General features: G+C 36.4%; 3 protein-coding genes across 3 annotated transcripts; 2 read left to right on the top strand and 1 right to left on the bottom strand.

Annotated features, from left to right (window-relative positions):
- Positions 1-1192: 1192 nt before the first annotated feature.
- On the top strand, positions 1193-5447 carry dctn6 (dynactin subunit 6). Its single transcript, XM_053480078.1, has 7 exons — positions 1193-1255; positions 1518-1582; positions 2560-2665; positions 2995-3083; positions 3370-3417; positions 4283-4425; positions 5134-5447. The coding sequence occupies exons 1-7, from the start codon at positions 1224-1226 to the stop codon at positions 5230-5232; spliced, it is 582 nt and encodes a 193-aa protein (XP_053336053.1). The 5' UTR covers positions 1193-1223; the 3' UTR covers positions 5233-5447.
- A 4914-nt stretch (positions 5448-10361) lies between these two features.
- rbpms (RNA binding protein, mRNA processing factor) lies at positions 10362-45449 on the top strand. The gene is made up of 9 exons (XM_053479631.1): positions 10362-10899; positions 23299-23376; positions 24682-24720; positions 27260-27322; positions 32041-32191; positions 33938-34068; positions 35834-35897; positions 43330-43497; positions 43728-45449. Exons 1-7 carry the CDS (start codon positions 10855-10857, stop codon positions 35888-35890), a joined length of 564 nt encoding a protein of 187 aa, XP_053335606.1. The 5' UTR covers positions 10362-10854; the 3' UTR covers positions 35891-35897; positions 43330-43497; positions 43728-45449.
- Positions 45450-49940: 4491 nt separating this feature from the next.
- LOC128508679 (fatty acid-binding protein, intestinal-like) lies at positions 49941-52392 on the bottom strand. The gene is made up of 4 exons (XM_053480107.1): positions 52235-52392; positions 51641-51813; positions 51421-51528; positions 49941-50100 (listed from the first exon to the last, which is right to left on the bottom strand). Exons 1-4 carry the CDS (start codon positions 52299-52301, stop codon positions 50050-50052), a joined length of 399 nt encoding a protein of 132 aa, XP_053336082.1. The 5' UTR covers positions 52302-52392; the 3' UTR covers positions 49941-50049.
- Between the last annotated feature and the right edge of the window lie 8556 nt (positions 52393-60948).

Genomic DNA, 60948 nt, shown 5'->3' with positions numbered 1-60948 from the left:
AAACGTGGAAATATTATTTGGTTATATTTTCAAAAATGTAATCCATTATTCAAACAATTTATGTAATTCGTGAACCAGACAGCAGTGATTCCGTTAGTGTGTGTGTGTGTGTGTGTGTGTGTGTGTGTGTGTGTGTGTGTGTGTGAAAGTTATCCTATAAGCCTCGCCCCTGATAAAGTACTCTAACTAGTTACTTTTATCAGAAAGTAATGCTGTAATGTAACTGATGTAATTAGTTACTTTGAAAAGTAACATTCCTCAAAAATGTTAGTTAGTAACATACACTATATTGCCAAAAGTATTAGCACTTGGAACTTGAGTAACATCCAATTTTTTATTCCTAGGGTTTATTAATATGACATTGGCCCCGCCCCCGGTTGCAGCTATAAGAGCTTTAACTCTTCTGGGAAGGCTTTCCACGAGGTTCAGGAGTGTGTTCAGACCATTCTTCCAGAAGCGGGTGTGTGAGGTCAGACACGAGAAGGTCAGGCTCACAGTCTCCACTCCAATTCATCACAAACGTGTTCTATTGGGTTGAGGTGCAGGCTTGTCAAGTTCTTAGGAAATCTTAATGCTTTCCAACTTTGTGGAAAACTTTGGGGACGGCCGGTTCCTGTTCCAACATGACTGCACACTGTGCACAAATTAAGGTCCTTAAAGCAAACAAGCACAGGGACACATAGGTGGGAATCGAACCCAGGCAAGGCAACAAGTTCACACACCATGAAGCCAAAATTTCAGCTTAAATTTGGCATATATTTTCATACTGTACAATAAATTAAGTTTTGCAACCAGTAAATATGTTTTTAATGAGGTCAGATAAGTTATTTTGGTTATTTTTAACCAAAATAACCAGGAAGACGTTATCATGTGAAGAAAAATTACGTCATTGCCTTTTACCACCCAATTTCTCTCATTAAATGTTTTTTTTTTTGTCCTTACATTTTAGTAATGCTAAGTTTTGCAAAACAATATTTGACTCAAAATGTCCAGAGCATTCAAATGCAAAATCAGGGATTGGGTAGTAAAAAGCAATGACGTCATTTTCCTTCACCATATAAAGTTCTGGGTTGAAGAGAAATAGAGGACTATAATATGCGCGACTCCGGCTCTGTCCAGTAGATGGCAGTATAGACGTTATGTTACTCAGACATTGTTAATCGAGTCGAGAAGCCGTGTTTAAATAAAGGTGTGTAATCGAGTACCGTATCATTGATTCCAACATGGCGGATCCCAAACAAGCGAACCAGAAAAGGTCTGAATTTCATTTTTATCTAATTTCTTTTTAAATTTGAGTGTATTTTTCCACAAAATAATGATAATAATAATGATATACTATTTACTTTTTCTTTCAAATACAAAGTGTGGTGTTTACTGTAATTTGAAATAGATGCGCCTTTTGCTACCACACCCGTGTAATGTTTAGTTAGCTAAAATGCTAGCATCTTCTCCTTACGTTATTCTAAAGCATTTTACCCACTTTTATTATTTTATATCTCTTGTATTATCTTGTCCAGTGTTAAAATAGCTGCTGGTGCAGTGGTGTGTGTGGAGAGTGAAATAAGAGGAGATGTTACCATCGGTAAGCTTTTCCCCTCCTAGACATTGTACCAAATTAGAATTTTGTGATTATGTACAAAAATTAAATGAATAAAACAAATAAGAGAACCCCATCGAGCACTTTTGGGATAAACTGGAACGGAGATTGCGAGTCAGGCCTCCTCGTCCAACATGAGTACCTGATCTCATAAATGTTCTCTAGAATGAATGAGGCACAAATTTTTACAGAAACACTCCAAAATCTTGTGGACATGGAAACTTTTATCACTGCCAAAGTGGGACCAACTCCTTATTGAACCATGTGTATTTCGATACAATGTCATTGCAGTTGTTGGCCGTATAGTGTACGTAAACAAGCACCGTGATTATCCAATAACCCTCGTGTCGGGTTTTGATGATTGTCACTTTTACTACAGCGTTGGCCGAAGCTATGAGACAACCTAAGTCATGTGGGTATATATGAGGGTTAGCCAAACATGATCTGCACTTTGGAAGTTAATCTTCTTGCTTTTTAATACAGTTTGTCCATCTGTCAACAAGTTTCGTATTCCCTCATTTAAAATAATGTTTTAGTTCCTCAGTTTTAGACCGAGCCTGGAATGCACCGCTGTCTTCACTTCTTAGTCAAAAGTGCTGTGGGCTGAGTGAAATTGGGAATATAGGCACAATGCTTTTTGCAGTGTGTCATGTTTTTTGTTTTTTCATACTGTAGCACAAAATCACAATGTTTACTTGTGATAGTTTCCTCTTATGTTGACCATAGTCTAATCTAAAGTTTACTGTAACGAGTCTTGTTGATTGTTTTTTCCTGATAATAGGACTATTATTATCAGGAAAAAAGTAATGATTGTCTTTAAAAAACGGAACTTCTCAGTAAGCTGAAAAAGTAGTGGGAAAAAAACAGGCCATGTGACAATAGGGTTACAAAAAAAGGCTTTTAACTTTTCTCACTGCACTGTAGTTTGGAGAGTTGTATTCAAAGCTGTTGGTGCGTTGCAGGGCCGAGGACAGTGATCCACCCGAAAGCCCGGATTATTGCAGATGCCGGTCCCATCATCATAGGAGAAGGAAACCTGATAGAAGAACAAGCTCTCATCATTAACGGGTATAGTTTCTATTTAATATCTTTTTATTTCTGTTTAAATACGTGAATGTGTATTTGGCTCGAACGGGAAGACCAAGACCAGCATTTATATACTTGATTTTATACCTGAACAAACATGGCTTTATCATTAACCTTACAAAATGTGATAAACTACGGTCATGAAAATGTCCTCAGATGATTTTTTTTAAACATATTTAAACCAAATACCTTCAGATTCTTTTCTCCTTTTGATTGACTTTTATTAAAGCCTGTGAAATGGATAACCTAGTGTGTTCAAGCAATAATAAATGGTCTAAAATATCTTTTGTGTTTGTTTTTTTTCTGCTTAGTTATCCTGAAAACATTATGCCTGATTCAGAGGGATATGAACCGAAGACCATGACAATAGGCACCAACAATGTTTTCGAAGTCGGCTGTGGTAAGTTTTTTATTTTTTTATTTTTAAGTGTTAGTCCCCACAGTTATGGAAGAGAATAAGCGCTGCCTTAAAATATCCTGTTATAAGATCTGACTTTTTTTTCCTCACAATTTTTACTTCTGAGATTAAAGTCAGAATGTTGAGTAAAAAAAATATATTTTTTTTATTATGATGTCCCTAATTCTCTTCCGTACACACACACTAACTCTGTCTCAATACAGAGAATTATAAATATGCCAAAGTGTATTGTTTCAAAAGCAATCTGACTTGTGTGTGATGTTTCCAGTCTCCCAGGCGATGAAAATCGGAGACAACAATGTCATCGAATCGAAAGGTAATGCAGCTCCTTACAGGTGTTTGCTGTGAAAAATTAATTGCCCTAATCCTAATAACTGGTTGTGGCACCCTTGGTGTCCAAAAGTATTAAGATAAAACTGCAATCAAGCGTTTGCGATAACTGGCAATGAGTCTTTCACATTGCTGTGGAGGAATTTTGGCCCGCTCTTTTATGCAGACTTGTTTGAATTCAGCCACCGTGGAGGGTTTTCAAAAGTGAACATCTTTAAGTATCTCAATCCTGTCTATGACTAGGCCCCTTCAAAACCTTTTTTTTTTTGAGCCGTGCAGAGGTGGACTTTTTGGTGTGTTTCGTACTGCATAATCCAAGCACGCTTGAGCCTGAAGTCACAAACTGATAGCCGGACTCTCCTTCAGGATTTTCCGGTAGAGCACAGAATTTAGGGTTTTGAATTTAAGTTGTCTGGGTCCTGAAGCTGCAAAGCATCACCCCAGAACATCACACTACCACCACCATGTTTCACTGTTTATATGATGTTTTTTTTATGAAACATAAAGGTTTGGAAAGCATTTTCCCTTAATAAATGAAATAATTATTTAAAAACAGCTTTTTTTATTTACTGGAGTTACCTTTGTGTAATATAAAAAAAATTGTTTGATGATCTCAGTCATTTAAGTGTGAGAAAAATTTGCAAAAAAAAAAATCAGGAAAGGGGGAAATACTTGTGCACATGTGACTGTTTAATTAGTTTTTTAAATATAATTGTTTTGAATTGAATCAGTATGTAAGAGCGTTGAGTGTTGGTCCAGTCCAGGTCATCAGAAAATCATTTTAGTCTCAGTCTCATGCTCTCGGGTTCACTTTTACTTACGTATACCATCATATCGTGTCTTCTAATTAGCCGACGTAGGCCGGAACGTGATCCTGACGAGCGGCTGCATCATTGGCGCGTGCTGTCGGCTTAACACGTGCGAGGAGATTCCAGAGAACACCGTCATCTATAGCTCCAACTGCATGAGGAGAGTACAGACCGAGAGGCCACAGGTAACACATGCTGTCATACAACTGATGAAGGGCATCCATTTTGCGGAAAGTTCACTTTTTAGTCATGCTGATCTCATAGTGCTTGGGTCCTAAAAAAATAAAAAAAATCCTATCACAAACCCATGAGTTATTGTTTATGGATCATGTACTGTATATATATTTTAAAGATTGATTCAAACAAAACAAGTACACAATAAATTCGAAGAATATTAATAAAAATGCTGAGTTATACCTTTTATTGCCTTGGCAAAAAGAAATTGTGTAGGCTGTACTTTTGTATTCTAATTAGGCCCAACCTCCTTTCTGTGACACAGAGATCGCATGACCTGAGACCTCATTATAATTTTCTTCAAAACAACCATCATGACGGACACAAATCCTTTAAAAAAAAAAAAGCCTTGAAAAAAAATTCTCTTGTTTGGATTTCTGACATTTGGCCGCCTCATCTCGGCATGTGACAGTTGCATTTGCAAATTATTATTATTATTATTAGTGTCTGCCAAAGATGGGCGTGTACACAGGATCAGATTTGTTTGTGTTCAATTATTTTAATGTTAGTTAATACAACATATTATATTTGCTGTAGTGACTATATTTTATTTTCTCATCATGTTAACCTAAATTCTTAAACATGTAATATAAACTTAATTCTTTTTCATTAGATACGTATGTTTTTCTCTCTGGCTTATTTTCTCCATCATTAAACAGCCCCAGACTCTGCAGCTGGACTTCCTAATGAAGATTTTACCCAACTATCACCACCTGAAAAAGACGCAGAAGGCTAACCCGACTCCTGCACGGCCCTGAGATCATTCCACACCACAGCTTTGCTCTTATATGCGCAAAAAAAAATAATAATACAGATAATCTGTGCTAACTGCCAGCACTTTGGCGTTTCCTTTTTTCTATTTGTCTAACTTCATTTGTTTTAATCCTCAGTCAAAAAGACTATTGATTATGTGTTGTCTTGTATTCAGCCCGGATTATTTATTGTTGTATGATATTAAAGGCTTTATCATCTAGCTTTTGTTATCCGACTGGTGCTTCTGTTGTGTGCTTGCTCCACTAGGTGGCACCACATTAAGACTACAGCTTCTTGTAGATTTGAGCTTATTCAGATAACCAGTAGAGCATCTGATTTAACATTGAAGATTTTGAGAATTGTATCACTACATTAAACATTTAAATATATGGTTGGGTTATGGGACCCTGATCAAAAAGATCTTTGATAGTAATTTGTCCAGTTTTCCATTTTTTGGTCATTAAAGAAAAAAAAATATATATATAACTAGCTGTAACACTCTTTCATAAATTAAACTAAATACAACCCTAAAAGGAAATTTTATTCCACAATGACTTAATTTAAACATGCAGTGCTCTTTTAAGGTTCAAACTGAATCCATGTGCACCGAATACAACCTGGTGTTCTATGGATTACAAAACACATCACTTGTGACTCTTATGACCTAAACATTTACATACACACAGTTTGGCATAGACACATAGGATCGATATCGAGACTGTTCAGCATGTAGTCTAAAATGTATGTGATTAGGTTGTACTTCTGAGGAGTGTTGTGTTTACCAAAGGTCATTGGTTTAGTAGTGTGTGTTATAAAGGCATTTTGACAATTGACCTTTAAATCATGGCCTCTCTTATTGGTGTGTGACTTACAGGCTCTCTTTCTAATGTTCATTCTTCCACTTACAGGAAGAACGAACATTGAAAAGAATATATGAGGTTATATATTCATATAATTCTCTGTAATAAAATAAAAAAAAAGTGCTCCACAGGATGTCAAATGCATCCCGGCAGTAAGTGTAATACTGTTATGCTTACAATATTATAAAATGATGTGCTTCAACCCAAATCTGACTTAGAATTCAGTATAAATTTATATTAAAATGTCAGAGGAGTGTGGCATACTTCAACATTCAGGCATCAAGTCTAATATGAGGCCTAACCTATTGATTGCATCATGGATTTCTATACAGGATTTATTTATATTTCATACAGGATGGATGCTAATTTTGACAATGGTTTCTGATTTATATATACATTTACAGAGTCAGACAATGAAAAAAAAAAATAAAAAAAAAAAAATATATATATATATATATATATATATATAAAATTGTATCTTCTTTAGCTACTGGGATTTTTCACATACCAAATCAGCATCTTTCCTAAATAAAATCTACTATAACATAATTAAATCATAACTATATTGTTATATAATAATAAGTCAAATGAGGCCTGTTTACTCATAATCAAGTTGTAGAAAATATGATATACTGTACGTTATAGGTTATTTTTAAGTATGTGCTTGCTTGTGTGTGCTGCTTCTAGATTAGTGATACGACAGTGAGGGGGAGCTACATCCTGTTCATGTCACAAACAGCTGGGGTTTCTCAATGTATTCTCCTCCACAAGAGGCATGTGTGTATGTGTATGTGTGTGCCTCCTTATTTATCCATACACAGGAACACAAGACATAAACAGACACCCATCATGTTATGATAAAATGTACAGTATGCACCAAAATTGTGTAGTCATTATAATGTGATTACTATTCGCTTCCTTCTTTTCAGATCGGAATATAGCCTACTTGTATCTTCAAGCATGCCTTTCACAAATTTAAACGCCAAAATTATTTCTTGATATTCTAGTTTGAAAGAGGCCGAACAGTGGACTGTCCCAGAGATGAATTGTTTAAAAAAGAAATGGTGAATTTTATAAGACTATGCATGTCTACTTCTTCCCTTTCATTTTCATTCTACATACTGCATATAACATTTAGGTCTAACCTTCTGTAGCAGAGCTGGGATTTAAACTCACAACCTTTTGGTCACTAGCGCAGAACATTCCCCACTGAGCTTCCTCTGACCTTTCGTTCTACTTTTAAATGGCTTAGACTGCAAATTTTTTTTCCAATAAATGGAATGCATTTACACCTTCCATGAAACTCACCTAACCATAAAGGGACATCTGACAGGACAAATCCAGAACAATAAATGTTTCATTTTAAAGGAGTCAGAGCTTAAAACCACTTTGTTTTTAAAATCAAATGAATTTTATAACAAATAAGTGACCATTATATATATATATATATATATATATATATATATATATATATATATATATATATATATATATATATATAAATAGTGCATATACAGTATAAGACACAACACTAGATTATGGAGGATAAGGTCTGAATAGAGGAGGATGTACAGTATATAATTATTCCTCTTGAGTCTCATTAATGGCAATGCATTAAGTTATTATGTTTGGAGATTTAATTTTGTATTTGTGTATAGCATGTTAAAAATTAAGTAGGCCTTTAAAGTTATAAGTTAATGCTTGTAAAAGAAGCAGTTTTCCATAAAAAAAGGTAAAGTTGAACAATAACCACCTGGATAATATGTCACAACCTTGGGATGTGAGAAATGGTTTATTTTTATTTATTTTTTTTAGTATATATGCTGTGTATTTATACATATACTGTATTATAGTAACTACTCAACTATGGATCTGAATCTTTATCAGAGTAGTTAAAAGGGTGGGGTGTGTATCCCAATCAAAGCATAAAAGAATTGAATACACACAAAACATATATTCAATGGGAGCCTGGAGCACAAAGGTCAGTCTGTGCCCAGCCTAAATTACTGTCATAAGATGAGTAAACTACTGAGTAAAACATTTATGCACACATTCACGCCTGCAAACATTACCATAATAAAATCAGCTTGTTTGGTACAAAAATACAGTATAATGATAAACAAAATTAAAGTTAATAAAGGAAATAGTTCTTATTGAATATAGGAAATTCTTTAATTAAAGGAAATAGTTATTATTGAATAAGTTACCTTCCTTAAACCAAAAAACAAAAACAGTAGACATCTTGTAGTATAGTGTTTGAGTCAATACAAGTTTGAGTTTAATGTGTTTATGAGATTTGCATAAAGCTACTACTTCTGACTGATAGTTCTCAGTAGGGCAGAACCGTAGCTTATAGCTTTATTTAGCAGGCAATGCTAAGTATAATTGTAGTTTTACGTTTATTTACATTTACTGCAATTCGCAGACACCATTATCCAGAGTCAATTACATTTTTATATCATTATACATCTGAGCAGTTGAGGGGGTAATTTGGTGGTGTTGGGGTTGAAACCTGGGACCAACCTTGGTGCTTAGTTTTGAACCTGGGCCCCACAGTGGCAACTTGGTGACGCTGTGGTTTAAATTTGGGCCCCAACAGTGGCAACTTGGTGGTGCTTAGGTTTGAATCATGGCCCAACAATGGCAATGATGTGGTGTTTGGGTTTAAACTTGTTGGTAGTCCATTGCCTATCCATTAAAATTAATTTACCAACACACTAGAAAGATATTAAAATTTGTAGCGCTTCTAATGTTCACTATCTTTTTCCATCCTTCCATCAGTCCGTTTTAGTCATTGCTAAGCGGTGGTTGACTTCAAGCCAATTGTCACTGCTGTGGGGGAAGTTATGCTGATGAAGACCTTAACTTTTGGCAAGCCACAGACATACACACTCTCATACACTGTATCATACCCTGCCGCCAATTTGGAGACAATGTGAAATCACTAGGAGAACATTCAAACTCCAGGTACACTCTACGAACGAACATGAGATTCAAACCTCCAGTCATGGAGGTGTGAAGCGACAGTGCTGACTTCTAAGCCACCATTTTGAGATCTCTTTATGTTGTCATTCATTTATTCATTCATTCATTCATTAAACCCTGGAGGTGCAAAGCCATAGTAAAAATATTTATCTAGCAGCTAGCTAAATAAAATTTAATGGTTCAATGGTAGACTGCCATGTGGAATGTTCAGATTCGGTGCCTAAACCCCGGCCACTGGACACACATTACCTTTCCGAATTTTGTGCAAATTTTCTTTCAATTTCAGACAAGTGCGAAGAAAGAATTTTCAAATAATGTTCATTCATATAGTAATTTAGTGTGTGAAGATTTTCTGTAAACATTTGGGACATTGAAAAAAACATTAAATTTTTTACACAAAAAAATCTATATAAATAAAAGAAAGGTTTTGTCTGTACATTGGTTAGAACTCGCTCTTTCAATGTATCTTTACATTTCATACAGTGGAGGACTGAAACTAGTCTGAAATTTTCTGTCTGTATGTCTGTATGTCTGTCCAGACACATTTTGTCACAGCATCACACAAAACTGTCTGGACAGAATTTAGTGAAACTTCAGCAGTCCTTTGGTATTTGCCTGAAGTTAAACCTGTGCCATAAATGAAATTAAAATGTTGAATGGAAGTGAAATTATAAGTAGTTATGTACCAGATTATATTGAGTAAAAGTGATGTTATAAATAGTTATGAACAAGATTTAATAATCTACTTGTAAACAAACACCTGAATCAATAGATATTTATTAGAAAAGCTAAACTGAATATTTTACCAGATTAGTTCATATTTTCACAGCCGAAGTAAAAGTAGGTGAATTTTACTGTGCTGGAGTCGTTTTAAGGCCAACTTTCGTCTTTATCCGAGCTAATTTTTCGATTTCTCATCTGTGATTCAATTACCGTACAGGGAGTGTATTTAGCTGATAATAAAAAAAGTACAACTTAGTGCAAACAAGGCGTAGGATACTCAACCTTACAAAATTTCTTTTTTTTTTAATTATTATTAATAAGTTAGACAGGGAGTTCTGCAGTACAGATGGAAAGACAGACATGTACATGGACTTCAACCTGAAATAATAATAATATCACTGATTACATTAAAGATCATCAGATCAGTCTTGGCTTTAAGCTTTTAACTATTTCTACAAACTCTTTTTAAAAGACTTTTAACTCTACTTAAAAGTCCAACACAGCCCTTAAACATAACCTCTTGTCACACAGAGGGGGGCGTGGCGTGTTGCCTAGACGACCAAAAATAACGGCCTTCTGGAAAACTCAGCGCCCGTGCATTACACACATAAGGAGTTAATTTCCTATCGAGTCACTGAATGGAGTGAGCTAATGTGAGGAATCTGTCCGCCATTTGTGAGTTAGTATGAGCTGAGTGTGTGAGATAAAGAGCCGAAGAAGAGGAAGAAGAAGAAGAAGAGGGAAAGAAGGAAAGGAAAAAAAAAACGCCCGTTCACGCGCCCCTTTCCTTCTCTGGTGCGCGCGAGGGAAACTTTTTCACAAGCCGTGTGCACTTCTGAGAGCGAGAGACGCGCTCGCGCTCTAGACCTCGCGCTCAACGCAGACGCAGATACCGACAGCAGCACTCCGTATTTCACACGGCTTGAGTTTAATCTGAGGAATAATGTCTTTTTAATGTCAATTACACAACGGTTTCTTCAGGTAAACCAACGAGGAACGAAAATAATAAGATTAAAAAAGAAAAGGAAAAAAAAAAACGACGTGTAATTCCTGTTAAAGATGGAAAGCGAGAACAGCGACTACAGCAACGGTCCCGAGGAAGAGGTGAGTTTATTTAAGGTGTTTTTACAACATATCTTTTTCTGTAAGATAACTGAAACATGATAAATATTTAAAAGTTTAAGCCGTGGATTTAGATAAAAGTCTATTAAACGGTTGAAAAAAAAAAAAAGCCGGTAAGGTCCGGCTTGTGTTTGTGTTTCGCCCCGCCCCCCTGTCAATCATTTTCATCTACACTGTAGACTAGGGATGGAAATCAGCAGTCACCTCCCGATACGATATGATCACGATACCTCGATTAATAATCACGAAGTATCAGCTTTCAGGATTTAAACAACACAAAACAGCCTCAAAACATTTAACTTCAAATTAAATTAATTAAAAAAAAAAAAGCCACATTGTTACTATCTCTGTTTTATCAACCGCCATAATTATTATTTCTAAACAAACTCAGCAAGTAATTCACTAAGGGGTTGAAAAGGTGTGAATAGTTTAAAGTGCGCCACCTATAGGATTATAGAGAAACAATGTTTTCTCGCCTTAAACGCCTTCCAGAGTCTCAGAATTTAGCTTGACAGTGAAATTTTTAAATAATTAGCACTCGCCGTGTGTTGAGACTTGTGTAAGTAAGTGGGTTTGAGACTAAGTTGTTCGTGGACTTTGAAGCAAAAAACACATCAGAGGCTTTTAACGCACATAATTTTTAATAATGTAAACCTACAAAACATAAAAATGCGTTTCTGTTGCGCCACTCAGAAGCTTCTGCAGTCGGTACAGAATCGTTTATATCTGAGGCTGATCTCCGGTCACGGCTAATTAAACTAAGAATCTAAAAAGCAATTTTGGTAACTGGACGATTAACCACTTCCTCTCTATAATAAATGTAAAAGATATTTTTATTTAAGCATCACAATTCCAAAGCGAATAAAATTTCCCCATCTCTACTGTAAACTAGCTTCTTGAACCTTTAGATAGATAGATAGATAGATAGAGTACTGTATTAATCCCAAATCAAAAATGTATAAATATTCTTGTTTGTACATGTTACCATGCCCAAGTTGCATTGCCTGTATTAGACGGGTCCAAGCAGTTCTACACGAAAACTGTGATTTGATCCTTTTTTAAAAAAAAAATTCAACTGGTAGTGCACAGTGAGTTTATTTGAGTCCTCTGCTGGGGGTTAATTCAACCCTGAGTTTTAATTCAATGTTGGGGAATGTTGAGGGTGTTTTCACATTACGAATGATTGCTCACACCATTCTATTTGTCTATAAGTGCTTTCATAGTCACACACTCCGATACAGCAGGGGGCAGTAGGCACCTGTTAGATTTGTTAGCCACTAAGAAGAAGACTACAAGGAAGTAAACCTCTTTATACCATGCCTAGTATTAGGGATATTCTGGCGTCTGGCGTGCCTTCCCGCTTTATTAGCGATGGCTGTGTTGGTCAGAGGATGAGATCGCGCATGAAGATTTCGAAGGAGATCGATGGCAATGGATGGATGGAAGGATTTAAGTAGAAGGACATAATGAGCACGTTGCTGAAGCTTTAGTGGAACTTAAAAAAGAAGAAAATATGTCGCAACACTATTACACTACTTTCAGCTATGTTAATGAATGAATGTGGTGAAGAAAGTGATGATGATGATGGTGATGACGATGTTTTATTGCACGATTGTGCTCTTCTGTATGGAAACATATGCGGCCATGATGTTGTGACATCAGTGGGGACTTGAGGAGTTCCTTTCAAGGGCGATCTGACCGGGATCGTTTCCGAGACTGCAAAGTCTAATTCGTTTTGATCTGTGAGAACAAATGAATTAAATGATTAATTAGTATCAACTTAAACAATAGTGTTTTTTTGTTTTTAGTAGAGCTATGAAATGAGTATCTTTATAATTTCTTTATATTAAAAAAGAAAAAGAAACTGCTGAAAGTTTTAAAACCTCGAGATTGATTTATTAAACTGTCTCTATTTTTATTTTAACATTTACTATGTTTTTTATTACATTTTAGGTTTAATCCTCCTTAATCCTAACCATTACAAATATATATATTTATTATTTAAAAGAATAAATCACCTACTGAGAGCACAAACCCCTTACAGGGCTGTACGAAGTGACTGCATCGTCACATGCACCGAGAAAAATTCTCTCAGGCCTAAAAAGATCACATGTGGAAAAGGACTGCAGCACGGCCATAAAAATATGATGTTTGATATTTAAAAAAAAACAACTTAGCTGTGGATGCAAGTCAAAGGCAAGTGACATTTATTAACAAACTCAGAAGGTAATAAAAGCTCTGACATGCTGCGGAGTAGATTAAAAGGTAATAGAGTAAATAATTTAATAAGATCATATGAACCACTGGGAACTGCTTTTTTACCACAGTGTGATATATAGTATTGTGAAAAAGTCTTGAGCCCCCCTTATTTTTTCATATTGTGCTTCCAATTGTGCTATTTTTTAAAATAGTCTTGAGGAATAGTTCTCTGAGCATTTTTCAGGGAAATTTTTTTTTGTTTATTAAGCCACACAAGAATCATTAATTAATTAGTATACTGCTGATGCCGAATCCTGAGTAGTCGGAAGACACGAGAGGGGAAATGAGGTCGCTGCTGAGGATTCCCATTTTTTAAAAATTTAATCTACATCATTTAACTCGATTTAATATGAAGGAAACAAGGGGAGGCTCAAAACGTTTGCACAGTGCTATTATAGCGCGGTATTTCTTTTATATTAGGTTTAATTGTGTTAAATGTCGCTACGTCATAAGGGCAAACTTTTTTGTGTTCTGAAAGTCAACATGAAGGGTTTATTTATTTTTGTTGTTGTTGTTGATGTTGTTGATGTTCCTGTTATGTAAATTGCAGCGGGTTTTCAGAATCCAGTCCCTAGTAAGAACATGACTTTTTGACTGTCGCACCATTCACCCCCTCGAGTAAGAACTTGCATCGTTTTTCTCTCTCTCTCTCACACTCTCCTTTTTTTAATAAACCCGCTATATAGGGTGCTATTTATTTTAATCTCTGCACGAGAAGCGACGAATCCTACCTACATACGGCCGTTCTTTACAGCTAGAAGCCCTAAGGCCAGAATGTAATTCTTTCCTTACTCTAAAATAATCCTTTTCAAGTTCTTCCACGTGTCTCTTCATTGTTCTCAATGACTTTTTATCATAATATCGATTCCCGGCTCACATGCCGCAGCGTCCACAGCAACGTATCGAATGTCTCATGAATCTCACATGTCTTTTGGTCAAAAAAACAGTGATGTTTTTTTGTAAGAGAAGCTTCTCTCTCTACTTCTTTCTCTTTTCTCAGACGAGGACAGGTCATGTGATCGAAGCGGTGCTCATGGTCATGTGACTGCTGTGACCTTTATAAAACTTTCTCACTGGAAAATAAAGATCCTTGATGACAGTTAGGCCAGGAGAGAGGAAGCAGGGAATGTGTTTCCCACTGCGCGATACTTTGAGTGTGTGTGTGTGTGTGTGTGTGTGTAAGAGAGAGAGAGAGAAAGAATCTTCCTGTATTCACTTCTTAGTACAACTTTGTTTCTTTTTCTTTCTACGTGTAGCTCGGTATCATTGGCTAAGTCTCTGTGTGTGTGTGCGTGTGTAAGAGAGAGTGTATGTGTTTCCCTCTGTGCAGCTCTGCATGTCAGCACAAGGCCAGATGCAGCTCTGCCTTTGTAAAACGTGTGTGTGTATGTGTGTGTGTACATACTGCTGTCATGGTTTATTTTTAAAAGGTCCAGGGGGTTTGTCATCTTATCTTGGACATTTGTCCGCTGTTTCAAAAGACAAAAAGGCTTAGCGTCAGAAACGGCTGTCGGAGAACGAGTGTGTGTGTGTGGTGTATGTGAGAGAGACAAACACATCTTTTTACACATTTCTCACAATATCCTGTGATTTTCATGGTGCCTTCTGATTGGTCAGGACTCCAGCAAGGTTGAAGTCCAGCAGTGCCTGTTGTACGCCATAACTCCACCTGGCTGATTCGAATTTGTTTATGTTTTTAAAGCAACAGCTAATTCGTCAGATGAATTTAAAGAACCTGACGTCGTAAATACTGTGACATTTTCCGCTGTCTTATCCACGCACTCAGCATTTTTTTTTTTCAACTAAGCCTTCGTTAAAGACCGCCGGTATTTAGGCGCAGAAATCACCTCAAGTGCGTAAAAAAAAGTTGAAGCTAGCTAAATCTTTGTTAATTATGCTCGGAGGTCCAAGTTTCCAGGTTGCCTAGCAACGGTGTTTTCATCATGGCATTAAGGCATTGGAGAATGAGCAAGCATGAAACAAACAAACAGAGAACTCAACTCCCCGGTGAGGGTCTAATGTGAGAGGTGAGACAGCTGTTCCCAGCTTCTCTCTCTCTCTCTCTCTCTCTCTCTCTCTCTCTCTCTCTCTCTCTCTCTCTCTTTCTCCCTCAGTACGGCCTGCAGGTTTCTGAATTGCTCATTTTTCATCATATTCACCATATATAAAGGATATTCAGATCTCATGTTTCTCATTGTCTCTCTTTCTTTTTCTGCTTCTGAGTTTCTTTCTTTCTTGCTCTCTGTCTCTGTCTCTCTTTTTCTTCTTTTCTCTTTCATTAAAATTGACTTTCTTTCTTCTTAGATGTCTTGTCTTTCTGTGAGCGTCTCCTTAAATATCTCACTGTTTTTCCCTAAGTCTCTCACTCTTTTTCTGTCCGTCTGTCTTTCTTTTTTTGTCCCTTTCTCTGTAATTTACTTTCTCTTTTTCCCCTCAAATGTCTTGTCTTTTTGTGAGCGTCTCTTTAAGTGTCTCACTGTCTTTTCTCTAAGTCTCTCTCTCTTTTTCTGTCTCTCTCTCTTTCTTTTGTTCCTTTCTTCTTAAGTGTCTTCCTCTCTTTAGCCTTAAATGTCTTGCATTCTGTGAGCAACCCTTTAAGGGTTGTCTCACTATCTTTTCCTAAGTGTCTCTCTCTCTTTCTCTGTCTGTTTGTCCTGCTTTTCCTGTCTTTTTCTTGTCTCTTGCTCTATAATTGTCTTTCTTTCCCCTTAAATGTCTTGTCTTTCTGAGCATCTCTTTAAAGTGTCTTACTGTCTTCCCCTATGTCTCTCTCTCTCTTTCTATCTTTCTCTGTCTGTCTGTCTTGCTTTTCCTGCCTTTTTTTTGTCTTTATCTTTGTAAGTACCTTTCTCTCTTCCTCCTGAAATGTCTTGTCCTAATGTGAGCATCAATTTAAGTGACAAGTCTCTTTGTCTCTTTTTCTGAGTTTCTCTCTTTCTACATCTCTTTATTTATGTCTATTACTTTCTTTAAGAGTTTCACTCTTGTTCACATCACTCTCTCTCTCTCGCCCGCTCTCTTTTTGTGAGTCTGTCTCACTCTCTAAGTGTCTCGTCCCCCAAGTGTGTGTGTGTGTGTGTGTGTGTGTGTGTGTGTCCCTCTCTTTCTTGGTGATTGTCACTCTCTAAGCCTTTGTCTCTTTTTCTCGGTCTCTCTGTGAGTCGGCTGTTGTCTGTCTTCGGGTAGTGGTCTCCACCAAATCAGACGAAAACAGGAGTGCAAGAAACAGCGGGCTCGGCTCTGTACGAGTGTTAAGGGAGATCAGATATTGTGAACTTCATTATCATTAGTATGATAGGTTTCCAGTTCAATTTTTTCTTTGTGTTTGTATTTATTTCCTTTTGTTTTTGCTTTTTTGTGTTTTAACATTTTTTTTTACCTTTTATTTAACTTTATTTCCCCAATGGGGCAATTTAAGGCAGGCAGAGTAGTTCATCCATCAGTGCAAATAGCAAATAAAATAACAAATATATTTAAATAAACATCTGTATAAAAAATGTGTAAAAGTAAACATCTGTATAAAATATCTGTAGATAAATGTAAACTGTTTAAACTGTTAAAAAAAATAAATATGTACTACTTAATGACCAAAAAGGGCAAAAAAAACAAGGTTTGTTGTGGCAAACTTTTCCTGTTTTTACTTATTACACTATCAATGTTATTTTAAACAAATAAATGTTAAATATTTTAATCTGAGATAATTTTTACAGTAACACATACAGGATGCAATATGACGTCATTCTTCATCTCTGATCTTTGGCCAGAGTGCATATTTCACGTGTGGTTTTGTTCCCTGTGTCTTTATTCTTTGGCTGATTTCCCTATAGACAGACATTAGTTGATTGATAAGTTGTGGATCCAGGCAACCTGGAGAGTTGTGCAGCGTTAGCAGAGTTGCAGCATCTCTACGTTATAGATGTTTTAATTGTAAACTCATCTGTGTGAAAATGTTGCCGAAGGTGATGTTTGTCCGCGTTACAGCTGCTCTTAACGCCCTGCAACAGCTCTTTGTCACTAGGCAACCTGAGCTATACTTCGATCCATTTGCGATATGCTCTCAACATTCGGTTATGGAGGTTGATAATATAGTATTCACACATTCATATTTTTTGTGAGTGTGTGTGTGTGTGTGTGTGTGTAAACACTACATCAACGTGCACCTCGGATTCTATCACTACCTGGTTTCTACCGTATCTACCATGTCCTTGCGTTCCTGATGTTCTGAAGTTAAGCTATTATTTGCCACATACAGTATACATTTCTAGTACAGTAAGTCCCTAAACTACGAACATTCAAATTACGTAAATTTTCTCAGATACAAACGGACCGTGGTTCCATCGCGGAAGTAGCTCACGTTTATTGTACAAAAATAATAGACACTCCAGTGCACCAGATATTTACAATTATATACTATATTTTCAGTGTGTAAGTGGATGTATAAAATGCCTTGTATGTTTTATGTGTTTGTGTGCATATGCTTGTGCGGGAGAAATGAGTCTGCCTCACCAGTTTCAATGAATCAGTCCAGGAGCACGACGTTAAAAAAAATGTCTGTCCTGTTAAGCTGTCCTAATGGTGAATGATCCTAATTGATCCTAAAATCCTCACCAAAACAGAGTTCACAGTCTAATACAGTGAAAAACAGCTTTGAGACAGAATGGCGCCCGGGATTCCCCTCTCGATTTGAAGGCGCAGAGACGTCACTGTTACATTTAATTTACATTTACATTTCCTTATGCACAGTTACAGTTTTTGGCCACATGTTGGCCAAGTCAAGTGGATTTGTATGCTTTACATCATATATTTGTGTCAAAGGTGTGTATAAGACTCACTTTGTCCGACTTGTTAAAGTAAACGAAACTCGTTTGTAAGTCGGGGACAACCTGTCTACATATACAGATTCACTAGAACAGTGAAATTTATTTCCTTGGTTCAGAGTCAGCCGTGAATTTCAGCCTGCATTTTTTTAGATTGTGTGTTTGTGTGTGTGTGTGCGCCTCCTATTAGTGCTAGTGTTAGTATAGAGACTGAAACTAGTGACCGTTTGATATGTGTAACATTCATGCCTTTGTGTGTGTGTGTTTAATCATCTCCTCACTCTGAGCCTGTGCTGTAACCAGTAAGCATGCATGACCTCAGCAAGAAAAAACCCTTTTATGGTCATGAGTCATAGAGGGAAAAAAGGACAGAGAGAGAGAGAGAGAGAGAGAGTGAGAGAGAAAGAAATAAGGCATAAGATTTAAAGTGTGTTGATTAGGTGAGCTTGTCGGTGTGTGTGTATGTGTGTGTGTGTGTAAACTACATGCGCTGTTATATCCGTGTCTGGTTTAGCATGCATTCCTATATATACTGTATATATCGATGAATTAACAATTATTACAGAATATGCTTAAGTTCCTAAGGCCTAAATGATTATGTTTTCTGCCTCTCTCTATCCTCGTACTAATACTTGTTTCTGTTTGAAGACATTAATTACGTTCACAATGATCAGTTAACATAACTGGGTCTGGGTCTCAGGAGGTTAAAGCGGAAGTGAGCAGTTTTCCCAAAAAAATCTTTTAGTGTTTGAAACTCAACAGCCAAACAAACACACCACCCTCTGCTCACCCTTTTTCTTCAGAAATTCATCCGGAAATATTTTAAAAGTCACCGAGCTACTGTATCTGACCAACATTAGGTCTGGTCTGCGCCCTGATATTCAGCACAACAGCACTTCGTCCCGTCTCGTGTGAAAGTGCTAAAGAAAAAAAAAAGACCAGTTGTTAAACTGCGTCATGTCGTTTACGTATGATGTATATCCAAAATAAATTTTTAATTTGATCAATACATTTATAATGAACGTTTTAGAGTTACTAATCAGAAGGTCAGCGGTTCAAGTCCCCACCTCCGCCAGGTTGCCACCCCCAACCCTATTTGTTCCACGGGTGCTGTATCATCTCTGACCCTGGGATATGCAATGAAGAATTTCACTGTGCAGTTATGTATATGTGACAAATAAAGGCTTAACTTTTTTAAGGTAACTTTATCTAAAAAGCTGCCTGGTTTTGCGCATTTAAGACGCTAAAAAACCTTATAGTTTCTATATAATCCTACAAATGGTGCACTCTAAACTATTCATACACAGACATCCTGTGTAGTAGTTTGTTTGGAAATAAGAATTCTGGAGGATGATGTAACGGAGATACAAAATAGTTTTTTTTCAAGTTAGAAAGCTAATGTTATAAGGAACAGGATGGATTGAATTACTCATGTTCAGTTGAGTTGTGAAGCTAAGGTATACAGACGTTTCTTTTGAGGTTCAAACTCTTAAATTGTGACAAAATTGTAAAAAACAAATTCAATCAAATAAATAAATAAAATGTAATATCGAGTAATGATACAGTAAGTCTCATACATACTAACGAGTTCCGTTCCGAGAGCTCGTTCGTAAGTCCAATCTGTTTGTAAGTCCAACAAACATTGTCTCGGTACTATGATACTAACACGTTCCATGATCTTGTCCTCTTGGGTTTTAGAATCCAACGGATAATTCGTGTTAAAAGAACGAGTCTGGGATTTTTTTTCACCTCGCTCCATTTTCTCAATCATTTTCACTTTTGTGTCCATCATTATCTCTTGCCGCTTCTTAGCAGTATGAGCAATACGGACATGTGCTTTAACTTCCGCGATCGAACCTTACGTGAGCACATGTTTAATCTTCGTAACTCGGACATTCGTACTTAGGAGACTTACTTTATTTATAAAATCGTGATACTTACAGAATCGCGAAAGAATCGCAAGAGGTGTCGTGATAATATCGCAATCGCAAACCATCAAATTCTCCACATTGCTCTTTTAGAGACTTAATAAAATGGCCAGGCCTGCGATGTAACTGTTAAGTGAGAAAGGGAGAGAGAGAGTGTTCATACAATTTAAAAAATACAACAATTAAAAAATTTATCAACGGCATAAAATGGATCAATTTACCGATGTGACATTTCGGTCCTCAAAATCTGGTAGAAACCACTTACAAATTAAAAAAGAGATTCAGCCCAATAGCCAATTGACAAAGAAATAACCGTACACAATCATTAGGGTGAAGATGACACCCGATTTGATTTGATTTGATGTTATTCATCCTGTTCGTATTGAGCTGCTCAGCACATTAGCATCGTCCAAAGCTTGTATAAAAATAGATTTTGGGTTCATTTCATTTTTTTTCCAGACATGTCAGATCATTATGATATTACTATGATATGTTCTTACGTATCAACATACAAATCTTTTCAACAACTGTCTCTTATCCTGCTCCTGGTAATAAACCGAAGTCTTAAAGTTTGTGTGATTTCACAGCTTTTAAGTGTTAAAAGCCCCTCCTTGGAACTAAGCGATAGATTTCCTTCTAAGATCTTCGTAACCGGCCAGACTAATCAGAGCCACAGTTGCTAGGTTATCTATGTTTGTTTTGATGAGTAACCGGCGGCTGATCTCCCACTCGGGTCTGTGTGCTCGAGTCGGACTCGGAGACTGAGTAGACCTGTTGAGTTTTTGTTCAACTCAATGAATTGTTTCAGAAGGAAAAATTATTATTTAAAACATAAACAAATAAATAAAATCTTTCAGTCTGTTGTTTAGGCCAGGAGTTTTGGTAAAATAAAAAGGGATTTGATTTTTTTTACTCTTAAGCTATGATGAATGTTGAAATTCTAAATGTCCAGAACGTTGAAGATTTTAAAGAGTATTCTTAGAACCTTTAAAATCTGAGTTTGTGCAAAAAAAAACACGACCTCACCCACAAAAGTCTTCATGAACTCACGTCTACTGTGTGTGTTCCTCTAAAAACTGTATCTTAAAAACTTTTAAATCAAAGCGTGAGTTTTTAATGACGTGTCTGCTTCGTCCCCAAGAGCTTAAATTATGACATCATATTACAACATATTTCAAGCTAGTCTTAGCATTTTCTAAACCAAAGTGAGCGCAAATGTGTCATCCATAATGTCACATTAGTAACTGTCCTTTCTGAAACAACACAAATATATTAAATATGGTGGAACATAGAGACATACATGTGAGTAAACCTTTTTTACCCATCTCAATCCATATGTATGTTTTTTGTTTTTCTTTTCACCAACTTCCTGTAGAAATAAAATCCTCATGCTTACATGCTTAAGTATGAATCCCTTACACAGAAAGATATATATAGACAGATAGATAGATACAGTAGATGGTCATTTAACCCTAACTGATGCAGTATATTCTCATTTATTCATTTATTATTATTATTATTATTATTATTATTATTATTATTTATTTTCCTGCACCAAGCTAAGAAAACAACTAAAAAGATTTTCTGAAACTACTGAAATCATGTTAAGAATTGTACAATAATATCCTGGAAGGACAGTGGTGAGCCATCATCTTTAAGAAAGAACGAAATTCTGTGTGATCATGTAGGGAGATCACTTACACGTTCGGTAAATAATAATAATAATAATAAAAACAGTAGGAATCACAGCTGTGTTTAATAGTCAAAGTTAAAGCATTTCCACACACACACAAGCTGTAGTTAAACCACTTACAGTGTTGGGGGATGCTACTTTTTTGTAATTACATTACAAAATTACTGTCATTAAAATGTACATTACTTTCTGATAAAAACATTGTACATTACAAAAGCATCACTTTCTGATAAAAGTAACTAGATCGAGTACTTTTCCATTGCAGAAAATAAAAGCTCCTTTGTGATTCCTCATGCATATTGTTTTAGTCAAGACCTTTATAATTATTCTACCATCATCACTCAGCGAAGTTTGGCCCATAATCTGTTAACTACTAATACCCCTATCACACCTATTTGTGTTACTTTTCCCGGTGGCCGTAAGTACGGTTCATCATGATTCACTGCGAGTTTTGGTGCTGTGATTAGGTTTCCATCTTTCCGTGCGTCGGTCCTCGCATAGTCAAACTGCATAGGTGAGATAGGGGTATAACAGCAGGAATAACAGGAGGCGGGGGGGGGTATCGGGGGCGGGGCTTGTAGGATGACTTTCACACACACACACAGACTAATGGATTTGAAATGCCTCCTGTCTGGCTCACAGATTACATGAATTGTCTGAATAACGGATTACATTTATGAATAAGTAACTAAACTTAAATGGCGGACCTAATGGGATAGATTACTCGTTACATCAAAAAGGTAATCCAAGTACTTTTACGCACTATCTGAGCACTTATCAGTGAGGCAAGAGAGGCAGATGAAGTGATGCACCCATCCTGTCTAGTTAGTGCTTACTGTACAAGCCTGTAGAGGCAGTATTATGATCTGGGGTTGCTTCTATTGCTTCAGGTCCAGGTTCAGCAATGTTATGTTCCCCAAAAAAATTCATCACCTGATGACCTGAATAGACAGAATGGTCACCCCACCATCAATGCATTTTTTTCTTTCTGATGGCACGGCCATATTCCAGGTTTCCTCAGCCTAAAATTGTGTAAAAGTGGTTCAGGGTTCACGAGACACATGGATTCATTTTCACACATGGATGAATCCAGACCTGAACTTTGAAGATGCATTTGAGACTCTTTAAGATGTGCTGGAGAAGACTTTACACAGCGGTCCGACTCTCCCATCATCAATACAAGATCATCAATAGAAGATCTTGAAGAGAAATTTATGCGATTCATATGTTCATACGTTCGTATCTACGGAAATTTGTCCCTCGACATTTCGTAAGGCGGGGACTCATTGTACCTGATTTCATTTGTATTTATTTTGTGGATTTGGATGTGTTATAGTATAATGACAGTTTTTGAGTTGAGAACAAACCTCTGTTTTGCTTTGTCCTGAAACAATCTCTCCCTTGGGGTGTCCAACCACATCAATCACTGTCTGTCTTTTAAACAACGAACTAAAGACCTACTCCTTCACCAAACATTTTAATCATCTGTTTATTTATCTGACTTATTTTAGACCAAAGTCGTATGATCTGTAGTGTATAAGCCGCAAATCGAAACCCCGGCATGTTTACCCTTCTGATGTGGTCTCTGATCTATAACGATGTGAGGTGACGACGAAAAGATCACCCGGGGGCTCAGACCTGCAGAAAGTAAGCCGTAACAATTCTCCATCTTCTCCCCTCGCAGGTCCGGACTCTGTTTGTCAGCGGGTTGCCGTTGGACATCAAACCCCGTGAGCTTTACCTGCTCTTCAGGCCATTTAAGGTGAGTTATGCATTGTACACAAGACTCCAGAAATCTAAATCAAGCACAGAGGAGAACAGAAGTCCAAGCTGAGTACTTGAGGAGCAAGATATCAACAGACAAACTTTATTCCCAGGGAATTTATTAAATGCTTTAAACTCTTAGACTCATTTTGTAATGGAATATTGAATCAGTACGACATCTAAAGAAAACCTTCAGTTAGTGTCAACAATATTAAGTGAATGTTTGATTAAATATTTTTATAATTTTATTCCCAAAACATCAGCATTTATCATGTAAGAAGTGTCAAAGTAGTTTTTGTGTGTGTGTGTACCACTATAAGTAAAATGTTTCTTTCTATATTACATATCACTGATTCCAAGTCAAATCAACTGATTCAAGAAGTCTTAACACTTTTGTTTCAATATTATAAATAAAAATAATATAAGATTTTTCTGTGTCTGTTAATTTGCATCTTGTGTTTGGACTTTAGAAAATAATCCTGTAAATATTACACTATAGACAACTAGTGCAGCTTGTTTAACTGTATTATTATATCTTATAATAATAATAATAATAATAATGTCTATGGACGTACTGAATTATTGCTGAATTACTTGAACTAAACAACAACTTCAAAAAAAATCTTTATTGTAATCTTTACTGTGTTTATTAATTTAAGTCTTGAGTTTGGACTTTATGAAATAATCCTGTAAAATAATACACTAGAAATAAGTAGTGCAGCTTATGTAACTGTATTAAGTTTGAATGTAGCAAGTTTTTTTTTATAATAATAATAATAATGTCTGTGGAAGTATAAGTGCCAAAATTCCTCAAAGCGGGATAGCATATTTTTTGAAACTTGAAGTTTTCTGCACTTCAATTTATTGTGTTTATATCATATGAAAATGTAATTCAAGCATTTAAAAAGTCAATGCAAAAAATAGCGACCTTACTAAACTGCTGTTGAAAAATATTCTACAAGTGTTAAAAATACCATCAATATTATTTTTCAATCTTACAAATTCAGGCCGTCTGTGATAAAAAAAAATCTGGTTTTATTAAAAGTCAGGCATTACAATTTTATTTATTTACCTTTAGTAAGGTCAATATTTTTTTGCACTGACTTTTTAAAAGCTTAAAGTATATTTTCATTTGAAATAAACAATCACACTAAATTTAAGTAGAATTATTTTCCATCCAGATCAAACTGCAATGCAGAAAAATTTATTACGGCAAGTTTTTGTTCAGTTATGTTGCTTTGAGAAGGAATTTTGTCACTGTTAAACCTCTGTAGTCATAATTGTGCTTTTTTTTTCGTCCTAGGGGTATGAAGGGTCACTGATTAAACTGACATCAAAACAGGTGAGACTCAGAAAAAGCACACTAACTTTGTGTATATATTCCTATGAGTGAAATAGTGCTTTTAAAGATATGTGTCCTGATGTTCTTATTATTAGTGAGTCATTTTTATGACACGATATCTAGACGTTATAATAATAATAATAAATCTTCTTATTGGAGCATAAGATAAGAAGACTTATGAATGGCTGTCTTGAAACACAGTTTAAAGCCGAGCTGTCGTTGGAAATTCGCTTTTTCATTTTCAGGAGAATTGCGGCATGTGTGTGTGTGTGTGTCCTGGTGTTGCTTGTCCCATTTCGCTTTGATTGACAAATTCCCAGAAGGTTCTTCAGAGGAGTTCATATCTGGCTCTAGAGGATCAAACTTGCACAGCAGCACTATACACACTTCAGATGTGCAAATTAGTAAAGAGGGTGTGAGCCCATGTGTGTGTGTGTGTGTGTGTGACAGTGTGTGCAGACAGAATGAGGCCGTTCAGAGTTCACTCAAATAATAAACTGACGATGTGCCATCTTTTCACGCGACCTCCACATAGCCGGGTCTTTAAACCACAAAGTCTATTAGAAGTCTTTTGTTAGTTCTTGTTTTAACCCTTTAGTCACTTTAGACTCTCCATTCTTCATGCACTTTGTTTCTGAGTGACTTGTAGACGTTAGTGAGAGCTGATCATAAGCTGTGTGTGTGGAGTTTATGTAGTATTAAACTGGAAAAAAGCCACAACAACAACAACAAAAATAGAGTTGCAAGGTTGCAACGATGAGCGGGCCCAAGTACACTGCCCACCCTGCATCTAAAGGAGACAAACCAGTGCCACCATTATGACATAATTTTAGAAAAGGAGAGATTTTATGTCTAGACCTCCAAAACGTCCCCGATGCTGAAAAAAAAGAATCACATTATGATGTCACTCAGTGTAATGCCACTTAATTTCCTGTGTTTATTTTAAATGAAAATGTAATTCAAGCATTTAAAAAGTCAATGCAACAACAACAACAACAAAAAAAAAAAACCCAGACCTTACTAAACTTAATATAAAGTCACACAGAAGGCTATTAACCATTTTTTGGCATAAGTTTAAGGCTGCATCACGGCTGACCCGTTTAAAAAAATCAAAAATCCCTCTGAAATTTTGCGTCCTCAATGTCTTTGGATCACATCGGCCCGGTTTGGTGTTGATTGTACAAATCCCCTAGGAAGAGAACATCAAAATCCATCAGGTGTGTTTTACAAATTACACAAAATAACTGACTTCCTGTTGAGTTGAGCCCGTAGCAGGCAATGAGAAAGTTCAGCTCAAAAAATAAAACAAACAAAAATAAAGAAATAAATATGGCCAAATTTAATAACAAGCATACAAAAAATACAGACAATTTTCTTTTTCATGTATACATTAGCGCATCTGTTGCATTGGCGTAACATGCCATCCCATAATATCACCAACAATCCTGTAAAAAAAAAAAAAAAGAAGAAGAAGGAAGTACGTTCCCATGTTCCTTCGGGGCTGTTTTTTTTTTTTATTCTGTCGGGTGTTGATCTCATCTTACAGCCGAATTCAAAAGTGCTCTTATCAATCTTAAACACCAGGAAGTAGCAACATGACTGACTTCCTGTGGAGGAATAAAAAAAAAAAACTTGTACTGCCAAAGGTTTCCCAGAACAGTCAGACAGATTGTGTGTGTGTGTGTGTGTGTGTGTGTGTGTGTGTGTGTGTGTGTGTGTGTGTGTGTGTGTGTGCGGTGTTATTGCAGGGGGAGATGACAGCAATAATGTAAATCAGTCGATTCCAGACCTCTCAAGAGACACAAAGCAAAGACATCACCATATATAGCAGTATGGCTCACTAGAGTCACTATTAATAACGTCCCTGTGTTCCTTCACAAGGGAGCGAGAAAGTGTGTGTGTGTGTGTGATACAAAGAACGAGAGAGAGAGAGACAGAATTCAGGGAAAGCGTGGATGAGAGAGAGAGAGAGAGAGAGAGAAGTAATGTGTTTGTGTACGCAAGAGAAAAAAAAGGACAAAAGTAGAGTATGAGAGAGTGACCAGAAAAGACAAAGAGAGAGGAAACATGTGTACATATCCCGTTTTTTAGTGAATGAACTCTGAACGGCCTCACCCTCCCTGCACACACACACACACACACACACACACACACGTCTTACTATCCTCCTGAGGACCTTCCACTGAGAGAGTTATTCATAAAGCTGAATTATTCTATGCTACACCTTAATTTAACCTTTACCTCAGTATCCAAGTGGGAGCATTTTATTTTCTTTAATTGTATTATTATTTTTTTTTTTATGAAACCTTAACCAGTTTTGCCAAAAACAACAACAATGTTTAGATATACTTAACTTTAACTTTAACTTTTTTAAATATTTAAAACGAAACTCTTTATGAAGTGTTTATTTATATTTCAAAACAGTCTTGGAGCACAGTTTGACATATTCCAGTCATTATAAACATGCCTGAAATTATTATTTTGTTTTTCATTTTTCAACTGTTTTCACGGCCGTTCCTGCATTTTTTTTGCCCTGTAGCCGGTCGGCTTTGTGAGCTTCGACAGCAGATCCGAGGCTGAAGCAGCCAAGAATGCCCTGAATGTAAGTGTGATTTTCTTTTAATATATACAGTTTATACAGTTAGTTTGAGTCAAATGCATACACAGTTTAGGAAAAGAAAAATAGTATAATGTAAATTAATATAATGTATATTAATAATAATCTCGTTCTCTCTCTTAATATATATATACAGTATTATATGCTGTGCTTTAAGGACTGGGCAGTGTCATAATATTAATAATAATAATAATCACAATTTATTTTTCATATCGAAATTTAAAAACAACTTTTTTGGGAGAAACAGAAACTTTGATGTGAACAGAAGATCTGTGTATGGAAATGTATTTTTGTCCATCATATATGTCCTGTAGGTGCGGCAATAAAAACTAACAGCAGCCATTTCGGGATTATTTTGTATTGTTCTCCTGCAGGACATACAGTATGCTTTACTAATCACTTAAGGTATGTTGGTGGTTGATTCACAATGTCAGTGTCAGATGGAAAATATTCCACGGTAGAAGCAGATTTTTGAAACAGCTAAAAACTTTCCAATCATGAAACAGTAGTTGAACAGTAATTAGTAATAACAAAACCAGGCCCACACCCATCTCAGGTTCATTAAGAGTAAGTGGCGCTGGTGACAGCGATCACGCAGGCCTAGTTCACATGATCTCTGTGTATGCGTATCTCTGTTTGACTATGCCACGATTTTATCTGCCACATGAAGGTTTGACTTTTTTTTTTATGCTCTTTCAGCGACACTCTAGTCTTTTTTAATCCCTGAGCAGCGTCAGTTTGTCGCTGTTTCTGAAACATAATGACAAACAATGCAGGCTTTAAAGCTTCTGCGATAATGTACTAATGTTGCTGTTTTCTCATTCATTTACATGAATATATAAGATTATTTATGGGAATAAGACTCACCCTCTGGCAACAGGATATGAGAGACAACATAATCAGGGCACTCATGTCATGTCGTCTGTGCACTCTGGTACAGTCCACACTTCAATAAAGCAGTTTCAATAAAGCCAATCCACTTTGGAGGATAATAATGCAAGTCAAATTTCATCATCGCTTTCATGCTTCTCAGCGGTGCCAGGCTTTTTTTTTTTTTTTTCTAAATTTTCTTTACTTGTATCCTAACCGGTGCTTTGGGATAGAAAGTGGGCGTGTGCTTTGACATGCAAAACTAAAAGACTTACTGGCATTCGTTTACGTCTGCTATGTGCTAGGATGTTATTAGACCTATGCATATTGAGTAACGTTGTCCAAAGCATCATTTAATTTTTTTTTTATCAAATTCAAGATCGTTTTATCACCTTCATTACAAATTTTGTTAATATCATTAAGTGAGTGTAGTTTCCATATTACATATTAGTAACACAAAATATTTCCCTTCGTTAGTTCACTGTATTGTTGTTGAGAAAAGTCAGTTTCTTTGAGTTTAAAAACGGCATCTAGACGGGACAAATTAACACTTTATGGAATCTTATTATATCTCTGTGAAGTATTTTAGCTGACTTGATGAGAGATTAAGTAGAAGTAGAGGACCCCGCATGATGCCACTCAGTCCATGAGAATCAGTTACCATTTAGTAATACTGATAAGACTAGAATACACCTCTGTGGCACTCCGCACGTACAGTAGCTCAACTAGCACCGGGTCAGATAAATACTACAAATTAAATGATTACGGATGCCAAATATTGGCCTTTTTCCGTGCATCAAACATAAGAGCGAGAGAAGTACAGTAAGTAATTTCTGATCTCTTCAGAAACTGCTGCTTTTCCCACACAAACAGTTTCTGAAGTTCATACAGGACTCAACATACAAAATGTTAATTTGAACGGGAGATCTGAGTCTTTTTGTAATAAGGAAGCTGACAGAAAGAACTTGATTTTAATCATAACTCTACAACCGCGGTAAACAGAAGAGCAATCTCAGAATGCTGAAATGTTGACGCATAAACACAAGACACAAAAGGTAGAATAACTGGACTAAAGAATCCGCCTGGTCCGATCCCAACCTTGTGTACGAGTGTTTTGTTAACATTTTTCCTTCTTATGTGTCAGCTTAGACAATAAATGGACGAAATAAATAAGGTGTGTGTGTGTGTTTGCAATCCTCACACACCACCACTTTGACTTTGTGTTCGGAGCACCCGAGGCGACTTTTTCTGTCTTCACAAACCCTGTCTTTGTCGTCGGACCTCAAGTGGCCTATTGTTTTTCTCTTGCGTACAGTTTCATGTCCTATTGCTGAGATTCTGAAGAAAACACACCATGTGGTTATTTTAAGCGCATTCGTGTCGGGCCAGTGGCGCAGATGTCTAATATTGATTCTGGTAGCCACAGTGACCCGGCCAACATTCTTCCTGAGTGTTTGCAGAGACCGTCTGTTATGGCTGTCTGTAGCTCAGGCTTTAGTGTCTGAGCAAATTACTTTTGTCCTTAAATATATTTTTATTGCAAAGGAAGTCTGTTTACTGTTATTGCTCAAAATGTGCTAATTTGTTTAAAGTATAATAACTTGTTTAAAGGATAATAACTCAGTAAGGGAAAGAGACGGGATGTGTTTAGTCAAGTTCAGAAGGTGACAAATAACTGAGCGGAGCCCGTGTCGCTCTTCAGTGCCACATCGCTATTTGCGAAGATTCTTGCAGCGTGTAAAGCTTGTCCGGATTGTAGAGCTAACACATACCTTCAGATGCCATACAATCAACTCGTCACTATCAAGAGACTGCTTACGGCGCTAAAGATATCATATGACGTGAACCTTTTCTCTGTTGTTCCTGTTAAGCAGCAAAAACAAAAACGATCCATGGTTCAATAAATCAAAAAAAAAAAAAAATATATATATATATATATATATATATATATTATTTTTTTTATTATTTATTTTATTTTATTTTATTTTAGTGTAATGTGTATTGTTGAACCTCCAGCATGTCATCGTGTGAGTGTAAATAAAGCCGATGGGAGTGAGAGTGAGGTCAGAATGTTTTTTTTTTTCAACTGTAGGTTGAATTCCAGGAAGTTCTGCGTCGTAAAAAAAGACATTAATGATGAAGTCACCATGATCATAATGTGACTTTCTGTGTTAAACTGAATTAATACAGTTATGCAACACTGCGGTTTCAGTAAATCCTACTGTACGCAAAAAAAGTATTTGCCCCCTTATCTTTCCTCCTTTTTTTTTTTCTTTTGTGCATATTTGTTAGATTTAAATGTCTGAGGTCATCAAACAAATTCTTTATATTACACTAAGATAACCCGAGCTGTTTTTAAATGATGACTTAATTTAATTTATTCAGGTTGGGGGAGCAGCTCTCTGTGTGACTCTGAGTGAAAAAGTAATTTTTCAAACCACACACACACACACACACACACACACACACACACACACTTTCTAAATTATAAATGAACAGCGATTTCTAATAACTAAAATAATCCCATTTGCTACACCCAGGTCTGATTATTGCTGGACCTGTTGAATCAGGAAATCACTTTAATAGAGCCTGTCTGACGAACTGAAGCATGCTAGAAAAAAGACTTAAAAAAGCAACACGATGTGGATATTCTACAACAGATAAGAAACAACGTTAAAATTTATCAGGATTTATCAAAAATTTGGAAAAATTTATCAGGATTTGTGACTCCAGCTTTTTGGACACTTTTTTCTTTTTCCCTTAATAAATAAAATCATCATCTTAAAGCTGCATTTGTTTGTATTTATTCGTGTTATGGCTGTGTAATATTAAAATTGGTTTGATAAGCTGAATCATTAACGTGTTACAAATACTTATTTTTCAATAAAAAAAAGGGCAAATACTTTTTTGCAACACTGTATGTCATGCTCGAGTCCAACAAAAGCATATATATATTTGCAAATTTCTTTGTTTTTGTTTAGTGATTTATTTTCTATATTCTACAACAATACTGGGGATTTCAAAACTATAAAATAACAAATTATTGTTTTTTTGATTATATATGGTAATTATGTAACAACAAGAAAAACAACAGTTAGTTGTTATTTTAAGACACAGAGGTTAGCCTTTCTGTAATAGTTCTTGCAAGAACAGTATTGTCAAGTGCATTTGCAAAATCCGTCAAGCACCATAATGAAACTGGCTCTCATGAAGGCCGTCCCAGGAGGGCGAGACCAAAACCTACCTCTGCCGCAGACCAGAAGTTCATTTAGAGTTTTCAGCCTGAAAAATGACCAATTAACAGCACCTCAGATTAGAGGCGTTATGAAGTCTTTACAGAGCATAAGTAGCAGAAACATCTTAATATCAACTGTTCAAAGGAGATTAATGCCCCTTTTTTACGCCTTTAGCATTCCTTTACAATGTAGAAAGAAATACAATTTTGACGATCATGGAGTTAAAAAGTGGCCCCAAACTTTTGAACGGTAGTGTATATAAACCCAATTTCTAATAAATTGTCAGGAACCATTGAGAGTTAAAAAAAACAGTCTATCTAATCTAGTTAATTTTATAATCATTATTTTTCATTTTTATATTTCCAGAAGTCCAGAATTCAGCTCAGAATTAACTTTCTTGATATTACTCCCATTTGTTCCTGATTTCTCAGACACTGGTATGTCGATTACATCATCAACAAACCTACTGGGACTACCGATGATGAAAGCGGCACGAACGATGTCTCCAGTTGCTTAATAGTATGCGTGTGTGTGTCAGAAACGGTAAAAAAAGGACATTTATTTATTTATTTATTTTCCATCTGTCCATGTCTTTAGGGAGTTCGCTTCGACCCGGAGATCCCTCAGACTTTACGGCTGGAGTTCGCCAAAGCCAACACCAAGATGGCCAAGAGCAAACTGGTAGGGACGCCCAACCCCCCTCCATCTCAGCAGAGCCCCGGACCGCCTTTCATCGGCCGGGAAGCCTGTAAGTAACTCTCTCACACACACACACACACACACACACACACACACACACACACACACACACACACACACAGATTGCTGATAAGATCAGCGGCCCCCCAAAGTGCACCCATAATCAGCCTATTAGTGTTCCCGTTCCAATGAATTGGTCCGAGATAGCAGGTCTGATTGGGAGAGAAGTTGAGAAACACCCCGTATAACGCAGGGTCATGTGGGTTAGTTCTGCTGTAGTAACACAGAACAATGATTTGTTTCAGAGCCTCGCAACGAAGTGTTGTCAAGACACTACAACATTATTGCCGCATAAATCCAGTCACACTAGTTTGGTTAAACTACAGTAGGAATATGATACCTGTTTGAGTTTTGGTAACGAATCCCAACTTAAAGAAAGTACTGAGAGATTCTTGGAATGTCACGTGTTTAAAACCCTCGAGGTTAACATGGCCTGGACTCCATGTCTTGTTGGATATTTCAACATCTATATTTTAAACTTGTGTGTGTGTGTGTGTGATGAGGTTAACTCTTTGGAATCTTTACTCCATTGCCCCCTAAATGGGACGAGGATTTTTCCATCCTTGTAACAACATGCATCATCTGTAGGACTTATTAAGTAGCACACACACACTTTTGTTTGTTATTTGTTGTTGTTTTTTACTTAAATAGCAGCTTAGATTACTACAGTGATGTATAGTTTGTCTTCATGGAATTGTGCAGGTTCAGCTGTTGATTAAAAAAAAAAAAAATTGATTCATAAATTGCGACCAGGCATTTTAAAGTGTGTAAATTGACATGGCATCTTAGCCGTGCAGATGTTCCAGCTTTGTTTTTTTTTTGTTGTTTTTTTCACTGCCAGATCTGTTGAATCAAGTAAGAACTTAAAAAAGCAACACAATGTAAAGATATTTAAGAACAGATGAGAAATAAAGTAAAGGGTTATCAAGCCATTTCTAAGGATTTGTTACTTCAGCATTTTGGACAGCTTTATAAATAAAACCATCAACTGGATTTTGTATTTATTGAGTTTTTTTTTTTTATCTTTGTGTACTATTGAAATTTGTTTGATGATCTGAATCACTAAAGTGTGACAGAAAAAAAAATACAAATTCAGGAACGGGGCAAATCCTTTTTTAACTTTAATGATAGCATTGCATATAAAAAAAAAAAAACATTCGCAAACTGCATTTCCGCGTTAATGTGTTTAAATGGACGTTGCATCCTAGCCGTATCGACATTCCAGCCATGGATGGATTTTGCGAGTTGTGCATTCCTGCTTAGTGACTAAGTCTTATCTCTTGGAAAAAAATAAAATAAAATAAAGACACCCCTTGCGGTCCCTAAGCGAAAATATGGAAGGAAACGATTATGAGAGAACATAATGTAACGAGACTCGACTCTCTCCTGCGTTCTGTTCCTGATAGCTATGTCAGATAAGATTAAGATTGCTTTCATGTCTTTTTTTTTGTTTTGTTTTGTTTTTAGAACGACACCGAATCGATTGGGGCGTATAAAATTTAACATTTCTTGTGATCTTCAAATAAAAACTAAAAAACTCCACTCAATATTTAAGGTATTATCAAGGTGTGTGTGTTTGTGTTTTTTGTGTGAGAGTTTAAGTCCGAAAACTCACTCACTCACTCACTCACTCACTCACTCTGCGTACTGTACAGTGTGTAAAGGTACATGTGCGTGCGTGTGTGTGTGTTTTTGGTGTCCACGTCTCAGTCTTGTCCCCTTGTTGTGCTTCCAGATGAGCTCACAGTTCCTGGTCTGTATCCTAGCAACCCCGACGTGTGGGCATCATACCCGCTGTACCCCGCTGACCTATCACACACCCTCGCGCCCGCTTTCACCTACCCCTCCTCCTCCTTACACGCTCAGGTAACGCTCTCACATGCACACGCACACCCTGAGCAGATCTGCACAGCACACGTCCACCCTCAACGTCACACAGACGCTCTCCTCTGACAACTAACACACAGTCAGTACACTCGTTCGTTCCTACGTTCACGTCATATCAGGTTATAAATCACTGTAGTTATAAAAACCTCAGATTTTAGTTATGGCTTCCTTATATTCTCAGGAAAATAAAAATAAAACACTCAAAGGTTTGGACACGCCTTTGATGGCGTTTCCTGATTTTCCTGATTTTTATTTCTTTCCACGTTGTGAAGGCAGACAGTACAAAATAGGCAATTAATATAGCTATATATTTGTATATCTATATATACATATAATAAAACTGTGAAGTTGGCGTCTTTGTAAAAAAAAAATGTAGTGAAGTAAGATGAGTAATAGAACACATTCAGATGTTTTTTGGAATTTTTGTCTGTCTATTTGTTTGTGCACACATCATGCAAAAACTACCACACGAATTTAAACGTGGTTTTCGCAGACGTATATGTCCAAGTCTGAGTTAACATATAGGCTTTGTTTCATTGCAGTCGCCCCCACGGGAGGAGAAGATACGCCACTTTGAAATTTAAATGGAAAACGTCCTTATATCATAAAAAAAATCATTCGTTCATCTCAAAAATCAACAGATGGCGCTGTGCGTTTTTTTCATACCGGCTTATGAGTGTGCGATTGAAATCTACTTAATATAAACGCGATCTCAAACCTTAATTCTGCGCACTTCACGGTAACACGTAGCAAATTCCAAAATTTACATTTTTTTAAATGAGTATTTCAATTCAAATGATTAATTTCTTTATAGCACATTTAAAAAAATAACTAAAGTTGACCAAGTTGCTGTACAATCATCATAAAAATAAATAAATAAAAATAAATGAATAAAACAACCCGGATTAAACAGCATAAAATGAAAGCCGATAAAATTCAACTTAACTTTGTACAACAGTGAAATCATATATAAAAAATTAAATTCCACACGGACAAAGTCACGGCTCATCTGGTCGTCTTTAAAGTTTGAACAGTCGATGTTGAGATGTACCTGTATTCTGAGGTGATTTTTGAGGCTGGTGACTCTAAATGAACTGAAGTTTTGGTCTTGCTTTCTTTGGAAAGTCTTCATGAGAGACAGATTCATCATCATGGTGATTGATGGTGTTTTGCAAACGCATTCGACACAATACTGTTCTTACAAGAACTAATCCAGATCAGCTGACACCTGTGACTTAAAAATAACCAAAGACTGTTTTGACTTAATACCATAAATCCAAACTTTCGACTGGTACTGTACTGTATCTATTTCTGCCCTTTAATGACAATCGTGTTGATATCCAGCTTGACAAGTTGTTTGCCTACAAACCTAAAATCACACAAGCTGAAATAATCAAAAACAGCACAGCTCTTAATGCTAGACTGAAACAAAACTAGAGCTTTATCAATAAATCTAAAAAAGGAGTGGGAGGCCAAGTCACATCTCATTTACCGTCAGAAAATCTGGACCACGCCCTTCACTGGGATCGACCTGAACAAGAACAAGAGGGTTCAAACATGTCAGGTTGTGTCTGTTGTGTGTGTGTGTGTGTGTGTCCGCAGCTGTTTACAATATAGCTTTTCACCAAGACATACAGCTGATAAGTTCAGTGTAATGAATTTAAACATAATTGATTTATTAGTCGAGCATGTTGTAAAACTCTCTCCCATGTTTTTATTTATTTTTTTTAAATCCCACACGTAGATCCGTTGGCTCCCTCCAGCTGACGTTCAGGGCTGGAAGTCCAGGCAGTTCTGCTGAAATACATGTAAGTATCAAGCGCACACGTACTGTAAACACGTTCGCTCCAAGCGCGGCTGTTTGCTCTCTTTCACACACACACACACACACACACACACACACACACACACACACCTACACACACACACACACTCGAACCACTCCCACTGATACGAGGAGACAGGAAGGGGCTTGTTAGAGTCTGCAGGGGTCTGATGGGTGGTTGTTTGCCAAACACACACATTACACACATTACACACATGCTCTAACCATTCCCCCCTTCCCCCACCCCCAGTCTAGTGTATAAAAGTCATATTAATGCAGAAGTGGCCTGTACAGTCATTCGACTTTTCCCATCACATACACTAACCTGACTCATTTTTTTCCGCTTGATTTTCAACACATTAGGGTGTTTTTGTAGACTGAACTTCCTGGTTGCCAGGGGTTACGGCTCTAATGGGGGCCGGAGTATTATTTTTATAAATAAGAGGATCCTCCAAATCGGACATGAACTACTAACCTGCACATCAGCAGATCAGGGATTCTTGCATTACAATCTGCTCAGGAAATCTACACACATGTTTGGGCCCACCGATTACTGGCACCACCCCCTTACCAAAGCATCATCATTATTGGCTATAACTACTTCCTGGTTTCAGGCAAACGTTCCCCTAATAAACAGCGTCGTACAAAATGCATTTCTGTTGGCATTTGTTAAAAAAAATCTTTTTTTTTAAAATGACATTTCTTCCTCATTTTGTTATCTGTAAATTGCTTCATAAAACATTAACAGTTTAGTTATTTTTCTTCTTTAAATCACGCCGTGTACATCATAACTCATTCCCAGAAACGCATTTAAAGTTGCTTGCAATTAGTTAATCAGCAGCGCTGGCGTGTCGCGGTGTAACACATTTACTACGTGTTCTTTCAACGGCTAAGAAATCTGTCCAGGCCTTGACAGGTTCATCTGCCGTGCTATTTCTGCAGGATTTCATAAATCCCCTTGGCTCGCTTTTTCCGGATTTTATGCTCTGGATTGTAACTCTTATGATTCATGCTGCCACGAAACACTTTTTGTCTAACCTTGAACTTCTATCGACAATTAGCGATACAGTCCGTCGCCAGGATTTCAACGGATTCTCTTTTATGACTGACACTGTGTAAACCTTGTGTCAAAGTGGTCAATTAATCAATTTATCAACATTTCTTTATATAGCACCTTACAGCAACCTAAGTTGAATCAAATGCTGTGTTTCACAGCATTAAAAAAAATGACAATAAAATGGCAATAGGATAGCAATAAAGAAATACAAAACAAAATAAAACACATAAAATTTTTAAATTATCAAAAGCCATAATAAAATTAAAAAAACACATGTAATGATAAAATATCAAAAGTTATTCTAAATAAGTGAGTGTTTTGCTTTAAAAAGAAAAATGGCAGTAAGATAGCAATAAAAAATACAAAATAAAATTATAAAAATATATAATTATGAAAAACATGAAATTATAAAATATCAAAAGTCATTCTAAATAAGTGCGTCTTACACAAGAGGTTTTAACAAAAAATTACAATAAATAGCTATTAAAAATATATAAAAGAAACTAAAATTATAAAAAAAAACAAAAAACACATGATATTATAAAATATCTAAAGCCATTCTAAATAAGTGAGACTTAAGTGGTGTACAACTAGAGAGAGAAAGAAATCATTCGTGGAAAGTCACCTTTTAATAATGCTAATACTAGTCTTAAGAGCACAATTTTCAGTCTGAATAATGATCACCTTTCCAGGGTCTAATGGATATGAATTTCTTTTACTTAGACTTTTTTTAGCTCTTGAATCCAACGAACCACATCAGAGAGTCTCACACCCTCGGAGGAAAGCGCTACTACCTTCCCACTTCCGCATCAACAGAAGACCTCATGGTTGGCCCGTGATCTTGTGATTGATATAAGAGAGAGAGAGAATATCATCCTGTCCCAGAGCCAGATTTGCTCTCTTTTGATTTGCAACCCTCAGATGACGGAATAACCCATTTCTGTTTCATTCAGGGTTGGTTTTAGTGAGAAGTGCACAATGCCCAAGTCCCAACGCTGAACTCACTTTTCCATCATACATATCAAAATAAAGCCTCCTGCCTTTTTATTATGATTGAACTGAACATTAAGTTTACTTAAACTTTTACCTCTATTTTTCTTTCTTCTTTTTGTCGACTAATTGGCAAAACATGGAGTTTAATATTTCCCCAGAATATCTTGTTTCTGTTTGTTTGCTGTTGTTATTCGTTTTTCTTTTCTTCTCCTCATTGTAACCACTTCTCGGCTCTGACCTTTTCCGCGTTCGCAGTTGCGCACTCGTATGTAATCACTTTTATAAATAGCCCGATGGAGTTTATTGTTTATTTTGGGAGTACAGAGTCGCGATGCTGCTTCAAGGCCAACAGGGGATCTCCAGCTGTATCATTCTGATATTTTAAGTAAAATATTAAGATTAATCAATCGTCTTGTACTGTAAGTAAAACCAAAAGGAGGCACACGGATATAATTAGGATATAATTTGTCCAGGCTTCATTTGTAGCAAAAAATAAAAATAAAAATCACATTTTCAAGAAGCAGGAAATCTCAAGCGAGAGGGAGACAGCTTGTCGCCACATTGGTGGAATAAACATGCTTAAACTGGAAGGTCTTTAGGGAGCAAGCGGGTAGGAGTGGAGTGTCAGATGTCCACTGACTCTAGAGCCAGTCTGCTCGTTCCATTCTAATAGGAACGTAATTGTAGAAAGTAAAAAGTTGTTTATGATTTCATCAATATATTTTGAATGTTACAGAATAACGAACAGAGTGCAGACTTTTAATCAGTGCACATAATGCACTTTTTTTGGGAAGACTCACAAACAGCTATGCAATTTAAATAACAGTACATAGAATTGATGGGAGTCGGAAACCACTGAGTCAAAATGTTCCGTACAATGCTTCTTAGATTCGTTGTGTTTCACATCACGTTTCATTCAAAAGTTTGGACACAAGTTTGGATTTGTTTTTCATGCGTTCTAGAATAACACCAGAGGGTTCAAAACAATAAACTAACACATATGGCATTAATTAATTAAGTAACAATGGCGACAGCAACAACAGTCATTTGTTATTGTAAGACATTGATGTCAGCTGTTCTGGATCCGTTCTTGCAAGAACAGTTTTATATATGAATATTATATTATATGAAACTGGCTCTAATAAAGACCTTCCACGGAAAGCAAGACCAAGTTTATTTAGAGTCACCAGCCTCAGAAATCACCAATTAACAAACAGCACCTCAGATTAGAGCCGTAACAAAGGCTTTACAGAGTATAAGTAAGCAGATACATCTCACTATCAACCGTTTAAATTGTAGAGAGAGATTATTTCATGTTTTGGATGCCTTCAGAATTGTTTTACAGAGTGGACAGAAATAAAAATAGGAAAAGATCATGGAGTTAGAAAGTGTGTCCCAATTTTTTAATGGTAGTGTACATCAATTAGAATAACTCACTTAATTAGCATCTATTATTGAATATATTACAAATGTCAAAACAGAAGTACATTGCCATAGTAGGCCAAATAGTATTTACTATTGTTACTTTTACTATTAATCCATGTAACAGATTGTTTCACCTTACACTATTCATGTAAAGTTTTTTCCATCTTTGTATCATTGATCATGAGCATGCATGGTTATTAAGATGCTATGCGCATTTCCGCTACACACCAGAAAAAAAAAAATACAACATGGATAGCTAGCACGGCAGAACAGACAAGGCCGTATCCGCATACACAAGCATAGCGCAAAAATGAACTACAACTCCGAAAACCACAAAAGTTCTAAACACACCTGCACCCATTTTCCCAGGACATAAATAAGACGCTCCCGTTAGTTTTTTTCGGACGGATTAGTGTCCAACCAGAGAAAAAACATTCACTGCGATATGGACACAAGTAAACTTAATCCACAGTAGGTGTGAGAAATGAGTTTCAAAGAATCTTCCGGGAGCACGATGATCTCAATATGGTGAATAATCCTAATTTTCATAGTTCACAGTCCAATACAGTGGAAAACAGCTGGCAAAATGGCACCCAGGATTCCCCTCGCAATTTAAAGGCGCAGAGACAACACTGTTACATTTCACTGGGAGATTAATTTCTTTAGGCACGGCTACGGTTTTTGCCCACATGATGGCAGTGTTGGGAAAGGGGGACAGAGATTGATTCGACTGAATTGGTATGATGCTTTACGTTGTAAATTCGTGTCAAAGGCGTATAAGACAGACTTACAAACAAATCCGACTTACGAACACGCTCTTGGAATGGACAACCTGTAATACAGACAAAAATATGTGGACATCTGACCTGTCATTTGACTTTGCAAGCCATTAGAAAGCAAAAGCTTAGGTTGACTGGAGGAGTAACATGATGATCATAATTGTATTTTTTTCTTTCCTCATCTTCTAAACCCATTCCAAAGGAGAATTAAAAGTGGTGTAGATAATTACACAGCCCTTGCTTGTACTTTAACAAGCTTGTTTAAATCATGCTTTTAGGGGGAAAAAAAATAAATAAAAGGATGTGGTCTCTTAACCATGTAGCTCAAATGCGAATATATTATATATAAATGTGAATGTTAAAAAAACTGGACACAGAGCACGTCCTGACTTTGTTCATAAAGTTAATGATTAATTGTTTATGGTGTTCATTGTTTATGTTTTTATCTGCTGCTTTATATCATTTGTGTTTCCTCCAACTGGGGTTTAAGATGGTGTGCTCTTTGCCTCACTCTCTCTCTCTCTCTCTCTCTCTCACACACACACACACACACAGAAATACCTTAATGCATTTGGACAGTACGACATGTCTACTGAACTGTGTGTGTGTGTGTGTGTGTGTATGTGTGTGTGGGTAGAGGGATTTTTGGCCTGACTAACCAAGCAATTACAGCTGAATCCCTGCATTGCCTTTACTGCTGAGAGAGAGGCTGGGAGTGTGTGTGTGTGTGTGTGTGTGTGTGTGTGTGTGTGTGTGTGTGTGTGTGTGTGTCAACAGGAGGTATTATCCACAGCTGAGGTTCGCTAATAAGGTTTCTATGCTTCCTTTGTTCTTTTGCTCAAATTTCAGGCAATAGACAGCTGTGTGTGTGTGTGTGGTCACAAGCAAAAAGCTAGTGATCTTTTTTAGGATTAATGTTTTTAGCTTTGCCTTTTATGTTCAGGAGCCAGACAGTGTGATCCAGCTCCTAAATCCCAGTACCAGATTTGAAATTCACGTTTTAAAATTTTTTGCAGTAAGTAATAAATTGGAACGCTGGAGTTCTAGTCCTGCTTCAGGCGATTTTTGGTTTTAAGGTACACATATTGTGTCTGAATCACTCACTCTCTCCCTCGTTCTTTGGCGCAGACGTAAGCAACAGCGCACAGCAGTTACACTCGAGCACAAATCCAAAACATCCCACGACTCGTGTTTCAGCTTGATTGCGCTGAAAGAAAAAAAACATGATTCAACCCAAATGCAGAAATTTAACAAAATGTGCTATTTACTCTGGGTTACAGGCAGGATTTTTTTATTTGCGAGCTGTTAAACTCACTCCCATCTGACAAAACATCCCTCTTGCCGGGCTTTCATTCTTAGTCCACTGGAATCCGTTTAAACCAGGCACTCTTATTATTTATATACAAATGGTGGACAAAGTACACAAATCCTGTTCTTGAGTAAAAGTAAAAGGATATCTCAGGCAAAATATTTATCAAGTACCAGCAGAACTTGTCTATTTACATTTCTACATAAGGAAAAGTACAAAAGTTCTTATTTACATATTTAAATAAGCACTCTCCGATACAGCAGGTGGCAGTATGCAGTTACTTCGTTTGTGAGCGGATACAAACCACAAAAGGAAGAAGAGAACAAGGCCGGTAACCTTCGTGCCACACCTAATATTATCGATATTTCAGAAAAATGTCAAAAGCAATGCTCTCTTGTGCCTTCCTACTTTATCAGGTCAAAGGGAGGGATTGGTGCATGCTATGCACACAGAGATTTCGGAGGAGTCAGACAGCACTGGTTACAGCACTTCCCGCTTTAAATATTACAGACCACTGCGGTTAGGTAACGAATTGCGTTGAACAAATGTAGTGACGTAGAAAGTACAGATATGTGTTGTAGGATGTAGTGTAGTAAAAGTAATCTACTAATATAGCTACTCAAGTTAAAGGACATTATAAATAAGTGAAAACTGTACTTAAGTACAGCAATGAAGTAAATCTATTCATTTACCTTTCTTTTATTTAGTTCTTTGGATCTATATAAAGTTCAAACTCATCGTCTGCAGCACCGTTTTAATTGTGAAGCCTGTAGTTGTAAAGTGAATGCAAAGTAAGTCCCGAAGATGATGCAGGTATAAGAGCGAGTCGCTCCGGTAATAGGGGAAAGTAAAAAAGACAAAAGAAAAGTTAAAAGACACAAAAGAGAAAAAAAAAGACAAAAAAGGGAGAAAACTAAAAAAAAATGAAAAGGCAGAAGAAGAAAAAAAGACAAAAAATATAAAAGTGAAAAGACAAAAAGAAAGAAAAGTGAAAATTAAAAAAAAGGGAAAAGACAAAAAATAAGAGAAAAGTAAAAAAACAAAAAAAGAGAAAACTCAAAAAAGTAAAGACACAAAAGAATTGTGAAAAGACAAAAAACAATAACAAAAAAGGTGAAAGACCAAAAGAAAAGCAAAAAGACAAAAAATGAAAAAGACAAGAAAGAGAAAAGTGAAAAGGCAAAAAAGAGAATAGTGAAAAGACAAAAAAGGAAAAATATAAGAAAGAGAAAAGTGAAAAAACAAAAAAAGAGAAAACTCAAAAAAGTAAAGACACAAAAGAATTGTGAAAAGACAAAAAACAATAACAAAAGAGAAGTGAAAGACCAAAAGGAAAGCAAAAAGACAAAAAATGAAAAAGACAAGAAAGAGAAAAGTGAAAAGGCAAAAAAGAGAAAAGTAAAAAAAGACAAAAGACGAAAAAATATAAAAGTGAAAAGACAAAAAAGAGAAAACTCAAAAAAGTGAAGACCAAAAAGAAAAGTGAAAAGACAAAAAAGGAAAAGACAAAAAAGAAAAGTGAAAAGACTAAAAACAATAAACAAAAGAAAAGTGAAAGACCAAAAGGAAAGAAAAAAGAGAGAGTAAAAAAAGAAGATAAGGTGATGAGACGAGGAAGTTGTGTTTTGTGTTTGTGTCTTTTCACGACAAAGAGAGAATCCCATCTCAAGGTGTGTCCCGGCTCAAGAGCTTTCCCACAAGTGTGCAAAAAATCTCTCCCAGCGCTCACATGCACGCAGCTTCCTCTCCAAACCCCTTTGCATTAAAACACAAAACTTCAGTAACCGTGTGAACTGCATGTCTGCAGTTTCTGATTGAGTGTTTGTTTTTTTTCTTTTCGTATTATTCTCAGGTTCCCTATGTGTGATGGTGGCTAAGGATGGCCTTGAGCTGCTACCCCCCACCTCCCCCTCCAATCCATCTCTCTCTCTCTCTCTCTCTCTCTCTCTCTCTTTCTTTCTTCTTTACAAGAACCAAACCAGGGACCTCCAGACTCATCCTTCTCAGTCATGGACCACAGGTAAGGACACCATACATTTTAGAAGAGTTTCTATTTTACCTTTAATATACTTATCCAGCATTTTAGATCGGAGATTAATAGAAATTGAGAATGAAAGGAAACGAGAGAGTGATGGAGGGGAAGGAGAAAATATAAACCATAGAGAATAGAGGAAGAGGAAATTGTGAATGTATAGTGTAAATTGATTTGTGGTCTCTCTCTCTCTCTCTCTCTTTTTCTTGTTCCACCAGGTCACCACCTCTTCCTCCCGGGTTAAAAGAGCAAATCAAGACCAGCCCTGCCTCCATCACACATTCCCCTCCACCCCCCCCCCCCTCCCCTTTCTCTACTGTTACACCACCGACACTTTTATGGAAGGAGTGCACATTCGCCTGCCTCTCTCTCTCTCTCTCTCTCTCTCTCTCGATATTCAACCATATTTCACAGTATATATAAATATTTCCACTATGCCCTGTGTTCCCATTTTAGGGATTCATGCTCCCTGTGTAGGCACCATTTATAGGCAGCATTTGTGCACTTACAGTAGGCACTCCACACATTCTGTCCCTTCAGCTGTTGCCTGTTTCCATGAAGGATTGCATGTGTGTGGCTGAGTGAAAGAAATCCCATAGTTCTCTGCGTGAGAGTAAAACGAAGAGAACTTTTAGTAATGTTACTGATAAGAAAACTTTAAAATTTACATTGCCGGACATTTTTTATTTATTATTTTATTAAACTGGTGTTTAGTCACTATTGTTGCTTCAACCAGAATAAAATTATACACAAAAGCAGTTCAATACAGAAAGCTGAATCTGGAGATTATTATATTCATTGAGTGATAAAAGATTAAATAATTTTTTTTTTTACTAAATTATACATAGGCTTATTCAATAATATAAAATAATTTATCAATGTTTGGCAATTTATTAAACTTTAAGCATTAATGAACAAAAAACAATATCTAAAAAAAAAGAATAATTTTCAATTCTGTAAACTTATATTTAACATTTCTCTTATTATGAAAAATTATATGATGTAATCAGTGCTTCTCGATTCACAAATCATATCGATTTTATTTTCCTTCATTTATTAAATATTTAATGGTAAATGTTTCTCGAGCGATTAACTGTTTAATAAATTCACAAATGTTTATTTATTAAGTATGGACGGTTAAACATTTGTGGATTCATTAAACGTTTAATAGTATTAATAATAATTTATTGAGTCTAATAATAATAATAGAAATTTCTTTATTTACTAAACATGTAAACATTTCTGAAGTCAGTAAACATTACATATGAATAACTATTTAATAATATTAATTTTTCTACCATAAACACTTAATGTAAAATACTTCTTAGTGTTAAAGTGTGTGAGTGTGTGTGTTTATGTGTGCAGGCAATTTTGTGTCACTCCTTCCATTTAATTGTCGTGGTTGTGTATTAATCAATATTATCTTTATAATAACCGATTTTATCATTGATGTTGTTATTTACACTGATTCTAATTAGCGATCGAGTTGAAGTGTGACGTTATCAGAGTGATGATGCTGTACATTTTTAGACCTTTTGAAGCCGAATACAGAAGTATTTTTATAATCAGGTGAACGTTTTCTGTGTGTGTTGTGTATGTGTGTGAGGATCTCAGAGTCCTTACATTTTCCTGCTTCATTCCAGCTGCCAAAGACAATCAGAAGGAAATGACTTATTGTCGAATAATAACAGTAATACATATCATGTATTTCAAAACCAAAGACTTGGAGTGTGTGTGTGTGTGTGTGTGTGTGTGTGTGTGCGCACGCGCAAGTGCTGATCATCAGTTACAATATACAAGTTATTCATCGTACATTACCAGGAAACACGTCTGTGATCGTTTCAGGGAAATATTTAATGCCGATGTTTATAAACTAAAGGGTTTAAAGGGGATTTTTTTTTTAAGGTGAAATGATCCAAATAAAACCACTTCCCTTGTGACACAGTACTTAAAATTGTTTAACTCCACTAAACACATCTTATATACATTGTTAATAAGAATTTGCAAGTATAACATATATATATTGAAATGATGATAGGATTATTGCACCCATAAATTAATACACAAAAGCTCTGTATTAAAGACATTTTCCATCCTTTTTTTTTCTTTTCTTTTTTTTGTAAAGAAATTATCAGGTAATGATTTTAAGATACTACCCAAAGCTTTTTTTTCATAATAAAATTTCAATGATCACAACTTCAGCAAATGCATATAAAATGTATATACATGTATATTTCTATAAAGGATTAAGATCTCAGGAGAACACACATGCTGAAAAATTATCCGAACAAATACAACACAGCAATATGGAATAAGTGAAGTTTTACGACCAAGACAAATATGGAAAATAAATAAAGAGTTGTGTAGCTGTCTGGGAAAACATTTAATAATATTTTCCACTGTACAGTAATAAAAAGTTTAGGAGATTTAAATTTATTTTTTTCTGTATGTATCTAAAGGGAGTAAAAAAATTTTTAATTTAACAAAAAGTACAAAACCTGTAATGCAGGAAAAAACGCCCAGCTCACCTCTACTGATATAAAAACACCAACATATTGGCAAATTTTGAACAAAAATATAATTTTACAGTAGTAAACAAGTTTAAGACCTTCATTGATAACATTATTAGAAGTTTTCTTTTTACTTGAACATTAAAACATTTTAAGCACTTGTGTGTTTTGATCCTAATGTATTTATTCATTTATCTTTATTAAGCGAATTAATTATTCTAATAAGTAGATTTATACATATTTTGTCACTCTTTTTAAAGTCATATAACATACTCAAATACTTATTGACCTCACTGTATATATATATATATATATATATATATATATATATATATATATATATATATATATATATACAGTGAGGTCAATAGGTATTTGATCACCCTGTGATTTTGCAAGTTCTCTTACTTAAATATCATGGAGGGGTCTACAAATTTTTTTGCATAGGTGCATTTCCACTGCGAGAGACAGAATCTAAAAAGAAAAATCCGTAAATTACATTGTATGATTTTTAAAAAAAATTATTTGTGAATTACTGTGTCAAATAAGTATTTGATCACTTGTTTATTAGCCAGATTTCTGACCCTTAAAGACCTGTTATTTTGCTTTTAAATAGTCCATATGCTTCTTACGGAGTCACTCCTTGGTTTTCCTGGCTGTGTGCTTTGGGTCATTGTCATGTTGGAAGACCCAGCCACAATCTTTATTGGTCTGACTGAGGAAGGGAGGTTTTTGCCCAATATGTCACAATACATAGCCCCGTTCATCCTTTTCTTAATACAGTGCAGTCGTCCTGTCCCTTGTGAAAAAAAACACCCCTATGATGCTTCCAGCCCCATGCTTCACTGTAGGTATGGTATTATTGAAATGATACTCTTCATTCTTCTTCCTCCAAACACGGCGAATGGAGTTAAGACCAAAAATTTAGACCCCATGTCAACGACCTCAAACAGGTGCTACTAATTTAGAATCATGCACAGAGTGTAGTTGGACTATTTAAAAGCCAAATAACAGGTCTGATAAGCAAGTGATCGAATACTTATTTGACACAGTAATTAAAAAAAAAAATTTGCCCTTGCTAAATCACAGGGTGATCAAATACTTATGGACCTCACTGTATATATATATATATATATATATATATATATATATATTAATATATAATATATATTAATATATTCTGTAAAGCTGCTTTGCAACAATGACCATTGTTTATATCAGTTTTATATAAATAAAACTGAATAGAATTTAATCCAGTCTTAGCTGTGGATACCGGGAGAATTCAACCTAGATGGAACGCCAGTCCATTGCATTTCGTTTTTTTACATACAGATACACACATTCTCACACTCCATTTAGGTTTTGGACAATTTGGATTACATTAAGGCAAAAAAAACAACAACAAAAAGAACAATAATTCAGAGAACTACAAAATACAAACTACCAAAAAAAATCTTAACTTTTACACAGCGCATGTGAGACCTAACTGTTTAGATTTTTTGAGTTTTATAGTTACTGTATGCTTGATTTAAGTAGTTAGTTTGATTTGAATTTGATTACATCATCAGTTTCCTTTACACTGACGTACTACGACGGCGCTCTGAAAGTGTGAGATGAACATAAAAAATCTGTGCATCCTGTATGTCTATTTTTTTATTTCTTCATCTTCTGCAGTGTCTGTATGACATCAATATATGGACCTGATCTCGTGAGTGCATCAGGGTAGATACTGTATAAATCAACCATCTTTGTGTAAAATCAATAAAGATTTTTTTATATGTATGTAAGTTCACTTCTTCAGGAAGCAGACGACCTGAAGTGGCCTGAAAACTCCAGCGTCTGCTTTTTCTCACGTCTTTCTCCCTGGGCGCTTGGTTTTCTCCTGCGGAGGTGTGATAATGTAGCCATCTTTCACACCTTCCTCTCCTTCACACCTTCTCTTTTGCTTTATCATTCTTACCATCTCTCTCAAGACTCTCTCTCTTTTTCTTCCCTCATAATAATTTGGCTCTTTTTTTGGCCCTCGTTTTGCACTTTCGCCATCTCCTGCATCTTCTTGCTTCACCTCACCACACCACACACCACACAAATAGTAAAAACACTTCTTAAATGACAAAAGTTCAATTTTTTTTTACATTTTTCATTCTCTTTTAATGATTCGCAGAAAGCCAGTCCCGAGGTCCATTGGGAGTCACGTGACTTTGACAGAATGAGGATGATGCCTTAGGATTCCTGAGGATGTTGCTCTCCAGAAAGAGAGGAATAGATAAAAGAGAGAGCAAGAGGGCAAAACGCAGTCAGACCACTCTCAGGCCAGGAAGAAAGAGAGAGAGAGAAAGAAAGAGAGATTCACAGGGGATCATAAGGCTCCAGTAGAACTGTGTCAAAGTCACACTTCCTGGTCATGTGACTTCTATGGAACTCGGGACTGGAATACTGCTGTGCATTCTGGGATATACTTATCGTAGTGTTCTATCTATCTATCTATCTATCTATCTATCTATCTATCTATCTGTCTGTCTGTCTGTCTGTCTGTATAGTGTGTGTTGCTTTCAAGAGAATAAATGGCGTATTTCCAAACAAACAAAGCATTACAACGGCACTAAAGAATGCCAGAGTTCAAGTTAAAGTAAAACTAGATTATAAATGTGTGTGTGTGTGTGTGTGTGTGTGTGATCTCACCACTGAAAAATTACCTCTGACTCTGATTTACCTCTGAGCTCTTTGTTCCAGGAACAATATGCATTATTAATTATTTCACATATGTGCTGCTAGCTTTTGCTTTTCCCCTAAAAAGAAATTTCTTCCTAACAACACATTCGGCAATAAAGACTCTCTTTTCGATTTAATGTTTTAACCAGCAAATAAAAAAAAAAATGAGTAAAAAGTATTGATTGTGCAATCTCTGGTGCTCCGGCTGGTGATAAATGTAAAGTACTAGAGGTAAAAATTGTCCTATGATTTGATTCAATGCATAAAAAAACATATATAAATATATATATATTTTTTTTTAATGTTGATTATAACCGATTAATCACATGGTAGCTGGTTTATTCTAATTATCCAAAGAATCAATATATACAGTATATATTGTGACGTTTCCTCTAATATAAGGTGCACTTTAAAAAAAAAAAACAGAAATCCCCTTAAGTTTTAGTATAGGACAAACAAATTCTTAAGTATGATCTTAAGTTTAGGATAAACGAAATAATAAATAAATCTAGAGTTTGCATTAAGTTTGTTCAAGAAAAAAAAGGACCTTGAACTTTTCACACTTTTAAACTGGTAAATCAAACTCTATGTTATGCCTGAACCTAAATGACCAAGCTTAAAGCGACAGAGCTCCCTCTGCTGGTTAAGAGTGGCAGTGTTTCATTTATTAATACTGTATACAATAATCCTTTTTCACTCACTCACTCACTCACTCATCCTGAAGCCTGGGACCTGGAGCCTATTCCAGAGATTAAGGGCACAAGGCGGAGTACACCCTAAATGAGGTGCCAATCAACGACCACACACACACACACACACACACACACACACACACGCTTATTCACTCATTTGGGAACATCTAATCTGCATGTCTTCAGACTGTGGGAGGAAACCGGAGTCCCCGGAGGAAACCCACCAAGCATGGAGAAAACATGCAAACTCCATGCGCACAGACCCCGAATTGAACAGGAATTGAACCCAGACCCTGGAGATGCTGCCTTAGTCATTTTCTGATATACAATATTTCTTTTCTCTGTCTTACCAAACCTAATAAATTCTGATTATGTTTATGCAGTATAGTTCCTCCTGTTATGTGTTTTATTCGATCCGAAACTTAATTACGACATTTCAGCTGATGAATTCAAGGAAGGAATCACTATATATAACGTTGACTGCGGAGAGAAAGAAATTAAGCTCTGTGCCACAAAGTGAAGTAGAAACATTTGATCATTTATTTGTAACATAGCCAGCAATGACAACAGTTACATCTTGGTATAAATTCTGTTCCCAAACTGGACTGTCCTTCTCCACACTTCTTTTATGTCCTCTTGAAGATCCTCTTAGCGCTAACACCTTCGTAGCTGTAGCACTGTGAAGGAGAAGCGACAACATACATGGAATTAATAACTTTTACAATTGTTAACTAAATACTAACACTGCTTTAGCTATATCGTCCTTTATGGTGAGCCAGCAATGTGAATCATGCTAGCCTTTTTTTTTTTTCAGTCAGAAAAATTACTGATATTTGGAAGTTAAAAGCATCACTATACAGATTTTAAATTTACTACAACTTGAAGAAATTTTATTTGTTATTTGCCCTGTTGCCCAGTAGCAGAGCTGCTTTAGCTTCATTGACGCTTGCAACGCAGAAGATCCAATATGGAGGAATGCTAATTCTACCATTTTTAAAAAATTGAATATCCACCAATCTTTTAAAATATTAATAATTCTATACCAAAGAACAAGGGGAATGGTATGCAGTCAGTCAGACAGATAGATTAGACTGTATTTAACAGCATGTTTTTCTAGCTTGCTAGCAAGACAGATTAGCATAACCAAGACACATTAGCCTAAATAAGGCAGATTAGCAAGTGCAATGCTGATAAGTTTATGTTATATTGTTATCAGTGTTGGGTGTAACGCGTTAGAGGACTTGGATTACTTTTTTGATGTAAGGAGTAATCTTACGCATTAGGTCCGCCGTTTAAGTACTCAGTTATTTAGTTTTTTTTTCTCATAAATGTAATCCGTTTTTTAGACAATTTATTTAATCCGTTAGCCAGACAGCAGTCATTCCCAATCCGTTAGTGTGTGTGTGAAAGTTGTCCCACAAGCTCCGCCCCCGATAACCTCCCCCCCCCACCTCTGTTATTCCTGCTGTTATACCCCTATCTCACCTATGCGGTTTGACTATGAAAGAACCGACGCGTGGAAAGATGGAAACCTAATCACAGCACCAAAACTCGCGGTGAATCATGATGATCTGTACTTACGGCCACCGCGCAAAGTAACCGCGTAGGTGAGATAGGGGTATTAAGTAGTTAACAGATTATGGGCCAAACTTCGCTGAGTGATGATGGTTATAAAGGTTATTGACTAAAACATCATGCATGAGGAATCACAAAGGAGTTTTTATTTTCTGCAATGGAAAAGTACTCGAATTAGTTACTTTTATCAGAAAGTAATGCTGTAATGTAGCTGATTACTTTTTGAAGACAGTAATTTTGTAATGTAATTAGTTACTTTAAAAAGTAACGTCCCCCAACACTGATTGTTATAATTAGATTTTTGTTTTAGTTTATTTATTAATTTATTCAAATCTGAATTAATGTGTAATGAAATGTAACTTAACTATCTATGTTATAGTTAGACGTCGTATAGAGTTCAGAGTTACAGTGTCTTGTGTTACCTGTACAAGTTCTCCACCAACCAGCGACCGAGTTGTGGTCAGGATTTTGCCGTTGTCCTTCCTGGTGAATGTGCCTTTGAGGGCGTCGCCTTCCATCACCCATGTGCCCTGAGGGACAACACACACACACACACACGTTTTTTTATTTTTGTATTTTAAACATTTACTCTTGACTGCTTTGTTGGTTAATGATTATTTATTGCTGATTATGGAGTCTTACTATGAGCTCTGTGCCATCAGCCATCGAGTACTCAAACTCCACTCCGAGCGTGAACTCGATATCCTTGGTCCTGAAGGTGCTCGACTCCTTAATGGTGAACTTGTCTCCGCTCTGCTCGATGTTGAACTTCAGGTTGTCGTGTTCAGCCAACTTTCTCTTCACCATGTTAATGCCTGTACACACACATTTGACACACTCTGTTGCACAACATATTTGCACAGGCTTTCATTTGTGTGTATATTGTTAACATTTAGGCCATTTGCATGGCCATTCTTTTAGTCTAGTTGGAAGGGCGTGACCTTGATGCAGTCAGTCACGTTAAAGGAGGCCTTTCAGATCTAGTAAAGATTTGACTGTTTTGTGCAAAGTAATAAATCACTTTGTATTAACCAGCACTAGATCGTATCACATTATCTGTTTATTTCAGCTTTAAATGTATTTTTTATCTATTAGATTGTTGATCATATGCAAAGCTCAAATCATCTCAGAAAATGCAATACATGATTCATTAAAAAAACCAGGTGTTTTCATTAATATTATCATTCATTCTCTTTCTCTTTAAAATTGCCTGTTGTTAACTAATACTTCACTCACCCATCTTTTCCATGAACTTGTCATAGTTTTCATTGCGGTCGATCTTCCACGAGCCATCGAATGCCATTTTAGGGAGAGTGAGAGAGAGCGAGACCGATCAGGACAAGGTGAGAAAGTGTGTGTGTGTGAGAGAGAGAGGTGTAAGGAAGGTAAATGTGTTGTTCTGTCTATGTGTTTTTATAGAAGAGCTTTATCTCTGTCCATTATCCAGCTGATGATGTGGTCACTGTAGGTCACAAGTCACAGTCAGTTTGAACCCTAAAATAAGGTCATTGAGATAACGCCTACCTCAGGAATATATTATTGCCCAACAATGGGAAAAAAAATTGTCAATCTTATTGTACTGACTATCAATCAGATAACAGGATTGGCAGGATGGGATCAATCTGATAGAGATGTTATTGAAGTTATTAGTGTATCTGTTTAATGTGAGTAAATCAGGTGAGAATACATTTACATTTCGGTAACCAGAGTGAAAAATCCTAACCATTCAGGGAAAACCCCAAATCCCTAAACAAATGCAAACATTTCATTTAGACGTTACTTGGCTGCACTAACTTGACATATGGTTATGTAATATTTACAAACGTGCAGACGTCACATTGCCTATAATCCATGCGCTAACCATCTTCCTATAAGTCTAAAGTTCACTTAGAGAGGGACACTTAGAGTGTTCCCTAGCCATAGTCTAATCACTGTGCTTTTTTTCAACCAGATTAACTTCAGATAAAAGAATGAGGTGATGATAGAACAAATTTTCCTATCGTGTCCGCACTAACCTGCTTCACCTAACCGCCGAGCATTTGTGATTGAACTAATAGTACCCAAATAATTATATTTTACATTTTCCGGGATTGCCAGAGCTTATCGGTATTGCTGGGGTATAAAAATGAGGTTGCACAGATTAATTCAAATCAATTAAATTTTACTTGTATAACGCTTTTCGCCAGGCAGCTTGACACACTCAAAAGGAAATTTATATAAAATTCGAAAAATGTGCATGTATCAAACTAATCAGATTTACCCTGTGGAGAGGTGGCAATATGAAGAAACCTTGTGAGGAGCCCATCCTCATGTGGGTAATAACCGAAAGCAGGGATTGATCTGCAGTCATACTGTGTGTTAAGAGGCTGGAAGTTCAGTTGTTGACTTAATGACAATTGATGTCATTAAGCCAATATGGAGTCCAGTTCGTTATTGGAGGCTCAGGTAGACTGTAGGGGAACTGTTGTCAGCATCAGCTGAGACGAGGACCGTCTTCATGATAAAGTGGAACCGCATGCATCCCAAGCAGATCACACTGGGCATCCATGCGACATGATCTCCAACCAGAAGCAGAGCACCAGGATGAGTCAGACAGGTCCAGAGTTTCGAGAGGGTCTGGATTTTCACGAATTTCTATCTAATCCAGCAAAAAGAGCTGTTTGAATGTGGAGATTGTAGTCCCTCTGGAGTGACTCGTGACCCAGTTTTTTTGCTGGAGGAAACTCATTAAGTCGATTTGAACAAGAATAATGTCCTGGACAGGTATAGGAAATGTGAATTATGGGTAATGTAAATACCATACTAGCATTGTGGCACAGGTTGAAAAAAAAATAATTGAATGATGTAATGTATACTGTATGTGGAATGTGATGTAAAAAGAAATCAAATGTGTTTTATAAATGGCAAAAACAATTGCATGTCATGATCGGGGTGTTGTGGCAGGTGTTGAACGCCGTGGGCGGAAGGAGCAGGCATAGAGGCAGAGGGGTGGTATAACCAAAAAGAGTCTTTTAATAAGGAGTAAACACAAAGTATAAATAAAGATACAAACAAAGAAACAAACAAACTCAAACCATACTTAACTTTGTGCTAACAGGGGCTCTCTGGCAAGACACAGGCAGGGGGACAAACACATAACAGGACACAAACGAGGCGTGGAGCTGAAACTGGACACTAGAGAAGAACGGGAGACACTAGAGAAGAACGGGAGACACTAGAGAAGAACGGGAGACACTAGAGAAGAACGGGAGACACTAGAGAAGAACGGGAGACACTAGAGAAGAACGGGAGACACTAGAGAAGAACGGGAGACACTAGAGAAGAACGGGAGACACTAGAGAAGAACGGGAGACACGTAAAGACTAGAGACACGTAAAGACTAGAGACAAGAGACCAAGAGAGGGACGGGACGAGGGCTAAAGACATGGCAATCAGCTAGGCATGGCTTTTAGCTAAACATGGTTAAGCTAAGCTTAACCATGGCAGTCAGCTACACATACACCTAGCTAAGCATGTCTTTAGCCCCAACATGCACTAAGCTATACTTACCTAATAGCTTAAACACACTAGGGAATAGGGGCACAGAAACACAGACAGAGGATACCCAGTGGCTAGGCGAGGCAGCCCTCCAAGACTATGCGAGGCAGCACTCACAAGCTAGTCGTTACTCCAAAGCCCGGAGGGACAGCACTCTAAACCTAGGCACACTGGGACACTAGGGGGAGAGGAAACACAGGACAGCTAGAGACACAGAGGGGCTATGGCTAGAAGCATGCTAGTACTGTAACTGTACTATAACTCAACATAGAATTTAGCTAATCATGCTCCTAGCCACACACACACCTAACTACTTACCTGCTCTAGCTAACCACAAGAACACAGGAGGACAGGACTGAATCAGCTCCACAGACACAGACACACAAAACATACACAAAGACATTGCCAATAAGAGAGCCCAAGACAACACAACTAAAATCAAAGTACAAACTAAACATATAACAAAACAGAAAAAAAGCCCACACAAATGACAGTGGTGTTACCAAAAATGCTCGACCCAGTTTCCCAGTCTAAGCAGCTATTTATAGATTGATGGCTACCTCGGTTCAGGTGTGCACCCGCATCACCTGACCGAGGTGCCTGCTGGGAAACTGAGTCGGCCAACAAAACTACAAAATAAAAACAGTGGCCTCTAGTGGCGGACCCTTACATTGCACCATAAAAAAGTGGAAATGATTTTTTTACGGTAACTTTTACGTACCGTATTTCAGATTCTAGCACCACAGTTAGGTAGAAAATAATGTAGGCCAGTGTAAAATATTCTTCTTTCTTAACTCGGTAACTAATGTAGTGTGAAACCCACACGCTGCAAAACAAAGGGCATTTTAGGGAACATCATTTCTACAGTATATATTAGGGATTTGTGTTTTCTTTTTCTTTCATTAGATGATCCTATGTCTACTAAGTGTATAAGTGTCTACTGATGAGGACAACAGAGCTAAGTTAGAAAGAATTAAGTATACGTTGCATCAAACCATATGAGAACTCAGGGTCCTAGGGGGCTATAATGAGTTTGCAACAAAACCAGTCTAAGATTATTAAGCCTAAGTTAAATGGCTAAATAATTTTGCTTCTTTCAAAAAAAAAATTCTTAAAACTAGTACAATTTTCACTTGCAATTGTAGCAACAAACAGTATAACTAGACATTAGCTTAATATTCCTATATTTGGATAGCTGTATCCTTACTTTAAGAAATTATGGATATACTGTGGAGGTTTGGCTAGATATTATCAAAAAAATTTTACTTGTTAAGATGCTAAGATCTTTTGAAATGTAGAAACAAACATTAATCTAAATTTGGTGCCTGCTGACAGAATAATGGATTACTACTGAGCAGACATTGTACATTACAGTATATGAGGTATTTTATTAACCATTTGGCTGATCAAAGCATCATATCACTTGGACTTTAAAAGAAAGAACAATGTTTACTTGCTATATCTCACTACATCTTTATGAACAACAATAAAACTCTCAAAGCTGGGGACACACACACATAGGATTAGTCGGTCGGTGTAATAATTATTTACTCTTAACTTTATAAGGCTCAGCACTTTTACCTTAAATTTAAGTGTAATTTAATTTAATCATAATTTTATCGATAACTAGCACTTTTTGCCTGATTTGCCTGACTTTTTGTACTACACAGTACTGCAATAAAAAAAAAAAAAATCTAAATGTATCCATCACATCAAATTGGGTGATTTGAATTTTGCATATTTTCTGATTCCTGTGTCCTAAAATAAGCTTCATTTTAAAACCGAGTTTATTCCTGTATCATGGCCGGTTCCTGAGATATGGCCAGGGCTAGTACTGTATGTTTACCAAGAGTGTCTCAGGAACAAATGTTAAAATCTTATTTTTAGAATATTGAAATGAGGATTCTATGATGTAGTTAGAAAGGTGGAACCCTCACCGTCATTGTGACACCAGGATTTTAATGCTAGCCCTAAAAATAACATCATCAACTGTTTTTTCATCAGGAGTAACCACCTCGGATATTGTTCATTAAAGTGCTTTAAATTTCAAAGTTAAGGATTAAAATTTTGTTAAAGGATCAGGAAGATAAGGTATTTCTCAACCGAGATTTACCAAAATTTTATATGCTTCACCTCCCACACTCCATTGGCCATAATGCAACACTAACCCATGTGACTAAATACGTGATTTGATATGGCTGGTCACAAATAAGTTTTTCACTGTACAGCATCTGTTATGCTTATGACATGCCTGTAGCATACTGTTTATGATATATTTATTTTCTTCAGTTTAGCACAGTCCACCCATGTGCTTGGACGCTACTTGCGTGTCCATGCTAATGTACACCAATTTGTCAACACTGCTCAAAGTTACACAACTTTATTATCGACGTTGCGCAGCTTTATGCTTGTAATCCTCATTAGATCTGAAATGATCGGTGAGGTAAAAGTGTGCAAGTGTCCACCTGTTTATGATCGGTTTATCAACCGAAGGATAAAAAGAGAGATAGCACAACAGATGGGACTTCCTAATTTATGCACCCTAGCATACAATTGCATGATTTATACAAAAGCCTGGCACTCATTGGGTATCAGCAGGGTCACAGAAGGTCTGTTTCTGAGTTCATATCACAGCCACATCACAAGTCACAGGACCTGTCGATGACGCCATATTTATTGGCACAGTAGTTGCATGTTGATGTTTTTTTTTGTTAGAATATTAATAAGAAATCATATTTTATATTTAATATGACAGTCAAAAAAAGGTAAGCATTATATTGACTCTTAATCAGTAACTCATAGAAATTGATATAATGAGAAAATCAACAGCATTGGGGTTGATCCATACTCACTTGCAAAGGAAACATGAACTTTAAACTGTCTGCATTACCATCACTATCTTGTTTAGTCCAAGAGTTTTTGCAATTCAGAAAATCATTAGATTCAGTTAGGTAGTTATTAATACCTTGGCAAAAATAAGGTTATTATTGTTGGAAGCTATGGCCACTTTAACTGGTGCAACACATAACTTACCTATCGTAAGAGAAAGTACCCACAGGTGTAGATTTTTTGCCACCCACTTTTCCTGGATCCCCCCCCCCCCCCATTATACATGGGGACTAGACTACAACCAAGCTTTCAGAGTTACAAGCAAAACATATAAATTTGTTTAAACGTCAAGAGTATTGACAAATATAACTTTCATGTTTTTATTGAATACACTCATTCAACATAAAAAAATTGTAGTAGAGCAAGTAAGTGAAGCTTTGGAATTAATAACTGGTTGACTTTGCAGCAATAAAAAGTCAACCAGATGTTTCCTGTAGCTGTTTCCTGTTTCCTGTAGCTCTGTCATATTATTTGGACATCTCATGTGTATGACTCTCTTCAAGTCACTCCATAGCATCTCTATTGGGTCAAGATTACAGCTCTGACTCAGCCACTCCAAAAGACGGATTTTGTTTTTCTGAAGCCATTCTGTTGTGGACCTGTTCTGTTGTTTAGGGTCAGTGTCCTGTTGCATCACCCAACTTCTACAAAGTTTCATCTGAGGTACAGACATTCTCACATAATCCTGTAGAATTTTTGATACACTTAGAAATTCATCTTCACCTCTATGACTGCAAGCTGGCCACGCCCTGATGCAGCAAAGCAGGACCCAGATCACGATGTTTCCTCCATGATACTTTACAGTTGGGATGATGTTTTCACAATGATATGCAGTGCCCTTTTTACGCGAGATGTAGTGCGGCGTGTTCTTTCCAAATCGTTCAATCTTAGTTTCATCACTGCACAAAACATTTGGCCAATTCCACTGTGGAGTGTCAAACTTCAGGCGTGCAGCAATGTTCTGTTTAGTAAGCAGCAGCTTCCATTGTGGTGTCCTGCACTGGACATCCTACTTGATCAATGTTCTTTAAATGAACACACTTCCAACAGTTTATTATTTTTATTTCTAAATCATTTAAATGTAAAATTATGATTTTTTGTTTTATAGGAGGTTGAAGACGTAATGGACAACAGATTTCAGAGCATTCCTTGTTCTGACATACACAACATGTGCTGCTGAGGAAATGATGGACTACAACTGGGAACTAGTCTGAGAAAGATCTTTTCATTGCACACACCCCAAACACGAGGAAACCTGCACTTTCTAAAGTCCTTGGACGTACAGTCAACAACAGCTAAACCAGCATGTTCATGTCTTTTGTTGCCACCAGCTGAACAAGAGATGAAACAATAACATAATTACCACTGACAGACGATCCTTTGGACTGGTGAAAATCTAAGGAACATGGGTGCCCTCTTCTGACAAAGCTGGCACAAAGGTGCTTGTTGGTCAGAAGAAATAGATTACCAGGAATGTTCTCATCTGCTGGGGAAATTATGACTGATCGGAGGCATCTGCTCACCCCTGCACATTTTACTGTTCTTAAGAAAAAAAATGCATATGTGTGGCTCATCTTTTGTATTGGAAAAGCATTTTTTGCAGGTTTAAGCACTGAAATGTTGTGATGTGTCCATAAAGGTGGACAAATGGTTATATGTGCCTTATATTTTCAGAAGCTGTTTTGAGCATACATCCATGCAACCATTTTATCTTTTTTATCATAAGATTTTTTTTTTTTTGCCAGTTTGCCATTAGTATTAATTTGCACAACGCACAAATTTCTGGTGGTGCTATGACTGAAACTAATAAGTCAGCGATGTGATCTTTGCTTTAGCGACAAGCTGTTCTCTCTGGCGAATGAGCCTTTTTTAAGCCTTTAAAGGGTCTTGAGCACTGTTTATGCACTAGTGCACTTATTGTATATATGTTTTTTTTTATTTTATAAAATATATGTACTGTTAATAAATCATTTGACTTTATAATGCATTTTTTTCTTCATTTACAGATATTATGGTATATCATTTCCTAAAACTATGGCTCATTTCGGCAAAATGTAACACACAAAACACAAAATGTCACAACCTTCTGGGTACCTAAATAGTACCTTCATCAAAACTCTACTTGTGTCCATGAAATCTCTTTCTGCATTACACACTGAAGTAATAACACCACAAAATGTTTCTAATTTTATATATACAGTACTGTATATCAGATTAGGCTTAGCATTCCTAAAAATTTGAGGTGGATTGGCTACAACAGTAAAAGACCATGTCAGGTTCAACTTCTGTTAGTCAAGAAAGCTTCATCAGGATGAAATAATGTTTTACATTTTTTGTGGAATCCATGCCATGTGACCCCGGTATTACACAGTATTACTAGTGTGTTTCTTATATACAGAGAAACAGCACTTAAAGAATTTCCTTTAAAAATGTTTAATAATGTTAAATAATTTCAGTTGACCTTTGAGTTGAGTTTTTTTATACAGTATACAACATGCACCCCAGTAAACAGTTTGTACATTGGATATCTTAACCACAAACTCACACACGCAATTACACAATTTGGGCAATTTAGAAATGATAGTCAGCCTTTACCGCATGTTTTTCCACATGTGTGGGGGGAATCCACAGTTCCTGGAAACTCTGGGAAACATGGGATTTTGTTTCCTAATAAAGATTTTACCACTCTTTTAGAATTCTTTCATGTAACAGAGGAAAAATAAGTTGTTCCTGAACACTTTAATGTTTTTTTTTTTAAGAATTAAATTATTATGATGACAAGAAAGTAAATCCCATTTTAATAATGTAAATAATTTGACAATAAAACAATTAAATACATAATTTAAATAAAATATTTTCCATTTTTTTCTGTTTGTTTTAAATAAATATATGTTATATTAAAAAAGAGTGAATTTTTCCTGGCATAATAAACCTGGTAAGATACAATGAAATTAATAACCTATAAGGACATTTCATTGTACAGTATAACAAAAAACAGGTATTCTGAACTCCCTTTATTTTTATATATAATCTCCTGCTAGAATATTGCATAATCAGATTGCCTCCTTGACGGCTGACATGTTGGCCTCCCAGGAACATCTTTAATGGCCCAAACATGAGGAAATGGCTTGGAGAGAGATCAGGACTGTACTCCCAGCTGAGTTCCTGTAATATGCCAGTGGTGTTGGTAAATGATTGTGTGTACAGTTCACACAGACATCTGTCTCTTCTGCAAGTTGGAGACACGTTATCCATTGATTTTTTAAGTGTCATTCCACTCACTGAATGGTCACGGGAACGACTGCAGTGGGCTCTGAGCCACCTCGGCTGAGATCCTCATTCACGGACATACTTTAAAATGTTTGCACTCTTGAAATGTACTGTGCTTGAAGTCTTGTGTAAAAGCCAGTCGGTTTTATGCCTTCATTCACATAAATAAATTTCATCACAAGTAAAATGAATAGAATCTTAAGTAACGTTCGTATATCCAACAATTTGGTTGGATTTGTAATTAAGTTATTTAA

The sequence above is a fragment of the Clarias gariepinus genome, chromosome 20 (assembly GCF_024256425.1).
Source record: "Clarias gariepinus isolate MV-2021 ecotype Netherlands chromosome 20, CGAR_prim_01v2, whole genome shotgun sequence".
Lineage (NCBI taxonomy): Eukaryota > Metazoa > Chordata > Actinopteri > Siluriformes > Clariidae > Clarias > Clarias gariepinus.
This window is presented reverse-complemented; position numbering and strand designations above follow the sequence as displayed.

What these genes read in the sequence shown, in the direction of transcription:
- dctn6 (XM_053480078.1), top strand. Translation starts at nt 1,224, where the DNA reads ATGGCGGATCCCAAACAAGCGAACCAGAAAAG. An exon ending in AAACAAGCGAACCAGAAAAG is followed by an intron (nt 1,256 to 1,517) that starts GTCTGAATTTCA and finishes TATCTTGTCCAG; the next exon opens with TGTTAAAATAGCTGCTGGTG. An exon ending in CAAGCTCTCATCATTAACGG is followed by an intron (nt 2,666 to 2,994) that starts GTATAGTTTCTA and finishes TTTTCTGCTTAG; the next exon opens with TTATCCTGAAAACATTATGC.
- rbpms (XM_053479631.1), top strand. Translation starts at nt 10,855, where the DNA reads ATGGAAAGCGAGAACAGCGACTACAGCAACGGTCCCGAGGAAGAG. An exon ending in TTAAACTGACATCAAAACAG is followed by an intron (nt 24,721 to 27,259) that starts GTGAGACTCAGA and finishes TTTGCCCTGTAG; the next exon opens with CCGGTCGGCTTTGTGAGCTT. An exon ending in TTTCATCGGCCGGGAAGCCT is followed by an intron (nt 32,192 to 33,937) that starts GTAAGTAACTCT and finishes TTGTGCTTCCAG; the next exon opens with ATGAGCTCACAGTTCCTGGT.
- LOC128508679 (XM_053480107.1), bottom strand. Translation starts at nt 52,301, where the DNA reads ATGGCATTCGATGGCTCGTGGAAGATCGACCGCAATGAAAACTATGAC. An exon ending in CTGATGGCACAGAGCTCATA is followed by an intron (nt 51,529 to 51,640) that starts GTAAGACTCCAT and finishes GTTGTCCCTCAG; the next exon opens with GGCACATGGGTGATGGAAGG. An exon ending in TTGGTGGAGAACTTGTACAG is followed by an intron (nt 50,101 to 51,420) that starts GTAACACAAGAC and finishes TCTCCTTCACAG; the next exon opens with TGCTACAGCTACGAAGGTGT.